At 37.6% G+C, this 72,089-nt stretch overlaps 1 protein-coding gene across 2 annotated transcripts; it reads left to right on the top strand.

The window, feature by feature from the left end:
- Positions 1-20,964: 20,964 nt before the first annotated feature.
- Positions 20,965-47,293, top strand: UBXN2B (UBX domain protein 2B). Of its 2 annotated transcripts, XM_037506357.2 has the most exons (8): positions 20,991-21,074; positions 25,962-26,065; positions 30,992-31,142; positions 33,167-33,250; positions 34,021-34,130; positions 36,588-36,725; positions 41,578-41,739; positions 42,496-47,293. In XM_037506357.2, exons 1-8 carry the CDS (start codon positions 20,991-20,993, stop codon positions 42,656-42,658), a joined length of 996 nt encoding a protein of 331 aa, XP_037362254.1. In that variant the 3' UTR covers positions 42,659-47,293. The 2 variants fall into 2 exon arrangements, with proteins under 2 accessions (XP_037362263.1, XP_037362254.1); XM_037506366.2 differs by lacking the exons at positions 41,578-41,739; positions 42,496-47,293 and adding an exon at positions 34,486-34,576 and having other exon boundaries at positions 20,965-21,074; positions 36,588-36,623.
- Positions 47,294-72,089: the final 24,796 nt, after the last annotated feature.

Raw genomic sequence — 72,089 nt, 5'->3', positions numbered from 1 at the left:
TGGCTGCAGATAGTTTCATAGTTGCATCTTAACCCCTTGCATCACCAGGGAGGCCCTCTACAATCACTTTTTTTAAAAAAAGATTTATTTATTTATTTATACAAGCACTGGTACAGTCAGAAGTGTGGGAGGGTGAGAGAATTCACCAGAGCCAGAGCGGAGAGCAGAACAGGTAGAGTGACGAAACACACTGCTGAGGGGAGCAGTGGGAGTGGCAGGAGAAGTCTGTCGTGCCATGTGGGACCCTCGCCAGCCAGCGGCTGGTATCAAGCCGGCACTGCAGAGGCTGTGGGCAGCTTCACAGCCCAGCGCTCAAACGCTGTGCCAACAGGGGAGGCCCCCCTCTACGATCACTTTTAACATAGTTTTCCAGTTGTTACTGAAATTTTAACAAATATTTGTAAAATGTTTAGAAATTTTGGAAAGTAAACCAATTGCTATTATCTTAAAAATTATTTCATGTACTGGTTTGCTGATTCTTTTCCAAAGATTTTACTACTAAGTTGTCAAGCTGTATAAAATATTCCAAAGGACTACATCAAATTAAAGAGCTTCTGCACAGCAAAAGAGACAAACCAAAACAAAGATAAACCCCACGGAATGGGAGAACATTTTTGCACACAGCACTAATGATAAAGGACTGATCACAAAAATCTACAAAGAGCTGATGAGACTCAACAAAAACAAGGAAAATAATCCAGTCAAAAAATGGGCAGAAGAGCTAAAAAGAAACTTCTCTGAAGAGGAAATGCAAATGGCCAACAGGCATGTGAAAAAATGTTCAACATCACTTGCAATCAGGGAAATGCAAATCAAAACTACAATGAGATACCATCTTACACCAGTGAGAGTGGCACATATTAAAAAAACTAACCACAACAAATGTTGGCAAGGATGTGGAGAAAAAGGAACGCTCCTGCATTGCTGGTAGGAGTGAAAACTGGTCCAACCACTATGGAAAGCTGTGTGGACATTCCTCAACCTACTAAAGATAAAGCTTCCATATGATCCAGCAATTCCACTCCTAGGTATTTACCCAAAGGACACAGAAACATTAATTCCAAAGGGCACCTGCACCCCTATGTTTACAGCAGCTCTATTTACAATAGATAAGCTATGGAAACAACCCAAATGCCCCAAAATAGATGACTGGATCAAGAAGTTGTGGTACATATACACAATGGAATATTACTCAGCAATCAGAAAAGATAAACTCATGCAATTTGCAGCAACATGGATGGAGTGGGAAGGGATCATGCTCAGCGAAATAAGCCAGAAAGAAAAAGAAAAGGAACAATACCAGATGGTCTCACTCATAGCAGGAATTTAGAAAACTTAAATAAGGGACCAGGAAAAAGACTAATTATAATAAAGAAAAAATCAAAATCAACAAGCAACTATAAACCATAGACACAATACGAGGTGGGGAGGAGAAGAGGGATTAGGGTCAAAATAAGGGGGGGTGCAATTGTATGGGGAATATAACCAAAATGAAAATGCATACATTGTACAAAAATGAAAAATGATGTGAGAATTATATAAAATAAAATATATTAAATATAAAAAATACATATAAAAAATAAAATATAATCCTGGGGAGAAAACTTAACTTGGATATGCTATACTATTTCAGAACAAAGTATTTTTCAAAATGCTTTATATTTAAATAAATTTAAATAAAGGATGAAAAAAAATTCCATAGTGTCTCTTAACAAATATTTACATTTAACATATGTTTTAAATAACATTTTCATGTTTGTATATTTAATCTCTGTAATTGTGGTGTCATCTTTTATTTTTCCTGCTAAGCTCTTTTAAGATATTCTGTCAGCATATATTTTATGTTCTAAAATAAATCACTGTCCATTTATGCATGGGTTTTGTTGCTAAGTTATTACATTTATCTTATTTTCTAACTACATGTCATTAATGTAAGTGTAAATTAAATTTTTCAAGATGATATTAAAATCTTGCAACTTTAGTAATACTTCCAATTTGTGATTGCTGTCCTTGATTTTTAATATAATTATACAATTAGTAGAAGTTAAGTTTCTAACATGATAGCCAGAGACCTTATTTGAGGCTCTCCTTCAACTATCTTTTTTTTTAAAACATTTATTTTTTTATTTATACAAGAACCGGGGTACAGGCCAGATTCGTAGGAGGGTGAGAGGATTCACCAGAGACAGAGCGGGAAACAGAACAGGCAGATTGACTGAAATACACTGCTGAGGGGAGCAGCGGGCACGACAGGAGAGGTCTGCTGCGCCATGTGAGACCCTTGCCGGCCTGCTGGGATTGAACTAGCACTGCAGAGGCTGAGGACAGCTTTACAGAGCTGTGCTCAACCACCTGGGCCACCAGGGGAGGCCCAAACTATCTTTTTTTAATACAGAATTTTTAATGTTTTAATAAAATTCATCTGTATCTACTCAGTCTTTCAATTAAATAAACTGATCAAAATCAGAACTATTCACAGAAACTATGACATTAAAAATGAATGCCATCTGAAGTCATTGGATTTGGGATTAACTTTCTATAGACATTAAAAAACAATCAACTGATATCCTAAATGAGTACATTACATGTAACATAATAACTTTTATAAATTCATATTTTGTATAACGTCAAAACTTTCCTACAAAGTCAAAAATATTTCAAAAATAAATTCTGAAGGGAGAATTGTTAAAGCTACTCAGTCAGTAATTATTTGGGTGTTATAATATCACCATCTACTGGTGAATTAGAATAGGAAGGTTTTCATTTCAGAAATCCTCATCAATGGTAATATTTACAAATTTAGACATTTCTAGATTCATAATATTTTTTAAGTTCTTGTAGTTCTAACCCACTACTTCATATGCATGAGAATATACAGAAGCTAACCAACTCAATGATTTGCCCCAAATGACCTCCTAGTTATTTATAAAGCAATTGTATAAGGCTAACTATTAAAGACTATTCTTTTGGTCTCCTATTTCACTATGTTATCATCAGTGAACTATAACTGGTCTTTCCAGTGTGGACAAGTTTGTGACCATGTTCACTGTCAGTGTCCTTTTAATAATGGATAAAACACTCTTGAAATGAAAATAAAGTTGGTTTTCCGACCATTTTTCCATTCTTTTGCTACCCCACATAATAACAAAGAGCTAAATTTCATTAAGTTTTAAGTTTTCTGCTAGTGACACCTGTTGATCAAATTGTTTAGTAAGAGCAATATGGTTTCTCATGGTTCCCTGGTACTTCTTCATTGATAATTAAGGAAACAAAAAAGATAACACTTTCCAACTCTCTGACAATTTAAAGACTGTTGGAAATTATGTGGGAAATAAGGGTCCCCCAAAAACTGTGAGATACCAAATTGGTGTGAAAGTTTGCTAGTATTTTCACAGAATCTATCAAAAATTTAAACCGCACAGCCTTTCATACTGTTATAGAGCAGCCCCGATATTGAACGGGTTCCTGGCTGTGGGTCCTCACCCGCGCGCTTAAAAGGGACTTATTAATACTCCACTACAGGCACACACAAAAGGTTAATAAAAGGTTTATTTACAAGGGAAAAGAAAATAAGGAAAATGTACAACTCAGGGAGAAAATAGGGAAATAAAGTCTTTAATGCGTCCTACCCAATCCGACGAACTGGAAACCCAAAGTCACTCTCAGAGCTAGCCGGAGGCTGCGAGCGGGCGGAGAGCCAAAATGGGGATTCCCCCAAAGCCCACATGTTTGCCTTTTATATCAACCTGGCTGCTTAATCCCACCCTCAGGTCCCAGCCACCTTCCCTTTGGTGGTGATGGGATTTGGAGTTCCCAGTGTCTTTGGCTTTGGCCTGGGGTGGGGGTGGAGTCCACAAAGCCTGTATGGAATTAGCTTTAGGACATCCTTTTCCCCCTAACAATACCACAATTCCGCTTCTAAAAATTTATTCTACTGATTGTGTTGCCCAAATATTCAATGCAGCATTATTGTGATAGCACAAAGAAAATAAATCAGAAAATAACATCAGGGATATTAAGAGAAGGCTGATAGAATAAATTATAGGATATCAATATAGCCATACTATATGCAATGCTGTGCACTCATTTTTTTAACTGACATAAATTGATACATACTAGTAAGGAAAGATGACTAAGCTTCATGTTTAAAGAAAAAGAGCCTGTTTTGCCTTAACATATACTATCATTCCACTTTCAATATGGCATTTTATAAATATTTACAACTAATATAAAAGTTATAAAAGTATAAAAGTTTTTACATGAATATAATTGTGTAAATACATATTGTATTATATAAATGACATAAATTTATATAATATGCATAAACATATATATGCACTTGTTTAAGTTTTCTAAGGCAATGTGTTTACATCTTTTTCAAAGTTATGACTTCCTAAGCAAAATAATTGTGCTGCATTCGGGGTAAACTGTAAGAGATTTGGGACTATTTATGTGGAAATTGGCTGAAAAAATCTTGGTGTTTGCTTTATATTATGAAATTATTATCAAATTGATACAGTGTTAGGAATGATATAAAATATTAAATTTTAGATTTGCAAATTGCTTTCAAAAACTTAATGTATTTCTGTTTGTTACCATGAATGTAATTTTTAATATGTGATTTTATGTTTGCAATGGCTACATGCAATTCCTGCCCAAAACTTTTAAGATTTTATCTAATTTTCGTTGCATCATTGATAAAAAATTTTATTTGCATTGTCATACAATAAAAATTTAATCACAACCAGCAAAGATTGTAAAATAGCTGGAAACCTATTGTTAGTCAAATGTCTTTCTCCTTTTTTGATAGCTGCAATGTTAAAATGGATGTCTAAATTAACCAAACATTCCCATACTGGGTATTTTAAAATCTCTGATTTATAAAAAAGCAGTGCCTTGTCATAGTAGTCATCCTCAACATAGTTTGGATGCTCTTAAATAAGAATGTCAGCCCCAAGCAGACAGACTTATACAATAAATGTGATGTTCTAAGTTGAATGCTGCCCCATAAAAATTCAGAATGTGATTTTTGGGGGGGTGTAAGGGTCTTTATAGATGTAATAAAGGTAAAATTCAAGATAGAGTCATCTGGGGTTAGGGTGGACCCAAAATCCAATGAACATCCATACAAGAGATAGAAAAGAAGATACAGAGACACAGAGGCAGGGATCAAGTGATGCATCTACAAGGCAAGGAAAGCGAAGGATGAAGGAAGAGTCATCTCCAGAAGATGGGAGAGAGGCAAGGAATGGATTCTCCCTCACAGACACCAGAAGGAGCCAATTCTGCAAATGGTTTGATTTCAGACTCCTGGCCTCCAGACTGTGAGAAAATCATTTCTATTATTTTGACCCTTATATTAATTTGTCCTGGAGCCCTGGGACACTAATAGACAAGGATGTCTCTGCATGCCCCGTTCAGAAGGTAGTAAAGGTAGTTAAGCACTGGGTAGCCAAGTGGCTGTCTGAGAGCTGCACTTCTTGGGAGTGTCAGCTGTGAAGTCAAGTAGCACTCCTGTTCCACGAGGTAAGGAGTCATTTCATTTTCAAGATGGAAAGTCCACCCCCCTCAGCTGTGGCTCCACCCAGCAGTACATTGGCCTGTGTCAACCCACTGTCTCCCCAAATAAGCAGTTCAGGAAAACAGCTGATGTGTGCAATGCTTGGAGAATGGAGGACAGAGCTTCCTTTAATTCCTCTTACAGTGTGGTGAAAACCTCACAGAATGTAGAAAACAGATATTTTCAGAGAATCAGCATCTCCAGCAGAAGAAAATTGTTGGGATTTCAAGAACACTTTAAACACATAGTAAATTTGAAGAAAGGACATTTAAAAAATACCTTCACAAATATCAATGCATCAGGATCTAAGGACTTCATCCAGTTCATGTGTTCTCTCCAAAGTGATTTTGTTAACGAGCATCTTCCCAAATAGGATTAAGTGAAGATAGGACAAAATTGGTGAAGCGGACGGAACAAGAGAATCCTTTCTGCAGAGGCTAAAACTAGTGAGAATGTCGAGGTAAAAGAGTGACCTGTCTTAGTTACAACTGTTAATAAAGAAGTAGAGAAGAGGCCTCCCCTGGTGGTGCAGCGGTTGAGCGCTGGGTTGCGAAGCTGCCTGCAGCCTCTGCAACACCCGTTCATTCCCCGGCTGCCAGCGAGGGTTCCCCACCCCCTCCCCCAAAAAAAAGTAGAGAAAAATGAACCATTCTGAAGGTAGATAAATTCTAGATCTTTCTATGTCAGGATCTAGTTTATTTCTTTTCCTATGCATTTATTTGTGCCTTCTATAATACACAACATTGTAATGAGCACATGTTTGGCATTTGTTCATTCTGAATCATTGATAAAATATTCTTTTAAAATAATAATCTGATACTTTGATTTCTTGGGGAAAGAAGAGGAGAAGACACTATAGGGAACCGTGGCTCTATGAGTCCTAGTCAATTATTTGTAGAATAATAAACCAGACATACTCAGTTGAAGACCACTATGAATTAGATTACCATTGCTACACTGCACTAAAAGAGATGAAAATGTATCAGTATCTTATTCACTTTTTTTTTCTCCAGAATACTTTTGACAATGACAACATAATTAAAAGATATTTGTACATTTTAAAAAGAAAAATATACCATTAAGGCTTAGAGAAAGTTATTCTGATGAATATGAATTTAGGGCAATCTGTTATAGAAATATAAATATAAAATAAGTTCTAGAAGAAAAATTAGTAGTTTAGATAAATTTGCCAAAGAAAACTTGAAAGTTACAAAAATGTGAAAAAAATTAAGTCAGGTTAAAAAAATAATTTGGATATTTCTGTAATTTAGTTTTAATGCACTGTTTTATTCTGTTTTATTGTGATTTAAAAAAAAAAAACAAGTTTCATTTTAAATGTTAAGAAATAGTCCAATGTGGTAAGAAAGTGCCCACCTCTTTCCTAAGTTTATGATTTTTGTTTCTATCATTTACCACCTTTTTCCAACTGTATAGTCTGGCAGGTAAACTTATAGGTACAAAATTTTAAACTAACAATATTAACAATATCCATGGAGACAATTTGGGACCACTATAAACAAATTATATGATACAGAAAACAAGTTGATGGTTCCCAAGGGGATAGGATCTGGCAGGGTTGAGTGAGTTGGATAAAGGATGTCAGTTGTAAGGTGCTGGATGGAAACTAGACCTTTGGTGGTGATCACGATGTGGTGTCTACAGATATCAAATTGTAACATTGTGCAGTTAGGATTTACATACTATTATAAAGCAACGTTAAAACCTAAGAAATATTTTTTAAAAATTGGGGGCTACTACACACCTAGTCTACTCCTATTCTCCACCCCTGAACTGCTTCCTGTGTCTTGCTTCAGACCTTTGGGCATCTAGAAAGCCAGGTCCACCAAAGTTGACCTGCCTGCCCAGAAGGGATTATCTGACCTGCAGAGAGGAGATACCCACAGGACAGCAGAGCCCCCCACTCCAGCATGGCAACAGCTTGGGAAACCCAAGTGTCCCCAGGACTGCAGGAGCAGTAAGTAACCTGTGGTGCATCTAAGACCCCTCTGGGAAGCTCAGGCTTGTGCACTCAGCATGCCCCACATTGGGAAATAGAGTTTTTGTGTTTGCTTGACACACTCTGATGCTGATGAATAGTCATAACCATCACAATGCATTTTTATTTATTTATTTATATAAGCACTAGGCACAGTCAGAAGCGCAGGAGGGTGAGAGGACTCACCAGAGCCAGAGCTGGGAACAGAACAGGCAGACCGACGAAATACACTGCTGAGGGGAGCAGCGGGCGGCAGGAAAGGTCTGTGTGCCACGTGGGACCCTCGCCGGTGGCCAGGGATCGAACTGGAGCTACAGAGGCTGCGGGCAGCTTCGCAACCTAGCGCTCAACCGCTGCGCCACCGGGGAGGCCCCATCACAATGCATTTTACATTTTTTAAACTATTTTATACGTAATACATCACTATAGGTATATCAGACAGTAAAGCATTTTCACAGGGAATAAAATCTCCCTTTCCTGTGTTCTTATGTCCTTAAATTCTTGGACTCCCTGGATTTCCTAAGACCTCCCCCTCTACCCTCACTACTTCTGCTCTCAGTCTCCTCTGCAGGTGGCTCAGCACCCCGGCTCTGCAGCGGGGAGCCCGCTAGTCTCCAGGAATTGCCTGGTGTCCTGTATTAATTTAGTAGCTGAAAAAAATGCCAGCGCATCAAAAGTCAGTAGACTCTTGCTTGAGCTTCACTCTGGCACGTGACTTGCTGAGAAAACTTGACTAATTCACCAGTTCTGGGTATGTGTCCTGATGTGTGAACATTTATGTGGAAATGATGATGCCCATCCCACAGAATTGTTAGAATTCCAGGGCATGATGAGAACAAAGGGGAACCTTAGTGTATAGAGACAGGGGCAGGCAGGGACAGATGCCAGAACCCCAGAGTCGCTCCCACATCACTTCTGCTTCTCTCAGATCTGTTTTCTCCTTTTACTCATGTGACTGGCTGGTTTTATCTTTGTGAGTCTTTGTCCCCAAGGCAGAAAATGGCTGCCCTATGGTTTGATGTTTCCATTTCAATTCCTCAAGCAAAGTCTAACCAACAAGTCTTGAATCCCCGCCCCCCCCCTCCAGGTTCCAGAATGAGAAAACAAGATTGACTAAGCATGGGTGACAACTGCCAACCCATTTATGTCATAAATGAGGTTCTGGGCCCCATGTCTGTGGATGAGGTACAATCATAGGGGACAATAAAACCTTCGCTCTGTCCCTAACTACCTGTATCACATTGGTCTCCTCAGAATGTGTTCCTTTCCTTGAACAGAAGAATTAAACTATTATCATACAAGTTCCTGTCAGTTCTAAAATTTTGTGGTACAATGATTCAAATGAAAGTTTAGAAAGCACAGCTGCCCAGTGGAGAACAGACTTGGGAGAATTGAGATGGTCAGGATCCAGCATGCTGGGATCATTACTCCGGACTGAGTGACATCCACCCCCTGCGGAGACAAAGTGAAGCACACTTGTCAGAGGGTCCACACTGTCTTAGGATGCAACAAAGTTATTTTCAGATCTGTGCTTCAGGGGTTGAGACTCAGTGTCAATCATCCTAATACCATGCACTGTGGTGCATGGAACTTGACTAGATACAGTGGTTCAAATGGAATGTAATATTTATAATACAAAAAGTATTATACAGTATTACTTTTCCAATAGTACTTTTTTTTTAACAGCATGTACAAATCAAATGTTATAGATGCAACTACATTTAACTGTCTATAAAATGTTAGAAATCTATAGAGCCACAGAAAACTCTTTCGAAACAGTAAAGAACCTCTAAAAATAAAAATATTTATTTCCTTATTCATCGTTCTTACTTATGTGGATTTTTGTAATTAAGTATCCTTAAACTGAAAAACCCTTAGAATTTGTTTTCTGGCATGAATTTATATATTTTTTTTTTGTCTTTTGGTTTATCTATTAAGATTTTTTGAAGTATAATTGAAAAATAGAACCATGAAATATTTAAAATGTATGAAATGATGTGATTATACATATAATTATGAGAGGATTCCCACAATTAACACAACCATAATCTCACATATTGCAAATTTCAATTTACAATGTAGTATTGTCAACTATAGTCACCATATCAGACATGAGATGCTCAGATCTTAGTTTTTTAATTGAAAGCCTGTGCCTTTAACCAGCCTCTCCCCATTCTCCCCAGACCCAGGTACTGACACCCACTCTTCTACTTACAGTGGTTTTGCATTTGACCTTCTATTTTTTATTTTTAGATCCACCTATAAGTGATACTATACAGTATTGCAGCATTTCTCTTTCTCTGGCTTATTTTAGCTGGCATGGTAATATGAATTAAATATTAACCCCTGAGCCTCCTGAATGACAGCTAAACAGAGCCAAGTGTGCTCTCTGAAAATCTGTAATGTGACTGGGCAAGAACAATGAGAAATACCAATTACTGCTTGTTTTCGCAGCCCATAGTTTATCTACTTACATTGGACATATGTACCTAATTAGTAGATGTTTCCTTGACCTCCCTGAGGTGGCGTTCTTAAGAAGCACAGTGTTTATGCAGCCATGCTTTGGATGAGGACATTTGGAGTCTAGAATCAACTTTTTTGATCAAATGAAATCACATTAACTAAAAAGAAGTGAAAGACAGTAAAAACTTTAGAGAGAGAAAATCACGTTTTTCCTCCTATCTTTCTTTACTACCTCAGACCTTGCTTTTCTTGGATAAATTCAGAATCAAATAAATAGCAGGAATCCTTCATGTTCAGGACTGTGTGGAAAAGGTTATTTAATGGCTAGGGCTAAGCTAAACAACCTCTAAGATTCCTTTTAAGTTGAAATTTCATCTGTAAATTCACAAAAATAAATTTTAAATAGTTGATAATAACAGAAAAATTTACAAATCTAGATATTAAAATGTGCCAATTATTATTATAACCATGTAAGAAAAGTCTCCAAAGCCAAAACCTATGCATAGGGAAAAACATCAGAAATATTTACACTGTTATTAGTGACTGGGCTTGGATAGTAAGATATGTTGTTGTTTAGTCATAGTGACTATGTATTACTTTTTTATAATGAAATTATATTTGTGGGGGTCTCCCTGGTGGCACAGGGGTTGAAGTCTCAGCTCTAGCAAGCTATTGCCAGCCACTGCAATGTGAGATCCATCCCTGGCCAGGGAGCTAACCCACATGGCACAGCAGACCTCTCCTGTCTCGCCTGCTGCTTCCCTCTGCAGTGTCTTTCAGTAGATCTGCCTGTTCTGCTCCCCACTCTGTCTCTGGTGAATCCTTTCACCCACCCCTCCACCTCTGGTCTCCACCTCAGTTCTTGTATGCGCAAATAAACAAATCTTTTTTATTTTTATTTTTTTAAGATTTATTTATTTATGCATACAAGAGCTGGGGTACAGGCCAGATATGCGGGGTGGTGAGAGGATTCACCAGAGACAGAGTGGGGAACAGAACAGGCAGATCTACTGAAATACACTGCTGAGGGGAGCAGCGGGTGAGACAGGAGAGGTCTGCTACACCATGTGGGTTGCTCCCTGGTCGACTGGGGATGGAACTTGTGCTGCAGAGGCTTCGGATTGCTTCATAGTGCAGTGCTTACCCCCTTGTGCCACCAGGGAGGCCCTAAACCTTTTTTTTTTTTAAAGAAAATTACATTTGTTTACAATACTGTTTATTTTAGGAATAGAAGTTCACACCTCTTCATCAAATGAATGTTGCTACACTACATCCACCACCAAAATGTCAATAATCCTCCACCACAGTCCATTGGACACCCCCTCCCTCCTGTGTTTCCACCCTTACCCTGACCTCAGTTCTTCATTCCAATTCCACGGATTTGTTTTAGTTTCTAATACTATGCTGAATACTAGTGATGGGAGTCGGCATTCTTGTCCTGTACCTGATCTTAGAGAAAAATATTTTTGTTTTTCTTCATTGAGTATGATGTTAGCTGTGGGTTTGTCACATCTGGCCTTCACTATGTTAAGGTATCTTCCTTCTGTCCCCACTTCATTGAGTTTATTTTTCCCATAAATGGGTGTTGAATCCTGTCAAATAATTTTTTCTGTATCTACTGATATGTCTATATGTTACCTCTAAAATAGTAAAGAGTATTTCATTCTAGTTTTGTTTCTCATCTACTATGGCATCTAAAGACGACATATTAGTGAAAACTATAAAAGGAATAAAATACCAGTCTCACCATCTTGAAAAACCAGAAGTTTTTTTAGATTCAAAGCAAAAATTCTCATTGAATTCTTATATTTCATAACTCACTCAAAGATTCTTCATATTTTTGCTGTTCTTTGACAATGAAAACTAACCTATAGATTTCTGTGAAATACAAGTTCAATTGTCAGGCTCAGTTCTCTAACCCCTCTCTCGTCTTCTCTCCTTGTCTTCCTTCTCTCTCAACCAAATTCAGCTTTGTCTTCTTATATATTTAATCTTCTTTTAATATATACTTTATGTAACACTGCATTGCTGAGAATTTGACTTCTCAGTAGTCACTAAGTATGGGGCAGGATCTGAAGCTGCAGCGCTGGTCTCAAGTTACAGCTGAAGCCTGCGGGCGTGTGCTCCCTCTGGTGGACGTCGTTCACACTGCACACGCCTTTTTTTATTTTTTTTTTTTTTATTTTCTTTTTTTAGAGGCATTTTTTATTTATTTATTTGTTTGTTTGTTTGTTTGTTTGTTTATACATGCACTGGGTACAGTCAGAAGTGCGGGAGGGTGAGAGAATTCACCAGAGCCCAGTGGGGAGCAGAGCAGGCAGAAGGACCGAAGTACACTGCTGAGGGGAGCAGCGGGTGGCAGGAGAGGTCTGCGCGCCATGTGGGACCCTCCTCCGGTGGCCGGGGAGCAGTCGGGGATCGAACCGGCGCCGCAGAGGCCGCGGGCAGCTTCGCAACCCAGCACTCAACCGCTGCGCCACCGGGGAGGACCTTTATTTTGTTTTTTAATGCAGGGACGGTTGGCTCATAAGGCAAAAAAACATTTCACAAAGCCGAAAACAATCAGGATGTACTCTCAAAAGATCACTGCATGATCAAAAATGCATGAAGCTAATAAGACTGACCTGATTGCATTCACCGGATTTCTTCTCAGGGAATACTTTAAAAAATAAATAATTTGTTAATAACTTAGAAGATGAAGTTACAGGGGACTGCTGGTTCAAGTATTCTCAAAATTTCATTCTGATTGATAAAGAATGAAGAATTTCACTCTCGCCCTGAGAACAGGTGGGGCCACAGAAAACACATGTTAAATACAGAAGGCTCAGGGGAAAGGCTATGAGCGGTCTGAGATGCGAAGCCAGTCCACAGAACCCCCAGCTCTTCAGCAGTGACTGTCGGTCCTGTTGTGGAAAAGGGTAAAGAAGCTGAGTTCTATGACATGGGCAATGAGGGGGGGTGGTTGGAGGGATGTTGTAGAAGGGCGGTAAAGGAGGTTGGCTGAACACAAACCAGAATCTGTAGCAACCACCGAATGTAGGAGCCCAGCACCACCATACAGAGCACATCGTCCTTCCTGGGAGGGACGTATGAATCCATAAAGCTTAGGTCAATCTGGATCAATATTACTGGAAGGGGTTTAATAAAGGCAAAAAGCAATGCTGTGTGTCCATGATTCCCAACAAGGTGGACACAGGAAATGGGAACAAGTGTGTAGCTGACTGATAGAGATGACTGTTCAAGGGTTCTGGAAACCCCAGGCCTGGTGTTGCTTCCCAAGAACTAAAAGCACAGCTGTAGCTGCTGAAGGCAAACCTGTCAGAAGTTCTGCAACAGGTGGGCTCACAAGAGTTAATGAAATGGCAGGAATCGGCCAAAAAGCGTGACAAGAGAGCTCACAGGCTCACAGATTCAGCCTGTACCTATCTTATTACATCACTGCTAAAACTCATCTCTCCGGACATCTTGTTCTGTGTGATCATGTCATATTGGAGTCTTGTCCTTTACTGAATACTTCCTAGCTAGTTTTAAATTCTCTGTGCATTTACTCAACAGCTCTATTTGTAGATACAGGTGACTAGAAACATGTGTTTACAGTTCTGTTGGCTTGTTCTCTTTTTCTATATTTTTATCCTTGCACTATCTGATAACTTTTCTCTCTAAATACTCTACTAGCAAAGACGGTAACACATTATATAACTGAGAACTGGGATGTAAGAAGAAAAGGAAAAAAATCCTCTGAAAAAGTCAAAATAGATATCTAAAAACCCATATGTAAGTTTGTTGTTATATTTTTCCTGAATTCTGAAAACTCTGTGAACTTTTATACCTCCTTTTACTGCTATTAAAGAGGCGAGCATGCCATAATTATAGAGGTGAAAAAAGAACAGCCATCTAGAATCTTGCAGTGATTATTACCTAACTTTCCTAAGTCTCTTTCTCTTATTTACATTTCCTGTTCACTGGTAGGACAGTGCCTCAGAACCAATGCAAGAGAAAATTTCAAGACTCCCCTGCTCTGAACAGTCATTAATTTACTATGACTAATGAAATAGTCATTAATGTTACTGACTAGATTTACAGTTCTCCTTTGGACCCCTTTGTAGGACTGCACTTCCCTAATTTCTTGAAAGTTAGAAATGTCCATATGATTTGCTTTGGCCAAGGAAATAAGAGTGGGAATATCACATATCACTTCAGTCTAAGGTTTTAAGATTTGAGTAAGGACAGTGATTATTCCAGAAAGTGGAAGTGGCACCAGCATAGGTGTCTGAAGGAGGATGACACATGGCAGAATCCCCCATCTGCTCAAAACCATAAGCTATTGAAATGGGTGGATTATTTGTTACCATAGCATGTCCATTCCTGAATGATGCGCGTGTGCACATACACACACACGCGCGCGCGCGCACACATACACACACACTAATGATACATGTAGAAGAACTCCTATAGCACTCCCCAATGGGCATCTTATCTTACAAGGAGTCCTAAGACTTAGATTATCTTCAAGTTTATAGCAAATTAAAAGGCTGTTACTTCTGTAGGAAGATTTAGTACTACTCTTTAAAAGGGAATACACATAAACTACAAAAGAAAAACAGTAGGGAAAGCAATTACCATTAACTCTTGAACAATATGGGTTTAAACAGCAAGACTCCACTTATATACATATTTTTTTCTATCTACTGTTTCTGTTGACGCATCCACAGACTCAATCAATGTTCGATGTTGGTTGGCTAGATCTGGGGATGTGGTTCCACTAAATTCTGAAGGGTAAGGATAAGGGATTTGAGAACCTGTGGATTTTGGTGTCTGCCAGGTGCAGGGAGAGGACCTGAAATCAATCTAAGAGATTGACTGTAGTTAAGTTTTGGGGGAGTCTAAAGGTATACTTGAATTTTCCATTGGGGTGGCTAGCTTCCCTAATCCTGCAGTTTAAGGTTAACTGTCTATCTATTGGGAAAATGTATCAGAGGACCAACAGCTCTATCTACGCCAGTGACCCCAAGGCCAGGAGTGGTGTCATCATCCTGCCCCAGCAATGTTCTATAAAGTTGCCACTGTTCCTGAGAAAATACACTGTGAGGTTCTACTATAAATGGAGAGATGAGAGAGGAGGGTACTGAATAGTGAAAGAATATACCATGAGAAAGTAGGAGAGCTAAAGACAGAATTCTAGGGGTCACTGTTATTTAAAGGGTAGACAGAAGATAAATAATAGAAGCCAAAATAATGCTCAGGTAGGTAAAAAGAGGGTGATGAGAAGTATCCTGAGCAAATTTCAGGAAGGGAACAGCCACCAGTGTTAGGAGATGCAGATTTTCTACAGCAGACACTAGATGGCACAAGGTTGTCAATAAAAGCATGACTTTTAAGTGTAAAGTACCTGGATTTGAAACTTAGTTCTGCGTCCTAATAGCTTGGTATTATGAGGAAATTCATCTCATTTTTCTGCTTCATTTTGCAGAATGAAGACCATCCCTAAGCCAAAAGGTTGTTGTAACTTACATAAAATGATATATGCAACACAGGAAAACTAGCAACCATAAATATTCTAGATTTTATATAAATATATAAGCATATATATATAAACAAGGTTATAGTGGAAAACTATATGACCACTATGGGCAAAAGGGGAGTTAAAAGGCCCAGAAGAAAAAAAGAGTCACAGACCTTGAATCCAGATGGTTCCACCTGGATCTGCTGGCACACAGCCTCCATGAGATGTTCGCCCACAAGTTGGCTGAGCACTGAGCACCAGCTGATTGGCACCCACCATTAGCAACAAGAGACTTTGGCTAAGTCTACTCTGCTTGCTTTCTCAACCAATAAAGTTTAATTCCTTTGTTGTCAAACCCCATTTCTAAAACCTATAGACCCCTATCCCTGGCACCTCCCAGAGTCTTCATGTTCAGAGAGATCTCTTCAGAGCATTCTTTTCTAGCTCTTTTTCTAATCAATAAACCCTGATGCCTTGCTTGTCCTCACAGGTGCCTGAGGAGTCCTCTTTTCAATCTTGATCAGAGGGTGTCAAGATCCCATTTCCTGGCCTGAGGGACAGATCCCTTGGTTTATCCCTCTGACTCCTGGCAAGCGGAGCAGTGGACGGCAGCTGGTACCCTGTTAGCTCATCTGCCTGTTTTGTGGGGGAGGTTGGGATCAGGCTATGACCCTCCCCCATTCACTATCACCTATCTGTGACATTTATACACACTGCCAATGATATGATGAATCCTAATCACCCCTCATTTTGCAATAATCTTCTACTTTCCTAACTCTGGTTCATCCTGCATGCTGATACCTCTGTGATATTTTAAAATCACAAATCCTTTTATGCTTCCTAATTGCCTTAGATCAGTGATTCAATCACGGTTGCACAACAGAATCATCTGGGAAGGATTTTTTCAGTCAACTTTTTAAATATATAATTTACATATAATAAAGCATACCAATTTTTGAGTTTATTGCTCAGCATGTGCTTAATAAATATATGTGTGTGTATGTGTATCTACTGCCAAAATCAAGATAGAAAACATTTCAATCAACTCAAAAAGTTACCATATATCCTTTTTCAGTCAAACTAAAGCTTATCCTTCCCCAAAGAGACAGGCCCAAATACCTCCAAAAAACTACCAGCTTTTTGTCAATAAAGATTATTTTTGTGGGGCCTCCCTGGTGGCACAAGGGATTAAGCACCTCACTATGAAGCAATCCGAAGCCTCTCCAGCACAAGTTCGATCCCTGGCCATCCAGGGAGCAACCCACAGGCGCAGCAGACCTCTCCTGGCTCGCTATCTGCTCCCCTCAGCAGTGTACTTCGGTCAATCTGCCTGTTTTGTTCCCCACTCTGTCTCTGGTGAATCCTCTCACCGCCCCTCACCTCTGGCCTGTACCCCAGCTCTTGTGTGCATAAATAAATAAATCTTTTTTAAAAAAAGATTACTTTTGCTCTTAAATTTTACATAAATTGAATCAGATAGCATTTCTTTTGCATCTGGCTATTTCACTGAAGATGAAATCTTCAAGTCAGTTAAAGTGTGAGAATCAATCATTTCTTCCTTTTTACTGCTGAGTAGTGTTCAACAGTGTGAATTTATCAAAATGTTATCCATTCCTTTGTTGATGGACATTTGGAGTCTTTCCAGTTTGGAGCTATTATTAGCAAAACCACTATGACCATTTGGGTACAGATTTTTTTTTCTTTAAGATTTGTTTTATTTATTTATACAAGCACCGGCTTGTATGTGCGGCTAGATGTGCGGGAGGGTGACAGGATTCACCAGAGACAGAGTGGGGAACAGAACCGGCAGGCTGACGAAGTACACTGCTGAGGGGAGCAGCGGGTGAGACAAGAGAGGTCTGCCGCGCCATGTGGGACCCTCGCCGGCCCACCAGGATCAAACTGGCGCTGAAGAGGCTGTGGAGAACTTCACAGCGTGGCACTCAATCACCTGAACCACCAGGGGAGGCCCTGGGTGCAGATATTTTTGTAAACATGTTTTCATTCCTCTGGACCAATACTTAGAAATAGAAATACTAAGTCTAATGATAACCACATATTTAACTTCGGAAGAAACTGGCTATTTTCCAAAATGTCTGTTCCACTGCATTCCCACCAGCATTGCATGAGAACTGCAGGCAGAAAGCTAGGGTAGGCATAACTTCTTTCCCTTGCTTCCCTTCTCTGCAGTATCACAGAACTGTACTGTCCATTAGCCAGTGCCCCAAAAGAGTTGTTTCATATGTTATGTCTTGTTGTTTTTTTTTTAATTGTTGGGAGTGGGAAGGCAAGCCCAGTGCTGGGCATACATGTTGGTTCAGTAGTAAAATCCACTTCAGGAGCATCTTAAAAATTATGATGCTAGACTCCAACACCATAAATATTGGATCTGAGTTCTGTTGTGGGGAGATGGGGTTGGGATGGGGGGATTGGTGTTGAAAGAATTCAGCAGAGACAGAATAGAGAAAAGGGGAATTTATTGAAATACACTGCTAAAAGGAGCAGTGGGTGAGACAGGAGTGGCCTGCTCTCAAAGAAGCATTTGGGACTCTTTTTCATAACCTGTTTTTGCAGGTTTTTGATGACTGGTGAGTCAGGTGGGCCAGTTAGTGCTGGGATGTCTGGCGTGGAGTGCCCATCTTTGACACAGAATGTAACCTGGCCCTGGCTCCACATTCAGGATCTAAATGATCAGTCTTAGGGACTGGATCCCATAGCCACCTTATCAGTTCCCTTTAATCTTATTAAATAACACCCAGACAAGTTCCTGGAATGAGATGGGGGAGGGATCTGTCTTTCCTTGTTTTTTTATGTTTTGTTTTTCTCCTTTTGAAGAGGGGGAGTCAGGGTGTGTGGTGGGGTTTGTAATAGTGCAGCAAAGTTTGAAAATCAATGGCCCAGAGGTTCACCTTCAATCACTTCAACAAGACAAAATCCTTGAGAATCTGTACTTAGCCAGATCCGTGTCCAGTCTAAATCAACCTCCCACCTCCACAACCATCTTTTCTCACATTTCCTAAGTTTTAACTAGGTAGGACTTGATCAATATGAACATATTTCAAATTGCTATACCTTTCCCTGTTCTTTCTTTCTGGAAGGCCATGGCGCGGGCCATGCTACCCATGGTGTCTGACAAGGTCCGGGCATGGGGGAAATTTCTGAAAAGTCAGAAACCTCCATAGCTGGCTCCTGCTACTTCCTTTCATTTGTTTGTGCAAGTTATTGAAACCATGGAAATTTTCTATAAGCTTTAGACTAACACAATGAGTGTTGGCATCGATGCCAGTTTCGGGAATGCACACCTCAGTACTTTGAAAAAATGTACCTTCCAACATGATTGATAATGGAACGGTTTCTAATAATTCTCCATGTCCTCCAATTTGTAATTCAGTTACCACGAGTAACACTGAGTTTTCTAACAAACCACACTTGATAGAACTGATGGAACTGAGACTGGTAAAAGTCCCCATTAGAGAAGGTGCTGAGGTGCACCAGGAGGCAAAATGGTCCGAGAGAAACACACCACATATTGCTCCCATGGTACCGGGACCCTTTGGTTCTATATAGAAAATAGAAGGCCGCCCTCGATCTTACAATGCCTGTTTAGCTTTGGTTTAGTTACCTAGCTTGACCACATAAATCACGTTGCGTATAGCACCTGTTTCTATTTTCTGAATAACACATCACCTAGGAAAATATGTAACCAAGTGACCAAGTTAATCACAGGCTAGGAAAATTAAAAAAAAAAAAAGGACTGCGCATTGTTAATGATCATTAATAATTTCTGAAACAATGTAAAAGTAAAATCAATCATGATTGCATGATGTAATGATCAAATAACAATTTCTGATGTATAAATAAAGCCCTGCTGAGGCTATCAGCGGGAGACATCTGCACCCTGATCAAGTGTCAGTGTCTCCTCACTTCCTCATCTACCTCATCTCCTCTTCCCCTCATCCCTCCACTTCGCCTATGCTGTCTTGTCCTGAGGGAAACCCGGTCCTGGTCAGAGCTGGACTCCAGCAGGGCTGGTCTACTTCAAGCACTTACCCTTCACAATTCAGTCAAAATGTCATTGGCTCCATGGGGCACAAAGAAGCGCCAAGGATTTCTAGGGAAGAATGTTGTACCAAGAAGAGTACATAGACAACAAATGTAAGGTTTAGATCTGGCGCCACCATTTAAAAGAGGGTACAATTAGTCATTACTCATCATCTGGTTTCTTCACGTTACAGGGCAACCCCAATAAGAAATGGGTTGGTCTGACTGTGAGTCCTCACCCACCTGCTCAACTGCAGGCACACACAAAAAGGTTAATAAAGCGGTTATTTATAGAAAGGGAAAAAAAAAGAAAGGCATAACCAAGGGCGAAAGAGAGAGATAAATTGGTGAAAGCGTCCTACCAGTTCCACTGAGCTGGAACCCCAACATCATGCTGAAGGCCTGCGAAAAACCAAGAACCCCTCAGGGCCACATGTCTGGTATTCTCTCAAGTCTGGCTGCTTAACTACACCCTTAGATCCCAGCAACCCTCCACCCATGGTAAAGACCTTATGGGATTTGTAGTCTTTGGAGTCTTGGATCTCTTTGGTGTGGGGGGAGGGGAGGGTGGTAGAGTCCATAAAAGCTGTGTTTGTGTAGTTCATTCAGGACATTCTTTACCCCCAACATTCAGATATAACACAGTAGTAACAATGCTTGCCTGACAAGAGGGGCAGACCAGATTATACATGACATGCACCTAGCATGCTGAAAGTAGAAGGCATCAACAGAATGCTCCCTTCACATCCTACCTTCCACTTACATAACATTTCTTGAGACGCTCCACTGCAAATTGCATTTTATTATCTGTTTGCATCTGTCTTTCCCCCCCACTGGATTGTGCACTTTCTGACAGGCATTACTTTGCTTATCTTTGCATCCCTAGGGCATAAACATGCCTGGTATAAGAGGGGAGTTTAAATGAACGTCAGATAAATGAAGAGGATTTAATCGTTTTTAATCCTGACTGCAAAGAGTGTTTGCAATACTCTTCATCCCTAACCCAAGTCATGCCATGGATTGACCAAGTCCCGGGTAAGGAAGATGAGAGAAAATCTGACCAAGATTTAAAAAAAAAAAGTATATTTTATCAGATAAAATATCCAAAGGGCGTTCTCATTGTAGAGTTAAAAGAATCTGCCTATCTAAGCTGCCCTTTTGGGCAGCCTACGCTGCCTTCAGGGCTGCGGCAACAGGAACACCAAGCTTACACAGAGGTTTCTCTGAAAAGAAATCCTCCGAGCCCACCTCCTTTAGGGAACTTGGCGGACGGGACAGGTGAGCCGACCCCGGGCAGGTGAGCGCGCGGGTTCCGGGGGACGCAGGGGCGCCCCCCACCTCGCGCGGCTGCGGCGCAGTTGCCAGGCAACCGGCCCCGGAAGTCGAGGGATGCGCGTCCGCAGCGGGCGCCGACGAGCTGGGGAAAGATGGCGGAGGGCGGCAGCGCAGAGCCGGGCGAGGCGGGGAGAAGGTCGTCGGGGCCGCGGCCGCCGAGCGCGCGGGATTTGCAGGTGCGGCGAGCGGCTGGGGGCGGCGCGCGGGGCCGGGGCCGTGCGGGCTGGCGCGCGACCGAGGCGGCCGCTGGCTTGGGCTGAGCCTCCCACACCCCTGCTAAGCCCGGAACCGTCCCTCCCGCGCTGCGGCTCTGCCCTGGGGCTCGCCGAGTCCAGCGGTGTCGGGAAACAAGTGGCTGAACCCTAGTCTCGCTGGTGCCGGGTCCCCTGCACCCGCTTTGCTATAAAAAGCCACCTTGCATTTAGAATGGCATTTTGCACGTTAGTTGAGTAGCTCACGGTGGAGGCTTACTTCGGGAGACTTAAGGGCAGAAGAAAGCTTTTCTGTAGCCCTAGGGAATTTATTGATCACTTAAAAAAAAGAATGTGTGCTGTTCCTTCTTGTCTTGGATGCTGTTTTCCCTCTTGATTATTTATGTAGAAAAGTGGTTCCCTCTTTATCAGGTAGCTTTTCTCTTTTAAAGGGTGAACTAAAGTATTTAGTCCAGTGGCTGCAGTCGTTATAGAAGCTACCGTCTAAAAAGGTTTGTACCTAGAAATCAGGGAAATAAAACTTGGTGCTATAGAACATTGACTTTAGTTAGCTAAAATAGAGTGCGCCGAACCCTGTTTTATCTTGTACTTAACATTACTTTGCTCATTTTAGGTTTTTCTTCTGACCCCTTAGAAAATCATTGATAAAATCCAACAAGTAAACATCTATAAGGAGATATAATTGCAAATAAGTGGCAATGAATACACAAGCCTTGATAGAAAAGTTCTTTATACTACTTTATAGTCACACCTTCATTCTACTTATTTGAACAAACCTTTTAACCACCTGCCATCTACCATACTATTATGTGGGCTTTTAGATAGATAGGGCTTTTAAATCCATAGTTGATTCTGTATGCTGGTGAGGGCCTTAAAAGTGTACAAGGCATTTCTACCCCCCCCCACTTTTTTTTTTGAAGAAATAAGATATGGATATATTTACATAACATTTAAGTTCGAGTGTGACTAAGTGCCAAAAAAGCAGTACATAAAACCAGTACTTCGGAGAATGGAGAAATATGTGTCAGGTTGGGAGACAAACTGTAGAATAGTTGGTCAGTTTAGTAGTAGTGACTAGAATCAAGAACTAGGAAGCCAAAATTTGCCCCATCTTTTCTATGGGCATCAGTCATAACTAAGAGGTATCATGGAATGTTGGAGAAAATGGAGTTTCTGATTAGACTAACTTCATTTTGCATTTTAGCCCTGCCATTTACTGGTTGTGAATATAGAAGACTCCCAGTGTCTTTATTTCTAAATCAGAAGTGGTGGTGTTAAAAGGATTAAATAATGTCTGTAAAGTACCTATTGCCAAACTCCCACAGACTCAGCACTTGCTTGGGCAATATTGGATTCCTGTAGTTAAAGGAGAAAAATAATATAACTTTCACTGATCTAATGCTATTAAAGTTAAAACTATGTAATTTTGATATCCTTCTTTACATAATCCACTTTTTTTTCTTTTTATGTGAAAAATAAGAACAGCTTGGTCTTATTTTCACCTGATATTTGGCAAATTTACAGACTTAAACCAGTGGATTAATACATGATTGATACTTGCAGATATTCTGGTAGATTCACCAATTGTGAGATTACCTTTGTTTCCACTATCAAATAGATGTGAATTTTTTTCATCTATCTACTTTCTCTAAGTAGGTAGGTAGGTAAATAGCTGATTTTTTTTTTTGTCTGAGATTTTGTACATCAAATGCACTAAGTATTGATAATCTTTCCTTTAGCATTTAATAAGAATGTGAAGAACCTGCAAAGAAACCTGAAAACAACCAAAGTGATGATGTGTAAAGAAATAGAGTATGTATCAAAGGTTTAAATTAATAATGTTCTTTTCAACTGGTTTCTTGGATGTTGATTATTTTGGGATTTTCTTGTTATCGTTTGATCTAGCCATGCTTATTTTAGGAGTTAGTCATTTAGTGTAGTTTTTAGTAGTCTTCTTACTTTCCTGACAACCATCTCAAGAGAGTCTTTCATGGTATTAAGGAGGGAAATGGTGATGTTTCTAATTGGAAGAAGCGAAAATATCCCTAAGTACATATATTTTAGCTGCATTGCATTTAGGTTTTGTCAGCATCCAAATCAGGAGGGATTTCCACAGGTACCACTTTCCTCAGGAAGGAAACTAGTTGATTTCCAGAAAGCCTTCCCATGAGTGTCTAACTTACGAAATCTCATATGGATATTGAACTAAGAGTATATCTTAGCTCCCTTCATTGCCCCAAAATGGGAAACGTTCTATGGGAAATTTGGGGGGCTAGGTTGTTAGTGACAATAGTAACCCTATAGGCAATGGTGTTCATAGTATTTCTGAATATTTCAGAGATCTTTGTTCAGGTGCCCTCAGTCCATCCTCCCACATGGTTAAGGTCATTACGTGTATGCTTCTGTCCCAATTTTCCTTGATAATTACATCAAAAGAAAAATATTCGTTCCAAATTTTGTATTTCCATATAAATTGGAATTAAAGGTAATTAGGGATAACTACAGTGCTTACTAGGTTTGTGTTTTTTTTTTTTAAGATTTTTTTTTATTTATTTATGCATACGAGAACTGGTGTATAGCAACAGATGTGGGCGGTGAGAGGATTCACCAGAGACAGAGTGGGGAACAGAACAGGCAGATTGACTGAAATATGCTGCTGAGGGGGACAGTGGGCGAGTCAGGAGAGGTCTTCTGTGCCATATGGGTAACTCCCTGGAGGCCAGGGATCGAACTCGTGCTGCAATGGCTGTGGACAGCTTCATAGGTTAAGGCTTAACCCCTTGCACCACCAGGGAGGGCCACTAGGATTGGGTTTTGGATGAGGCAAAGAGGAGAGTTCTTTAAGTGAGGAAAGAATAAAAATGTCTGAAACTTTGCTATAATTTCCACGCATATCCTAATCTTGTTGAATATCAGTATTCCCTATCATTAGTTCTCAGTTTATTCTGCACCAGAACCATGAGCAAGGCTTGTTAAAGAGGAAGTGTCTCACCCAAAATTTCTAATTCATTAAATATAGGGTACGACTTGACCATCCTGATTATTTCCTAAGGTTTCCAGATCATGCTGATGTTGCTAGTCTATATAGAAAATCTGTATTTTGCCTTCTGACAGTTTTCCCTTTAATACTGAGAGCTCCAGTACTTTCAATCTTTTGCTATATATTTGATTTTCTCACTCTCTTTTGCCTATAGGCTTCTTTTCATATTCTTCACATTGCAAATTCTAAAAAAAAGAAAAAAGATTATCAGTACTTACAAATTATTTTTGTGTGTAATTGAAATATCTGCATAATCTAATTGCTTAGCTATGAACACTGATCTGATATTTCACAATGTATCATTATTTCACAGTGCACAGTTCACAGTGTACACCCAGGGAAAAGGGCATGATTCAGTTAGTGGTTTCTCACCCACTTGCTTAAGAATGGCAGACATAACCCAAAAACAGATACAGAGAGAAATAAATAAATAAGGGGGCAGGATGTTTACTTACACAGGGAGTTAGGAAAAAGGAGAATGAAGAGAGAGTGAGAAAAACTTTTTGGTTGGCACATAGCTAGATGCTATCTGAGGTACCCCAGATAACTACTGCTGAGCAGAGACTGGGATCCAAGAGGAAGCCACAAGTGGAAAGAAGGCCACTGTCTGCTCAGTAGTGGCCTGAGGGCGAGCAGTAGCCTGAGGGCTAGCAATGGCCTGAGGGTGTGTAGTAGAGTAGTTGTAGCACTACTCCAGGAGGCATAAGGAGCCATATACGTAGTTGGGGCAAAGAGCAAAAGGAACCCAGGGTCTGTGAGGCTCTGCTCTGCTCTGCTCCTGTTTCCTAACAGCCCCTGCTTAGGACATCAAGGGGTGCAGTCTGGATCATCACTCACTGCTCAGAGGTTTTATTGGTTTTTTTCCCCAACAGGTTACTGGCTCAGAAGTTGGGTTTTTTTTTTTTCCCCTACAACAATATCTTTTACTGTTAATTACATATCATTATTTATACCTTATATAATTTCTAAGTCAATGATATCCCATTAATAACTAGGCCCTTGCAGCTAGATGGACTTCCTGTTAATATATATATATATATATATATATATATATATATATAGGCATTCCTATTTTATTAATATATATCCCACTTTACATGCAGTCAAAAGGCATTGTTTGTTTTACAGAAGAATGTTATTTGCTTGATGGTATATTCTGTCAAGGTACAAAACTGTAACAAACAATCTCAGTTTAAATATCTATAATTTCATTAATCTGTGTATATCAGTTTATGATTATTTTGTGTTGTAGGTTACATAATTCAATGTGACTTTGTTGGTTAAACTTACATGTATTTCATGGTCTTTCATTTTTCAGGATCTCATTTTCCTAAACTTGTTGAAACATATCTATGACAGACTTTCTAGTAGATTAATTTTGAAATTGTTTTATTGCTTAAATTTTAAAATCTGGAATAGCAACATGAATAATTTTATGATATCTGATGAGTACACACTGACATTTGTGTCAAATATCTCCAGATACTTTTAAAGAATTATAGGATGATTATAGGGCCAACTTTGAAAATTATGTTACCAAATGCAGTTTTTGAAACTGCTGAATAGTTAATTGAAAATAATTAAATAATGATCATATCTTTATTGTAATATATGTGAAATCTGGTTGGTTCTATAAAATGAAGGATACAGTGGTTATATTTTGGATGGACGTCACCTTCAGAAGCTGAACCTTCATTTTTCATTTAACAATTTTGGCTATGCATTTATATGTTAATATTGTACTCACAGCCTGTACTTGTGTAGAATTTATTTATTCTGGTACACTTCATAATAAATTTGTTACTATGTAGTTGGCCTTAGCAGAATTATGTGAAGATGAAGTGAAATACAAATCTTCCAAATCTGATCGACCTAAAGCTACAGTCTTTGCAAGTCCACGGACACCCCCGCAAAGGTAAGTTTTGTTTTGTCTTTGTCTTGTTTTGGTTTTAAAGACTCCATTCAGTTCACTAATCCCAGATTATTTTAAATGACCTTGAAATTTTTTTTAAAATGTATTCTTCATATGACTATTGTTTAGGTTCTATTCCTAAAACTGTAATACTCAGAAAATTAAAGGAAACTTATGGAATGTATCTTAAATACCTAAAATAATGGTAAACTTATATACCAAATAATATTTTTATATGACACAATGATTCTTTTAAGTCTTAGACCTCATTGAGAATCTGAAAGCTTAGCCACTTTGACCCCAAACAATATTTATACATAGTTTTAGGGTTGTTTTTGAGGTTTCATCCACACGTTTCTTAAAGCCCATTCATGGAGCCCCTATGTGTTTTTTTGTCTTCCATTTAAGAATTCATGTAACTCTTACAAATATGTATCTGATTGCTTTGAATGTAACCTATCAAATACATGATCTCCTAGATAATACTTGTTGTTATTAAAATCCATAAGCTATTAAAAAAAGAACTGTGAAGTTGTACAAGATGAGAGCTGAGTATAGTTTATTGCCATGTTTCTTTTTCATTTCCAGAATTATTTTCATTAATATCTTTGTCAGTACTATAACTGAAATTTGGGCAGAATTTTCCCATTATATCTTATTCTCAGGAAGTCTGTTACTTTACCAAAAGTTGAGAAATTCACTGGAAATAATTATTATTTTACTTGTCATTACAGCTTTTCTTTCTTTCTGTAAGGGCTAAATATAACATATCTTTCTGGACCTGACTGAGAATGAGTAATATTTACAATTCTTCCCCAATTTTTATTTCTATTTACATTTTTCCATCTTGAAATCTTCCTCTATTTTTATATTTTTCATGTTTTTATTTTATTCCATTTGCATACTTCTCACTACCATCCCTTACACCCCTTGACTCTCCCTCCCTCTTATCATTAGAAGCCTCACTATGTTAATCAATGTACATTAGTTTTTATAAGAACTTTGCTCTGTCATGTCATCTGGTATGTGAATGTCAAATATTTGTCTTGGTCATTCTGACTTTCTTTATTGTACATAATGCCCTGGAATGCCTTCCATTTTGCTGTCAATAGTAACCTTTAAACTTTCCTGATGACTGAATAGTATTCTTTAATGTGGATATACTTATCACTTCTTAATCAAATCCTCTAATCAGTGGGCACTTTGTTTTCATGCCCTCGTTATTTTAAATAATGCTGCCATAAACGTTGTAGAGTATATAATTTCTTGACTTGATGATTTTATGTCTTTGGATACATGGCCCAAGAGTAGAATTGCCGGGTCATAAGATAGTTCCTTTTTCACTTTTTTAAGTAAATTGCCTGTACCAATTCACATTCCCACCAGCAGTGTAATAGTGCGCCTTTTTGTCCACATCTTCTGCAGCACTTGTTGAGGGCTTTTTAATATGTTCCATTCTCAAAATTGTGAGATAACTCATTTTGCTTTTGACCTGCAGCTCCCTTATTAAAAGTGATGATGAACATTTTTCTGTCTATTGATTTTCTGCATATCTTTTTTTGTTAAATTGTTCACATCTACTGCATATCTATTAATTGGGTTTTTTATTATTATATGGAATGTTTTTTGAATATTAACCCCTTGATAGTTGTGTAATGTGTAACTTTTTCTCCCATTCACTGGGATTGTCTTTATAATCTACTTATATTTTCTTTTGGCTGGGTAAAGTCTTTTTAATTTGAGGTAATTCTGTAGAAGTATAGGGATCAAGTCTCCAAAAAACATCTTTATCATTGAAATCATGAAGCATATTACCCATGTTTTCTTCTGTATATTTTATTGTTGCAAGTCTATATCTTGTAAGTCTTTAATCCATTTAGAATTAAATTTTGTGCATGGAGTTAGAGTGTCATATAACTTCATTCTCTGATGTGTGGCCTTCTAGTTTTCTCAGCATCATTTTTTAGAATCTCTTTTTCCATCATAGCACTTCACCCCTTAAAACTTCAGCATGCATCCCCTAAAAATAAGAGATTTTCTTTATAAACTTGATGATATATTACACCTTAGAAAATTAGCAGTAATTGCATAATATCATTGAATATGTAGGTCATGGCCAAATACTTCTTAAAACATTTTTTGAATTTGGAATCCAACCAAGAACCAAGCATTCTATTTGTTCATGCCTGCTTTGAATCTTTATACTGAACATTGTCACCTTTTTGTCATTTGCTAAAAATTATTGCCTTGACTGTTTTGAAGAGGCTAATATAATTATCTTATAAAATGCTTCCCATTCAAGGTCATTCATCATGATTAGATTCTTGTGCAAATCAGCCTGTTCTGTCCCCAACTCCTCTTTGGTAAATCATCCCACCTCTTTTCTATATTTAAAAAATTTTCTATCATTTAAAAAAATGATTCTTGTTAAACATTTTTACACTGATGTCTTAGGTAGATAAGCACAAGAAAAGGGGCAAATTCCAGCAGTAAACAAGCACAGAGGAAAATACTATAAAAATTACCAAGCAGAATCAGAAAGAACCTACCAAATCTCTAGTAGCCTTGTGGTGAACAGGACTGACTAGAGCTGCCAGGGCGTGCTGCACTGGCACATCACCTGTGCTCATAGGTAGCCCCACACTGAAGTGACTCATGCTGGGTTTAATTCTTTGTTATTACTGGCTTGAAATTCTTACTAAATTTTGAACGAGGAGACTCACATTTTCATTGGGACCGAACCCCACAAATTATGTAACCTGTCCTGGATGCAGCCACTTGAAAACACATGTGTGGAAGGCAGTAGGAAGCCAGGTTATGTTTTTTATGTCCATTTCATGATAATAATGATAATATTGTGAAATAAGCTTTGATTTGTAGACATACGCACATCTGTTCTGATCTTTTTTTCTCTTTTCTAATGAAGTTTAGCCAATGAACAAGTTACTTAAATTTCCTAAGTTTCAGTTTTCTTATTTATAAAAATGACCAAGTGGGTGATTTGTTTTGAGGATGAAGTGAACAGAGTGACCTCTAGATAAATGTTAACTATTATTATTATATACTTTTAGGAAAGTGGGACTGGCAGTACAATATAAAACTAATAGTAGTGGAGAAAACAGGGTAAGGAGACAAATCAAGAGGAAAATAATTGTAGTGACCTAATAAAATGTTGGATTAGGATGGTGTCAGTGGAAAAGAGGTGAAATCCATATGGGATGTTTTCAAAGAATTTATTGTAGAAACTTGATGATGTCGTACAGGAAATAAATGAATGGGAAAAAGAGGGAGACTTAAAGATTATTAATCTGGGATCCTGTAGAAACTTTGATTGTCAATGGGAAGATTTAAGTGGGGATCATAGCTTTAGTGTTTTTTCTGTTTGTTTGTTTGTTTGTTTGTTTGTTTGTTTGTTTGTTTTTAATATTTTTTTACTTATTCATGTATACAAGAACTGGGGTACAGGCAGATGTGCAGGAGGGTGAGAGGATTCACCAGAGACAGAGTGGGGAACAGGACAGGCAGACTGACTGAAATACACTGCTGAGGGGAGCAGCAGGCAAGACAGGAGAGGTCTGCCACACCATGTGCGTATCTCCCCAGCCGGCCAGGCTCGAACCCACTCTACAGAGGCTGCAGACAGCTTTACAACACTACGCTCAACCACCTGCACCACCAGGGAGGCCCCATAGCTTTAGTTTCGGAGATAAACTTGATTTAAATAGATGCTTTGAAATTCAGCAGTGGATCATAAGAGGATTCATCTGTATAAAGGGGGTTGTTGGCTATGGGAAATATTTTGACACTTAGATGAGTTTAACTAGAGAATGAGTCATGAATACAGACATGAAAGAGAAGAAATGGATTTATTGTGAATCTAAATATGAAAGGAAATAATTAAATTAATAAAAGAAAATAGACTATCTTCATGACCTTGAGGTAAGCAAGGATTTCTTTATCAGGTAACAAAGGACATTAACTATAAAGGAGTTAGCAAGTCTTTTTCCATGTTAGTTATTTTCCTGTGAGGTCTTTCTCACCAAGGCTGAGATGAAAAGGAACCCTATAGTGGTATTTTTTTTTTTACATAAAATATAATTTTATTAATTAACCATAATCACCAAGATAATAGAAATTAATTCACTTTGACTGAATATCAATAACATTGTGAACTCACATTTGCTTTATCTAGTGAGGTTTATTCCTCACTAATAATTTATACTCATAATAATTTATCATGTGTTATTTATAAATGTTACAATTTATAACACTAATACAATCTTCCAGAGAGTTACAGTATATCTGTAGACCAAATTCTCCAATAGGAAATAAAGGTTTATATATTAATGCTACTTCCAAAGAATAACTGATGCTATCAGATTTCATGTCAACCCTCTCACTTAAGAAACATGGACAGGGAGTAAAAGAGCTACAGCCTGAGAGAACTACGACCAGAAGCTTAGCTTTGCTTTTTGATGTTTACACTATAAATCTCTAGGTCACTTCACTAACTTGGACTCTACTGAGTGTGGATCCTACTGAGTGTGGATTCATCAGAGGAAGAGACTTAGTTTCTGGTGTCAACATTGCTTTTCGCCACCATAAAAAAAAAGTTTAAATTGTAAAGAGGCATTTGATATACAATTCAAAGGGATGAGGGAGGAAGAAACAAGCCAGTGCTCATGCTGGAGGCTGAATCCTGCAAACCCATGAAATACTATATGAACTAGCACTAACATGTAGTTATATTATTATTTATTTTGTTAATCCTATTTTTAAAATTAAATATTTTCACAGAAGTCAAACAAATTAGTCTTTTTGAATGAAACTTATTTCTTTTTATTTTATTTTTGTGTAGCTTTTTATTTTAAAGTAGTTTATAGCTGTATTCTAATTTTTTATTCATGAACAATATTATAATGTTTAAAGGTTCTATTCAAGTGAACATGAATATAGTGGATTACATATAGTTCGACCTTCAACTGGGAAAATTGTGAATGAACTTTTCAAAGAGGCAAGGGAGCATGGGGCTGTCCCTCTGAGTGAAGCCACAAGAGCTTCAGGTGATGATAAATCTAAGGTAAGTGCTAAATGTTAAAATTATATTATTTATTTATTTGATCTCCTTTGTAGTTTTTTGTATTATTTGCAAACATTGTTTTTTTGAAATTGTGTGTATATTTGTTTTAAATATTTGCTTCATTTTTTAAATATTTTTTTTTCTATTAAGTCATAGTCTTATGTTTAACGTTTCTCAACCTGAATTTCCAGGCCAAAATCATTTAGGGAGATTTTCTAAACCATGACATGACTTCATGATTATGGCTCAGTAGATTTTAAGTGTATCTAGTCATACGTTTTTTGAAAAAGACACTCCAATAATTATGACAGATATCCACGATTAAGAACCCATGTTCTAAATGAAACATTCTACTTCCCATTTTGTTATTTACCAACAACTTTAAGTTCTCTTTCAGTCAAGCCTGCTGTAATTTTGGTCCTTTCAAGTTCTCCAATTCTGTAGAGGACTTTGTGATTAGTATAGCAAAATAAAAAGTGCAAGATAGTTGATTCGTTATGGTTGAGTGAAAGCAGCCTGTAAAACAAGGAGCTTTTCCTCAGGGGGATTTTATACACATTTATAAAATTCTTCCTTTACTCTATGAGGGTCTTATTTACTGTGTAAAATATGATTTAAGCATTATAATTTTTATTATAACATGTAAAATACTGTTGGTGAATATTTACAATCTGCTTGTACTTCAAAACATGTATTTCAGGGCCTCCCTGGTGGTCTAGGGGTTAGGTCTCAGCACTACCACCACGAGGGCCCACCATGATGGCCTGAGTTCAATCCCTGGCCAGGGAGCCAACCCACATGCCACAACAGATCTCTCCTGTCTCACCCATGCTCCCCTCAGCAGTGTATTTCAATAGATCAGCCTGTTCTGCTCCCTGCTCTGTCTCTGGTGAATCCTCTCACCACCAACAACTCTGGCCTACACCCAGTTCTTCTATGCAGAAATAAATCAATAAAATCTTTTTAAAAAATGTATTTCCGGGCCTCCCCGGTGGTGCAGCGGTTGAGCGCTGGGTTGCGAAGCTGCCCACTGCCTCTGCAGCGCCGGTTCGATCCCCGGCTGCTCCCCGGCCACCGGAGGAGGGTCCCACATGACGCGCAGACCTCTCCTGCCGCCCGCTGCTCCCCTCAGCAGTGTACTTAGGTCCTTCTGCCTGCTCTGCTCCCCGCTGTGGCTCTGGTGAATTCTCTCACCCTCCCGTGCTTCTGACTATTAAATGCTTGTATAAATAAATAAATAAATAAATCTTTAAATATATATATATATTTCAGCATTTCTTGGTTTAAGATTAGCATCAATTATTTTAGTTTCTGAGTCACTAATATTGTTGTTGGTAGAATACATAATTTTTCATCTGAATACACTTCGCATTTAAAAATCATCATGGGGGCCTCCCTGGTGGCAAAAGGGGTTAAGATGCAAAGTATGAAGCTATTCTCAGCCACTGCAACACGAGTTCGATCCCCAGCCAGGGAGCTGACCCACATGGCGCAACAGACCTCTCCTGTCTCGCCCGCTGCTCCCCTCAGCAGTGTATTTCAGTAAATCTGCCTGTTCTGCTCCCCACTCTTTCTCTGGTGAATCCTCTCACCCCTATACCTCTGGCCTGTACCCCAGTTCTTGTATGCATAAATAAATAAATCTTTAAAAAAATTAAAAATAAATAAAAATCATCTTGGGCCTCCCTGGTGGCCTAGGGGTTAAGTCTCCACACTGTTACTGCTAAGGCCAGAGTTCGATCTCTGGCCAGGGAGCTAACTCACATATGGAACAGCAGACCTCTCCTGTCTTACCAACTGCTCCCCTTAGCAGTATATTTCAGTAGATCCACCTTTTCTGCTCCCCACTCTGTCTCTGGTGAATCCTCTCATCCATTCCACTAATTCCCTCACACCTCTGGCCTAGTCCCCAGTTCTTCTACACACAAACAAAAACAAGTAAATAAAAATATATATCACACATGAACATAATATTTTGCTTACTAAGCCATAATGAAATGTGGCTCACTTGCTATGTATTTCAGTCATTTACAGGTGGCGGATACAGATTGGGTAATTCCTTTTGTAAGAGATCTGAATACATCTATGGAGAAAATCAGCTACAAGATGTAGGTACAGTAACCAAAATGAAAAATTATAGATTTTGGCTCTACTTACATAGTTTGTTTTTAAATTTAAAAATGGTATTATGATGACAATATCTTCATCTGTTACTTTTTGAGACATACATTAAAAAGTCTAATTTTATGTTTTGTAGCTCACTTGCACCATGTGCTTACAGATAAATAACTGTTAAAAGAAATGTATAATGTCCAAATGAATTTACATATGTGTTAAAAGAATTACTATAAATAGTATACTTTCATTATTATGTGAATTGAGCTGTAAATATAGAAACACCTAAAGTTATTCTTTGTTTCTATTATTTTTTGAAATTTTAGAGTTAAAACTTCATTTTAAACATGTAAATTTAGCCTTGGAGGGTTACTGGGCTTTCTGTTTTGCCCCTTATGAATGTTTAACTCCACTTGGAAGAACAATATGGATACTAGTGACAAAGTAGGTACAGAGTGACAGCTAGATGCTCTCATTGCTTTTGTTTTCTCAGTGAACCAGGTATAGTTGTACTTCAAGGCCAGGGTGCAACTGTTTGTGGGATCTCTGGTATTTCAGCCATTGTCGGTTTGTTAAACTAAGTACAAATCTGCTAAGCAAATATACCTCGGTTCATTTATGCCTTTAACTATGAATAAAGAGTACTGTGACTAACTCCATACTTTAAGTAAGTGGCTTAATGTAAAATATCACAGTTGAAATGAAAAAGTTTTAATGCAAATGAGTTCTTGTATTCTATATCATTTTTCCCTGTGCTCACAAGGTTCAAATTTTGCTTAAACTGTGGAGCAATGGTTTCAGTTTAGATGATGGAGAATTGAGACCTTACAGTGACCCGACAAATGCTCAATTTCTGGAGTCTGTTAAAAGAGGGTAAGTGTATTATTTGTATTTCATTTGTTACTTGGGTTGGGACTTTTTTTTTAAGCAGCAATGCACTACTGGTTTTAGATAATGGAATACATTGTGTTATGTAAGTGGTTACTGAGGGGAAGACTATTTTAAAATATATGTGTATATAAGCTACATTGTTATCTGTAAGTCACTGGTTCTCCACTTTGGGTGGGGGGACAATAGACATGGGTCCCATTCTAAATTTGATGAAACCAAATGGTTTCTCAGAATGGTTTCCATTCTGAGAAAAAAAGTTGCTTATGTAATGAATCCCAAAATTGATTAGCAGATAGCTACCCATCCACTAAGCCACTGTCCTGCTTACTGTTGACAGGATGACTCTCTTTGCATGTATGCCTGAAATTCAGCAACTCATATTAGAAATCTTTTAAAGTGGCATTACTGCTGGCAGAAGATTTCAAAAGGTTAGTTTAAAGTTATGATTTATGCAAGTAAACTAGATATACAGTGCTCCCACTCATCTAAAGAACATCATGAATCACCAGCCCTTCTTGCTAGAGGATGAGGCATCAGGTGATTTTGATATGATAATAAAAGCTTTTCAATATTATGCTTTCTGTAACTCAAAATGTGATCATTCCTCAGTAGAAAAAGTTAATAATGAACTGGGACTTTAAGTAGGCAGTGACCAGTCTCAAGTAGGAGGTTATACTCCATCTAGGAAGTCTCCATCTAGGAGACTTTTCTAGGTGATGAAATATATCTTAGGAAATTGGCTGTAGTGAAGTGGAGAGGAACTTGATTGGAGTTCAAGTCAAGAAACTTGAAGGAAATATATTTTAGAACACTAACAGGAATTTTGAGTTTGAATTCTACAAAGATAATGTAGGTTACAAAAAAATAGTCAAGATATGTTGTAAGCAGGTAAACTGAAGACACTGAAAAACGCGGAAGCTGCCCTAGCACCATTAGATGGTTTAAGTCAGTGCTGTGAACCTGGAAACTTGCATAATCACTGGGAAGAGCTTGGGGCATCTGAGTAGGGGAAGTGTTCATCTGCTAAATAAGGATCTATGTTACCATTGAAATTAATGTTTATTTTAAGATGATGGAAGGACAGAATATAAAAGAGAAAAATACTATAGATCAAAACGAATTTATTAATAACTGAAAATAATTCTTAAAGTTTGTAGACTAATATGTGAACAATCCTGGTTTACTTAAAGTACAAATTATGGTCAAAAACAATTTTAGAAAATACAGAAAAAAATAATTGATGTCAGATAATGGGTGTCAAACTGTGTAATCTTTGTCCCTTTTGTCCCCTTTTCCAATTATTTTGTAACATTATCTTCACTATCCTCAAAGAACTCATAGACAGTATATCCATCTATGCCTATGATTTCCAAAAAATTGATACAAAATTTATCTTAAGTCAAAAAAAGGAGAGTAATCACAAAATATACCATTAAATATACACAAATTATATAAATTACAAACATATAAATATGCATAAAAATATTTGTATTTCAATTTGTAAATGCTTGAATATGATAAGACCACACTACCAGACATAATGAAGTAGTCAGAAAGTTTGCACCTATGTGCAATATAGCACTTCTATGTAAATGTGACAAAGACAGAATAATAAGGTATGTAAAGTTGACGACTTACTCACTGTGAGTGGCATTGCTACCAGGAACTTAGTAAAGTTCCAAACAGAACAAAATACATTCCTCCTTCAGTTTATATAGTAGATGCATACTTTGAAATTTAAAAACAAAACATGACAATACAATACCAAAAAAAAAAAAAACCTAAGTAACACTCAGAAATTATAAATAAATTATAAATAATATTGTGCACGTGAAATTCTGGCAGGAAATTTTGGTGGGTTTGTGGAACATGAGCTAAGACTTCATTGTGTAAGTATGCCATAACAGAGATAATCGCCTCTTTGTCTTCACAGCAGCACTCAGGAGTCTTAGAGCAACCAAAAGCATTCCTATCAGTTTTCAAACACCCCCTAGGGAGTTAGAAATAAATATCTGCATTATCTATTAATATGTCCCATAGAAGTTATCTAGTGCTAATTTAGATATAAATTTAGATATAAATTACTGTTTTATAATTTTATTTTATAAATACGATAAGCATTTCAAGGTCACTGTGACACCACAACAAATTCCCTGATGAAGATCACTAAAAATCAGCAGACATTCATTTATTGCCTACTATGTGCTGGACATAATGCAAATCCCTGGGAGACTGTTAGCCCAGTCTTAGATAATGCAACTTTCATAAAGAAATACCTACAGAGAGAAATTAATCATCATGGAAATTTTTATATTGAAGCAAAAACTGTCTTCCAATATAGCTTGCCACTTGATTATAGTGTTCTCTATAGTATATCAATAGATTCTTACTCTTTTTTTTTATTATTATTAAATCAAACCTTTTCCCTCTTTTTTATAGAGAGATTCCCTTGGAACTTCAGCGGCTAGTTCATGGAGGCCAAGTGAACTTGGATATGGAAGATCATCAGGATCAAGAATATATAAAACCAAGATTGAGGTTTAAGGCCTTTAGTGGAGAAGGACAAAAACTCGGAAGGTAAAATCTTAAAATGAGGAAAATACTGCTTGTCCTTGTTCAACATGAATTTAATTTATAAATAAAAAAAGCGAACTATTCTAGAAAGCAAAAACAAAAGTATGAATGTGAAGCTCTTACTGATAAGGAGTTATTTAAATCGAATGATACCAGTAGCTTAAATTTAGCAATTACCACATTCCTGACCTCTAAGCATTTTATATACATTAACTTACTTTATAACAACCCTTTGATATAAATCCTGTTATTAACCCATTTTGAAGGCGCAGGTATTTGCCCCAAGTGATTGAGCTAGGAAGTCCTTAGCTTGCAGGATTCAAACCATGCACCCTATCTGCAGAATCCCTCTTTTGATCCCTGTGCCTTCCTGCCTCTTCGTGATTACCTGGGTCCAAAAAGGGAAATTGTAAAGACTTGTTGATTAGGTAAAAGAAAGGTAATGTAATGTAGATCATAGTTTTAAGCATGCCTGTCTCCAATGCAGGAGGAAGCACTGTGCTTAAATTGGTGGCTTTATTGATTTATTTTAAGCAATGAGACTTTCTTTGTTGTGGAAGAACAATAAGTAAAACACATAAAGCCGGAGTTCTTCTGATTGTAGGTGGAAGAAATTGCTCTGAGATATTCCCAAGAGCCCTAGGACTTTGCCAAGCAGAATTTAGGAACTAATGTGTATAGTATAATGTATGAGTGGACTCCCTTACAATAATAGCATTGACTTAAAAGAATCTTCATAAATCTTATAAAGAACATTAGTTAAGTTACCTTCTATTGGTTCACAAATTACTACAGAGACATATGGAATTGCAGCACTCACCATATTTCTAAGTACTTTTTGTGTGTTCTTTGTTATTTTCATATGAATCCTTCCCGTCCAAGTTCTTTTCAGTTGTCTTCTGCACACTGGTTCTCTGTTTCCTTCTTTTTTCCCCAAATAGAAAAAAATTCAACACTGTTTCTGCATTTGTCTTTCATATCTGTAGTTTCCCTTTCTATAGCCTTTTCTTCTGATGAAGACTGATTTTGGGGACATCAAGGAAATACAGAAACACGTATTAGCTTGGGTATTTTTAGGACTCAAATCCTCAATGCCCATTGACAGGAAATTTTCTCCTTCATCTCCCTTTACTACCAACATAGACCAGGCTTCTCCTGGATTATTTTATTTCTTCCCCCCAGATTTTAAAAAAACATTTTCTAGCACTTCTCATTTTTACTTAATATTTATTGAGATTATGATTTTTAATTAGAATACAGGTAAAATGCACAGATATTACTTGCTTTATATCTCTTCTTTCTCTATTTTGTAATTTTTTTAAAGACTTATTTATTTATGCATACAAAAGCTGGGGTACAGACCACAGATGCCTGGGGTGAGGGGATTCACCAGAGACAGTGCAGGGAACAGGAACAGGCAGACTGACTGAAATAAACTGCTGAGGGGAGCAGCAGGTGAGACAGGAGAGGTCTGCTGTGCCATGTGGGTTGCTCCCTGGCCTGCCTGGGATCGAACTCATGCTACAGCAGCTGGGGATTGCTTCATAGTGTGGTGCTTAACCCCTTGCGCCACCAGGGAGGCCCTCTATTTTTTAAATTATGGCTAAAAATTAATGTTAGAATATACATCTTTGTTAGTGGAAGTACAATAAATCTATAATTGAAATTGAAGGAGGAAGAAGATTCTAAAAAGAACAATGACTATAATTGGCAGTTTCAGCTCATGAAAATAAGGATATTATCTGATTATATCATCTTACAAAGGCTAGCCTTATTCCTGACAAGGCAGAGAGCTAAAGAATACTGACCTTATGGGCCTCCCTGGTGGTGTAAGGGGTTAAGACACAACCTATAAGCTGTCCACAGCCTCTGCAGCATGAGTTCGATACCCCAGCCAGCCAGGGAGCTACCCACATGGCGCAGCAGACCTCTCCTGACTCGTCTGCTGCTCCCCTCAGCGGTATATTTCAGTCAATCTGCCTGTTCTGTTCCCCACTCTGTCTGGTGAATCCTCTCACTCCCCGCGCCTCTGGCCTGTGCCCCAGCTCCTGCATGCATAAATAATAATAAATAAATCTTTAAAAAATAAAAAGAATATTGACCTCCCCCTCCCCCAAAAGGGGAAAATGATGAAGGAGAATAACACAGATCCATGGTGATAATGCTATGTTAATCATTAGCCTATTGGTTGGGGTTCTTGATTGTACAAAACAGAATCCGTGTCCTAGTTTTTAAATAGTAAGGGTATTTTTATAGAGTCTTGGGTTTATCATAAAATTCCTGAAAGAAATAGCAGACCAGGCTTTCCATATTCAGTAGAAACAAATTCAACACTGAACTTCTTACAGAAAAACATGCGCCTTCTTCAGTTGTTCAGTGCCCATGAAACTAGGGACCAGACACTAGAACATTCTGTCATGATTGTTCCAGAAAGTCAAATGCCTCCAATACTTGGTAATAGCTCGAGCTGCTTAGCTCCCAAATCACAGTGCTTACTTTCACCATACAGGAGTGTATTTATTTGCGCAGTACATGGGTAAATCCCACCTACAAAGCAGTCTGAGAAATGTAGTCTTTAGACTGTTCAGCTTCTAATGTATAGGAAATGTGCAGTAGGAAGTGAATGTAGTAGTGTGAGCCTATATGACGCACATGATTCCAAATTTTTAGTAGTTGAATGTAACTATTCTAAGAAACTGAAGAATTGCATAGAACATTTAAGAAGACATTAAGAAGTATGTTAAAATATAAAAATTCTAACAACCTTTATTCAGAAAGTAACTTTCTAAAATGGCTCATTTCCCAAGAGTTCCAGACAACTTTTACTGAACAGAGATGATAATTTTATTTTATTTTTTAAGATTTATTTTATTATACATACAAGAGCTGGGGTGTAGGCCAGAGGTGCTGGAGGTGAAAGGATTCACCAGAGACAGTGGGCAGCAGAGCAGGTAGATCCACTGAAATACACTGCTGAGGGGAGCAGCGGGCTAGACAGGAGAGGTCTGCTGCACCATGTGGGTCAGCTCCCTGGCCAGGGATCAAACTTGTGCTGCAGTGGCTGCTGACAGCTTCATAGTGCTGAGACTTAACCCTTGTACCACCAGGAAGGTGGGAGATAGAATTTTAAAAGAAGCAAACAGAACAGAAGTGAGAATAATTCCATTGTCCTCCATAGCTGGCAGTGTAGTTGCAAACAAACCATTACATAGATGAAAACTAAATTTTTTGTTATGATGTACAAATAATTACAGGGTAAACCTAAGTGCAATAAAAATATTACCCACTACCCTCACATGTTAAAATAAGAGCTAGCAAATCATAGCTGTAAGTTCCTTAATGTTACCTGTCCAGTGATTGCAAATCACTATTTTCTCCTTTTTCATACTTTGTCATATACTGAAATCCATTCTAAAGTTTATGTTATTAAAAAGCTACAGAAAGGGGATGTGTTAGCAGTAAGTGCCAGTTAATTTCACCACCTTATTGTATAGTCTGAGAGAGAAATTTTAAAGGAGGAATAGTTGTGATGACCTTAGATTTACACTAAATCAAAGCCCAAAAGGTTATATGACTTTCAAACTAATAAATAATGATACATTTCTATTTTTTCAAAATAAAATAATTTACAGGAACTCATCTGAATGCCGGCATTTGAGAGAATGAGCATCAAGTCTATCAAAGACTCCCTTAAGATGAGAGATGCTTAAAATTTGATGTTTGTAAAGAATTTGACTAAATCTATTTTAATCTCTTAACTAAAAGAACACTCTATTTTTGACACTCACTTGGATTATAATGGCAGGTCATCCTGATAGCATCAAAGGCACGAAGAAAGCAATGCTAAAATCACTAGTAATCTAGGTCCTGTGGTAAGATGTCCTATCAAGCAAACAATTATAAATTTATTTGCCTCACTGGCACTTAGGAATTTTTTCTCTTTTATGAAGGCATAGCTTTTTTTTTTTTTTTTTTTTTTAATAGAGGCATGTTTTATTTATTCATTTATTTGTTTGTTTGTTTTGTTTATACATGCACTGGGTACAGTCAGAAGCGCAGGAGGGTGAGAGAATTCACCAGAGCCAGAGTGGGGAGCAGAACAGGCAGAAGGACCGAAGTACACTGCTGAGGGGAGCAGCGGGCGACAGGAGAGGTCTGCGCGCCATGTGGGACCCTCCTCCGGTGGCCGGGAAGCAGCCGGGGATCGAACCGGCACTGCAGAGGCTGCGGGCAGCTTCGCAACCCAGCGCTCAACCGCTGCGCCACCGGGGAGGCCCAAGGCATAGCTTTTTAAATCAGATATTGTTAAGTAATATTAACTAGGCTTAGACTAATGGTTTAGTGCTGATCATATGTGCATAAATTAGCTAGCATCCATTGAAACACTGTATTAAGAACTTACTGGTATAACATAACAAGTTTTTATGCACCCCCATCGCCATTTTATAAATGACAGAAATGGGTTTCAAAGAGATTAATTTACTTACTCCAATTTACATAAAAGACATAGCTGAGATTTAAAACCATGTCTCTGCTCTTAATATTCTTTAACATTAGCATAGTGTTGATCAGATTCCTTCCTAAAGACTTGTGTTCAACAATCTCCTGAAATTTTAGTGAAATAAAGGAGTTTTGAAAGAATTTGGATACACTAAATCAAAATCATGGGATGTAAAATAATCTTTATAAAATGAACGCAGTTGGATGAAGTATAGGGAACTCAAAGGAAATTGTTTTCTTGCTTGTCCAGAAGTCTTAGAATCATCGATCTAAGTGGTTGTTCTACTGTCTTCAGTTTGTCATATGTCTTATGTATTCAGATATGTGTTCTTATTCTTCAATTCTTTTTTCTTAGCCTTACACCTGAAATAATCAGTACACCTTCCTCCCCAGAAGAAGAGGATAAGTCAATACTTAATGCTCTTGTTCTTATTGATGATTCAGTGCCAACAACAAAAATTCAAATCAGATTAGCAGATGGGAGTCGTTTGATACAAAGATTCAATAGTACACACAGGTAAGCTTCCAGTGTGTTATTATGCACAAATTCACTTATTATCTTAATTGAGTTACTAGGGATATGTGAAAGTAATTTTTTAAAAGTATTCTCATGATTTAACACTTTTCATACATCTTCACACAGGACCAACCTAAGGTATCATTTTCTGGGTTGTGTGCTACTAATCTGTTTTTCACTCTGCACTTTCAGTGTAATAACATTGTTTTTTTGTTGTTGTTTTTTTTTAAAGATTTATTTACTTATGTATACAAGAACTGGGGTACAGGCCAGAGATGCGGGGGGTGAGAGGATTCACCAGAGACAGAATGGGAAACAGAACAAGCAGATCAGCTGAAATATACTGCTGAGGGGAGCAGTGGGCAAGTCAGGAGAGGTCTGCTGCTCCATGTGGGTAGCTCCCTGGCCGGGGATCAAACTCGTGCTGTAGTGGATGCTGCTACCATCATAGGTTGCGTCTTAACTCCTTGTGCTACTAGGAAGGCCCTGTAATAACGTTGTTGACATTTGTTTTATGCAGATCACCCAAAGATTGTCCATGCTTTATGGCAAAAATAAATATTAAGAACACTCCAAAGTAAACCCTCCCGTTTTATCTTAAAACTAAGATAAACCCATCCACTGAAATAATTTGAAGCAAGTTAAAACATGTTTAAATAAAGGATTGGAATTGTGTAATTTTTACTATTATTTGATTTTAACTTATGCCACCTTGGCGATGAAGTTGTATTCACCAGTATTTTTTGTCTTCTTTAGGATCCTGGATGTTCGAGACTTTATTATACGGTCCCGACCTGAATTTGCAACTCTTGACTTTATTCTTGTGACTTCATTTCCTAACAAAGAGTTAACAGATGAAAGCCTGACACTACGAGAAGCGGATATTCTTAACACTGTGATACTTCAGCAACTAAAATAATATTGTTCCTATCAATGCAGTAGCATATAGGAAAGATAATGTGCCATATTAATGAGGAAAATACTTATAGCATAAAAAAATATTTTTTATTATTTATACAGACAAATTTTCTCTTTTTTTTTTTTCCCCCTTGTTCTATCTTCCAGTCTTAGTAATGATGAATTTGGAGCAGAAATAGACCTTGAGATAAATATGTATGAGTTCTTAGTTGTAGGGTTGGTTTATGTTAATTACTTATAAAAATTCAGGCAAACCAATCTGTTACTTGCTTTGTTTCCTTTTTGTAGAGAAAATGAACAAAACCCCATTTTGATAAATGCATTTGTTAAAATTTGCACTAAAGTTTCTTAATGCTGCGTTGATCAGCAGCTATTAAGAAATCTGATAAATAATTTGAATTTGTTTCTGTGATAGATACTGAAAGGTGTCTGTATTGTGGTGTTCAAATACTTTGATCATGCAGTACTCATTTGTTTTCTTTAAGGTTTTTCCATCCTTTTTACTTGCTGATTTAGTGATGTTATTAGTATCAAAAAAATACAATTTGGCCTTGTATTTTACAAAACTATGACCAGCATAAACTAGAAATAAGGACATAAAGGTTGCATTTCTTAGGAGATTATGGTAAACAACATTTTACCATGGTCATTACAGTCCTTCCCAGAGCCTGCCTTGATCACATTCACATATTAACACATTTTTCTAGGAGACCCACTATGTATACTGTAAACACTGTTCTCAGTGTTCAACCTAGAATGTATTCTACTCTAAGACAAAACAAGTTTACAAATATAAAAACATAAATTCTCCAGTAGATATGAAGAATTAGCAGCCTAAATGTTTGCATTTCTGCTGAAATCATGTATTTCTTGAATGAGATAGGTTATAGCAGAAAAACGAAAAAAGCCTTTTTATCTTCCCAGATATACTACTTCATTTTAGTTACCTCACTTGGTTAGTTTTTTTATTGCTGCTGTAACAAATTACTAACAAATTAGTGATTTAATATAGCACAAATTTATTATCTCTTAATTCTATAGGTCAGACATCGAAAATAGTTCTCACTGGGCTAAAGTCAGGATTGACAAGACTATTGCTTTCAGGAGGTTCTAGGGGAGAATCATGCCCTTTCCTTATCAGCTTCTAGAGCCCATTTTCATTCTTTGGCTTATGGTGCCCTTTTCTGTAGTCCAAAGCAGCAACTCTGTATCTCTCTGATCCTTCTCTGCCAGCACATCTCTGACAAAGCCAGGGAAAGTTCTCTGCTTTTAAGACTCAATTAGATGGGATCCTGTGGCTGATCTAGGTTTACCTTCCCATCATCATAAGGTTCTTAGTAATCACCTCATAAAATTCCTTTTGCCATGTGGAATAACATATCACAGTTTTCTTCTGGAGACTCCAGGGGAGAATCTCTTCTTTACCTCTTCTGATTTATAGAGGCTGCTGGCATTCCTTCACTCATGGCCATCAGCCCATCTCTGCCTTTATCCTTAGCTCTTTTACAACCAACTTTTAATTTTCCTGTTTTAATCTTGTTTACATTTGGCCTATCTAAAAAAATCCACCAGGATAATCATCTCATTTTAAGATACTTAGTCATATCTTCAAAATCCCGTTCATCATGTAACAAATTCACAGGTTTGGGGTTTAGTGCATGACCATTTTGGGGGCCGTTATGCTGCCTACCACAGACCACATTTCCCTCAACAATTCACATTTCCCCCAACAATTCATATTCCCTCCCCCCTTCTAAAGGTCCTCAAAAGACTCAACCCAATACAGCATCAATTTAAAGTCCAAAATAGGGACTCCTTGGTGGTGCAAGGGGTTAAGACGCAACCTATGAGGCTGTCCGCAGCTACAGCACCGCCAGGGAGCTACCCACATGGTGCAGCAGACCATTCCTGGCTCTCCCACTGCTCCCCTGCAGTGTATTTCAGTCAATCTGCCTGTTCTGTACCCCACTCTGTCTCTGGTGAATCCTCTCACCCCATACACTTCTGGCCTGTGCCCCGGTTCTTGTATGCATAAGTAAATGAATCTTTAAAAAAATAAAATAAAATACAAAATATCACCTAGATCTCATCAGCTCAAAAGTTCCAAAACTAACGTATCAGTCAAGTACGAGTGAAGGTCTGGGTATGATTCCCTAGGAAACAGTTCTTCCAAATGTGCTCCTTTGAATCTAGAAAACCAATTATCTGCTCCTAAAATAATGCTTGGGTTACCAGAAATTGCCAGATCCTACTGCTTGTCACTACAGATGCCAATGAGCAGAGGCAGGAATTGAATGAATAAAAAGTGTTTATTTAGATATCAGTGATCTGAGAATGGTGGGCATATCACCCTAAAGGAAACCATTCTGACATCTCTCTGACTGGCTGTTTCATAGTGATTGGAATAAAAACAGTCCTAAGTGATTCAGTTTATGAGAACAGCCCATTGTAGTTGTTGTTACTGGTATTTATCACATTCAGGCCTAAGAGTTTGTTTTCAGCTTCTGGGCTATATACACCACGGTACATCCTGGTCTGCTGAGCTTAATTTCTGAAGGTGTCAATATCCTGCACTCTTGGGAATCATCAGGATGGGAATCTCAGTTCAAAGCAAAAGTTTCAGTTAAGGACAACAGATCCTCAGTCATACAGTGAGTACATGCACCCTATGCTAGAAGTATGTGCAGATTCCTATACTAGATTCAGTGGCCTTCCCTCCCTAGCCCCCTGTCATTAGGACAGAGAATAACAAGAGACATTCCTGGTCAAGAAACAGAAAATGAGATTTTAAAAAAAGCTACCCAGTAGGTGCTGTGCAATCTAGAAATTCAATCATGCACATTCCGATAAATTTCATGCGCTGGGGTTAATCTGTGACAATTCCAGCCCCTCAGTTTGTAACTCTCAGTCATCTCCTTTTTCATGAAAGATAGCAAGTATTTGCAGCTGAGTGGTTTTATCAGCTTGTTCCTTACTGATAGAAATGTGGAAGATCCAACCATTATTTCATCCTCTATCCCTTTCACTTTAAGGTGGCATTGTCTATTGTAACATTTTCAAACATCTGTATATGTCAGGGGGTACACATATCCTTCCTAAATAATGCCATCTGTTTGGGGCCCTTTCGGAGATGGATGAGAGACTCTTGAGTCACACCCTGAATCTGCAAGTACCACTTATGTGACTGCCTATTCAAACCTTTTTCATCTTCCCAGGTACTAGCAAAAGGTTACACCCTCACCTTTCCCTAGAGTAGGCATTCTTCATAGTAAATTTCTTCAATTATTTGTCTTTGACTACTTCAGTGGTTAAGATTTTTCAAGTTTTTAAGTCTCTTATTACAGTTCATCCCTCAATTTATACATCTCTCACATTTGCTAACGTGAGCAAAAAGAAAGTAGGCCTTGCCTTCCATACTTAGCTTAGAAATCTCTTCAGCTATAAATATCAAAGTGTAACACAACTGCTTTCCATGGAACTTGAAGACATAATTCAGCTAGGTTAGTTGGCACTATATAACTTGAGGATCTTTTCCTTCAGTTTCCAACAGAATGTACCCTTTCCTTCTGAGGTCTCATTGGCAGTGCCTTTAATGTCCCTGTTTCTACTGACAGACTCTTTCATCAACATAGATACTCTCTGTGGCGATGTTCCATTCTTCTGCCATGTTCCTTACCTCCTTCAACTACTCCCTGCTCGCTCCCATTCCCAACCAAATTTCTACTAGCAGTGTTCAAGGCAATTTTGGCTTTATATTTGTCATTTCCCTCAAAATTCTCACAACCTCTACTCACTACCCAATTCCAAAGTACTCCTGCATTTCTAGGTATTTGTTTCAGCACTACCCCTTTTTAGGTACCTACAAAAGTGCACTATGCCTACTCACTGCCCATTGAATTGAATGTTCTAATAGAGGATTTGGAATTTGCCTTTTTCTGGTGGTTTAGTTAGTTCAAGAAGATGAATTTACCCATTAGGGAATTTATACTTGAAGTGTTTCCAGAACCAGGAAAGAATTATTGATTCCACCACTTCAAGAAACAAGCATAGAATAAGAAGACTGTTGCTAAGTATTTCCTTCAGAATAGGAAGTCTTGTTCCTTTCTGCTAATAGAATGCAACATAGAGACTATATAAATAACAGTTTAATAAGTCAGTCTCAGTTCAAAAAGATTACCAGGGAAAAACTACATTTTCACAGGAGCTTCCTAAGGAAATAATCTATTACAACAACTGGAAATTTTAAATAAAAGGGCATTGCCCTATTTCGGGTTAACAAAACAGGGAAATTAAACTCTTAAGTTATTTAAAATTTTACTCAATCTTTTTATGAATTAAGTGGAGTGCCTACAGATACACATACAGAAAATAGGGCATTTTGTATATAATAGTCTTCCAAAATAGTGATTACTTTAGAAGAGAAAACATCCAGAAGACTAAACAGACTGTCAGCTGCGCTACATAGCATTTTGCTGTAATTAGTCCTTTTCCTGAACTTTTTACTACTTCAGTCACTGTAACTTTTAAAATTTATAATCTCAACATATGTCACAACAGACTACCTTTTGTGATGTCAATTGTTTTTGCATGACATGTAATCAAAAACTTTTAAGTGTGCTTACCAATAAAGAACATTTTTACCAAACCATGTTGAAATCCCGTGGTTTGCAGTTAGTATTTTAAGCGTAAGTGACATTTCCTGTGGCTTAATTTCCTGTGGTGCATCTTTCTGATGGCAAGGAGGAAACTGAGTTGTAGCAATGTTACAACTCCATTTCCCAATGCAGTTTCTATTTTACTCCACAAAAATAAAGGCTGCAAATATTTAACCGTTTGCCACAGATTTCTAAAAACCTATTAAAACTTTTATCACTGCTAAAGTACATGTTTTCCTCTGAAAAGTTTTTCCCTGATGAGTGATGCAAATTAATAAATCTCATATATGGCCAATATTGTCATAAAATATAAGAAAAACTTTGTATAGTTCTCTGTACAATTTTAAATTAAAGTTATTTTTAACTCCAATTGAATGATTTATAAAGGAGCCTTAATGCACATGTGTGTTTATGGCACAGAAAAATTATATATGTGTCCTAGAACTGAAACTAACTATAAATCTACTGAACAATTTGGCCTCTTTAGAATTTATAGCTATGACCTAGATCTCTGAAAGTGAAAAAGAAAAAAAAATGTTTGAACTTAAGGACTTATCTTAGATCAATATTTCTTTTTTTTTTTTAAGATTTATTTATTTATACAAGAACCGGGGTACAGGCCAGATGCGTGGGAGGGTAAGAGGATTCACCAGAGACAGAGCAGGGACAGAACAGGCAGATTGACCAAAGCACACTTCTGAGGGGAGCAGGGGGCGAAACGAGAGGTCTGCTCACCATGTGCAATTCTCGCAGGCCAGCTGGGATCTAAGGGCCTTGTAGAGGCTGTGGACAGCTTCACAGCGCTGTGCTCAACCGCCTGCGCCACCTGGGAGGCCCGATAAATATCTTATATGAAGCTGGGACATTCAGAATTGTTCTAAGTAGCTGCAACCAAAAGCGAACTTGCCATTTGTGACAACGCGGATGGAAATGGATAGACTTAAGTAAAATAAGTCAGAAAAACAACTATCTGGTCATTTCATTCATGTGGACTATGAGAGGCAAAGGGATGGACAAAACTATTCGGAAACAAATCCAGAAAAATTGAAGCCACTAGGGGGAAGGGAGGTTGTTAGGACAAAGAGGGTAGGGGATGTTGCCACAAATGGCAAGAGTTTATGTTTTTTGATAGCTGAGTAGTGTTCTGAGATGGGTGTGTGTGTGTGTGTGTGTGTGTGTGTGTGTGTGTGGTGTATGAGACATCTTCCCAATCCAAGTTTATTTGTGCACTTAACATAAACATTCATAATGTATGTAGATATTACTATTTGAAATAGTGTATACATTGGTATTATAGGCAACTCAAACTAATTTGACTTTACATTCTTTCATATTAATCATGTGTGACTCATTTGCAAAAAGAAGTACCTAATCTTAGAGACAGCTGCTTGGGCTTAACATTTATTGAGGGTTCTCTAAGAACACAGCCCTATATTTAGCAGGCAACAGGTTACTTCTGGTCATTCTGACCTCAGCTTAAATGTATTTCTTCAGGGAGTCTTTCCCTGATGCCTCAGTGTAAAATCGTCCTCTTGTTCCTCAATCACATTACTCTGTTTATTGTAGCATAAGCAACACCTCGTGTTTTATATTATTTCACTTTGTACCCATCTGCTAACATGAGGACAATCTTTCTCCTTTCCCCCAATTTCTCAGTGTAAGTTTCTGAGAACAGGAATTTCCTTTAACCATTGCTGTATCTCTAGAGCTTAGAACAAGATCTTACATATAGGAATCACTCAATAAATGGTTACTAAATAATAAATCAGCTTATTAAGAATGGGACTATTTGAGCATTGTTAAGATGAGAGACTTAAAATATTACCCTTGCAAACAGGGTTAGACAGAAAAAAAATTAGTACATTTTGGTTGGATTTTAAAGGAAGGAGAAAAGCAGTGTTCTAGAAGCATCTGCCTTGGTTCATTTCCAGGAGTGGTAGCAATAATTAGGTAAGTTATTCCCCAGGGGAAATTCAAAATTTGGGTGAAGAGGGCAAAGGAATGCCCACCTGTGAAATTATCAGTATGTGAAATAACTGGAAGTTTTCTGAATCCCATTAGAGGGTGCTACAATTTTAAAGACCCTATGTAGGATAAGGAAAAATGTCAGGCTTTTCTGCCCTCCCGCCATCAGGATAGATGATGGATCCTTGCGGTCCTGAATGCATGCCTGATGGCGAACACCTGGAATAGGGCGTGTGCATAGGTAGATGGGATTCACCTGGGCTAAGACTGGGCTTTTAAGGGCCATTAAAAGCCAAAAGAGAAGCCAAGCGGGAAGCAAGAGAAGCAGAAGCTGAGAGAAGGCCGGAGACCCATAGAGTGGGCCTGCCAGCCTCCCAGCCCCCTAGCCCCCCTGCCTGCTGTGTACCAGGTAAACCCCAATAAAAGACCTGCAAAAAACCACTGAGGACTCTGACTCCTCCTTTACCAGGTCTGCGGGATCAGAAAACCTGCTCAGTAGTCATTCCTGCCTTTACACCCTAGAAGTGTGAAGAAAAGTTAGATCACAATGAGGATTAAAGTAGAAGCCCCTCAAACCAGTAAGTTCTATTTGATTACTCAGAAAAGCATGCATGGCCCTTGTCATGTAATTTCACTGTTCATAATATTATTTTTGAATAGATTTTATCTTTATGTCAGAGTTAAAATGTCTAGCCTTATAATATTAGCCATTGATATTTATCTTATCCTATATATAAATATCTCATCATTTGTTACTTTAATACCTCAAAAGTGTGAAAGGTGCTATAATGAAATTTAATCACAATAAGTCAGAATGTGCTAAAATGTATGTAAACATTTTTGTTAAATGAAAAGCTGCAGAAAATCAGATGATATTGGTGTTTTTAATCATACATCACTTGTGCTTTTGAAATCAAACTAGTTTAAGGAGTTGTTGATTTTGGCCACATACTCTGTTTGATTGACCTTACAAAAAAAATTCTCACTAGTCATTATAATTGTTCTGTTCTCTAAATTAACCCCATTACCCAATCTTCCACGCAAGCAAAGAAGGCAGAAATGACCTGGAGTTACAGATTTCCAAATAATCTAAAAGCAGTTGTGGAGATGTGCAAGCATATGTTTCACTGGTTTTCTTGAAATTATTTTTCAGAAAATGAAATAAAATTCTTTTAATTTTATTTTTTAAAGATTTATTTATTTATGCATACAAGGGCTGGGGTACAGGCCAGAGGTGCGGGGGGTGAGAGAATTCACCAGAGACAGAGTGGGTAGCAGAACAGGCAGACTGTCTGAAATACACTGCTGAGGGGAGCAGCGAGTGAGACAGGAGAGGTCTGCTGTGCCATGTGGGTAGCTCCCTGGCTGGTGGAGATCAAACTGGTGCTGCAGATACTGTAGATAGCTACACAGTGCTGTGCTCAAACCCTAGGGCCACCAGGGAGGCCCTATTTTCATTTTGATACTACTTAATAATTGTGTGCTAAAATATGCAACTAGTACTTAATTTGCCATAGATTTTTGACATGAACACAAATCTTATGTATATTGGACATTAAAAATGGCACTAAAGCTAATTAATTCTAAGTGTAAGGACTTTATATGAAGTCCTACAAATAAGTGAGGTCTTATAACATAGAATCCACGCACATCCTTTTGTTTTAGGTGTAACAAAAAAAAGAAGCAAGATTTTATTCAAGTCACACCCAAGCCTCAATGAGTGCATGGCTTGTATTCAAATGACCTAACCTCCTCAGATCCAAAGCACCTCTGGATGATTCATAAAATATTATTTTTCCTTCTATAAATTATTTTTAAATAAGAGGAGTTGCCTTAATTTAATCTATCAGTGAATATAAAATGATATATTTGCATTTTCAGAGGTTTTTAAATTTTATGTCCTAAGTTTTTCATTTCTTATATGCAAATAGATGCCCTAAATTGAACTTTATGGATGATTCTCTCATCAAGACAAAGATTTTACTCTAATAACTGCATTTAAATGTCTGTTTGGCTGTCCTCATTATTCTTCTGTTGTACATAATAACCAGTGTTTACCTTTGCTCATAGGCTATGTACTAAAATATCTAAAAATCTTCATGTTATATCATTTTGGGGTGATGGTGGTGGTGGTGGTTTGTTTTGTTCATATACCTCTAAATCTCAGCCAACAAATCATTTTTTGTGTTGCATTCTTATCTCTCCTGCCTTTCTCTTTTCAGGTCTCTCCCACCCCCACCCCACCTCCACCCCATCCCCCACACATAGACTTGTAAATATTATTCCATAACTTTCTAATTCACTGGGAACTCTCCTTGGAAGAGGAAGTTCTCCCTCTTAAAATGTGTAAAGAGGCAAACGTGAACAGGAGGAGTTCATGAAAACCTTAGTAGGTAGACAGAATAAATGTTATCCCCATTGTTTTATGGGAGGGGGTTGTTAGACTTGAGAAGAATAACATTGTAAGTGGAGGTGAAGTCAGATGTCTCCCTTTGGGTGTGCTCTGCATCCATTGTCCTGCATACATAAAAGATTCCATGATATTCATTTTACAGATTATTGACAAAAGTTAGGTAGTTTTAGAAAGGATATTCAACAAACAGTGAGGAGGCAGTGTTTTAAGTAATGTTCATTACACTAAGTAATATTCTAAAGGATATTCAGCAAGTGTGGTGGCAGCATTACTGCCAAACACATCCTCAAGTGAAATGTTGACTTATGACGATTTGGTTATTTGGGTTCTATTTAGCTCTTTTGAGGGGCATGTGCTCATAAATTCAATGTATTGTTGTATTTTTCCTCTGTGTTTTCTGTCTTCTAACAATTTCATTACATCAAGAATGATATAGCAGAAAAAAACAGTATTAGAAGGGGTGTGGCACTAGTTCTAAAAAATATTTTGTCTTTATAACTGCCTTGATCTACTGTAAGAATCTAATATTCTTATTCAACTTTAAGGCAGAATCTTGAAAGCCTAAAATTTTAAAAAAGCTAAAAGAAGATTATTAATATAATCTTTTAAAATCTTGCATATTAAAACTTCTGGGGGATGAGAGGAAAGGAAGACAATTACCTTCAATATAAGAGGTATAACAGGTAGCATTGTTTGCTAGACATTAACAACTTTGCTATTGCTTACTACAATTTAACTTATTTTACAAAATTACTCCAATCTTATAAAATAGCCCAGGATCTAAAAAAGGGAAGAACTACATTTCAACCTACCCATGAGTGTGTATTTAAGGAGAAAAACATGAGTTAAAACAACTAGTGAAGAAATGTTTTTTTCATATGTCATCATCTGGCAATAAATATCACATCAGCTGAACTTAGGCACTGTTTGCTAATCTTTACAAAGATCAATGTGCTGCTGAGAGTAATACAAAATCTAGAAGTCACCTTTGACAAGTTAACTTTAGGACATCCGTGTGTGTGGGAATTTGGTTACTAATTACTATCTCCACCAAAGGGTATGTGGTACCTGGGAAAGAATTTACGTCATTATCTTTCCCTTCGCTTTTCTCATAAAATGGAGAGAATAAAATTTATTAAAATAAGAATTGGGAGCTACCCCGACACCAATATCATTTAACATTGATTTTACTATTGACTAAATATAGTTAGTATTTTCAGAATCATAATGTCAAATGCCTTATTTGCAAAAATTATTGATAGTGGCAATGCATTAGGCCTTGGGGTTTCTTTCAGTGTGATATTATCAATAAGCATTATTCAAATGTTCATCTCTTCGGTGTATTTCCCATTCCAGGGGGAATGGTCACTAAGGTCACTAATGCCTCACTAAGGGTCTTATCTCCCTCAAAAATGAATTCTCTATCTTAACGCACTGCCATAAAATTTATTTCTTAATTCATTTTCCTTTTTTCCACCCAGTCATATCCCTTCCTGTTTTTTTCTTGGCTAATTTCTGATTTCTCAGATTTTTAATTCTTGGTTCTTTTTTGTAATCACCAGTTCTCACCCCAATGAATTCTATTTTTTAAAAGATTTATTTATTTATGCATATAAGAACTGGGGTACAGGCCAGAGATGTGAGAGGATTCCCCAGAGACAGAGTGGGGAACAGAACAATCAAATCGACTGAAATACATTGCTGAGGGGACCAGTGGGTGAGACAGGAGAGGTCTGTTGAACCATACATGGGTTAGCTCCCTGGCCAGGGATGGAACTTGTGCCATAGTGGCTGGGGATAACTTAATAGTACTGAGACTTTAACCCCTGTGCCACCGGGGAGGCCCCCAGTCCCTTAGTTCTTAATTCTGATTCTTTTTCACAAAATTAAACTGACGGATATATGTGTCTAAAGACGTCATGGTGTACTTGAAGATGGGAAAATGATGCAACTCAAGACATGACATGAATACAAATTAAATCCAGAGAAAATATAGCTTGTGTGGTCTATTTTCCTGTTTTTGCCAGAAAGACAATTTGAAAATTCTTATTAAAAATAGTTTCAGTCTGATAATATCTGTCAAATAACAGGAAAAATAGAAGTAACAGACAGATTAAAGTAAATGAAAAATTTCCAGGTCAGTAGAGCTTTCCTAGGTTTAATGTTTAATGGCTTTAATATATAGATATAATATATACAATATATATACACACATACACACACATATATATGCAGTTAGACTATTTACATATATTTATATATAAAATATATGTACATATATTCACACACACATATATATCTGTACACACAGAGATCTATTTAACAGAAATTATGGTGACTTTATAGAATAGTACTCAATCATTTGAAAACTACAAATAGATATTTAATTATGTGAAAAAATGTTACCAAAAGTGTCCACTTAGAAAGATTTGCCATAGGATTAGAGTTTAGTTAAAAAAATAAACCTACTTACCATTTCTAGCCAAATTTTAATCTTCAATATTAATCCCCACTAAAAGTAGACAAGATTCCTAGAACTGGCTCATTCCAGGTTTGGGAAAAGTAAACATAAGATGAGCTTATGTTATCCTGTGACTGAAAGAGTAGACAAAGTTTCAAAGACCAAGAGGATCATATTAAAAGGCACAAAAACCAAGTTAGTTCCCACTGGCTAATTTGCACAATTTCAGCTTCAAGATTATAGTTAATTGAAATACATTGGGCCTATGAAATTCTATAAGACTTTCAAATAAATCATTAAATCTTCTTGTTACCATTTGAGGTAGCCATTAAACCACATCCTTATTGGTGAGTAGAGGGAAGTATTATGCCCTTATCCTGCCTTTCCAGTAAGACCTTTATGTCTAACAACTAGTTGCCTTAGTTGATTAAGTGCAAGCTTTACTTTACAAAATGCTAGCTCATAAATGCAGATGATGATAAATGGAAATATAAAATCACCATTTTGCAGATCCTAGTAATATTACTGATTTAGGCAAGGGTTATCAATGATGCTTAAATTACTAGATGATTGATAGCTTGAAATACGAATTTTGTATGTAGTTTGCCCAAATAACATCAACAAAAGATTATACTCTCTTCATAAAGATAAAATCATAACTGTGCAATGAAGGAAGGAATTGAGGCTATAACTATTTAGTGGAGAATTAGACCATCATGTTCCTATTTCATTGATCAGACTAAACAATGCTAATGGTGAAACAACCAAGAATTTTGCACTCCTTGTAGACTGCCTATTGTTTATATCACGTAAGATGTACTGTCAACTGAAGTAGTCAACTTAAATTTGTGAAGCCTTTACATGTAACCTTCAGTTTAAAGGAACCATGTAAAAGACTAAGTTGCAACAGAGTTGTAACAATGAATCAGACAAATCAGAAGATGAAATGTTTTTACAGGACAGATTATAATCATGAAAATAAATTCTTTCTAGATTAAGGGAGTGCAGATAAGGAATACAACTAGCATACTGTTACTTCAACTAAATCCTTATCTGAATAGCATGACAGTTAATGCATTTCGAAGGCAACTTATAAAATATGGACTGGGGATAATGAAAATTAGAACTAATTTTATGAAGTATGATAATATTTTTGGTTATGTAGAGAAATAATCACTTTTTAGTGCCTGTTAGGGTCTATAAACAATACTACCAATGGCTTTGGAGGCAGGCCTAGCTTTGCCACCTGACCACCAATTACCATCTAATCAAGGTATTTAAACTCTATGCTTTAGTTACCTTATTTTATTTTATCTTACCTATGTTTGCTAGATAATGGGAATTATATGAAATAATGCATAGTTCAACAAATAACTACTGCCCTTTTTCCATTAACTTAACAGTTGACCTATTTTTCTTCTTTTAATATCTTTTTTGTTCCTCAATATTTTAATTTTCACTTTATTTCTTCTTTCCAAGAAAAAATATCAGATGGATTCACTTTTAGGAGATATAAAGGGAAACATAATAAGGGGCAGGGAAAAAAAAAAAAAGACAAAACTAGCAGGCAAACTGTAAATTGGAACCATACAGCTGGGGAGGGGCAGGGAGAAGGATCAAAACAGGGGAGGAAAGAACACGGAACTATGGTTCACAGGTGAGTTGGTAGTGGGAATTTTATGGGGATTGCATACACCTGAGAGGAGAAATCAAACATTGTACAAAAGTGAACAACAATGTAAAAAAAAGAAGGTACTCTTTTTTATATAATAAAAAAAATAAATATAATAAAATTTAAAGATACAAAAAATAATTTACTTTTTTCCACTTATAATTCTTTTTTTTTTCTCTCTGTGTTTACCATGAGGACTCTATATGAAATTGTCCATCGTTATCTTTGTGACATTGAGTACTCTGAGTATATAATTATTCATTTCCTTTGGGCCATATTCTCACTAAAAAATTAAACAACCCCTACCTGCCACTTTTAACTTTGTGATTTTTCATTTAGAACAGTACCATTTTTTTCCTTGTTGACTGTTCATAATCTAATTCACTGTTTATTTCCTAAATTAATCCTTCATGCTTTATTCTCATTCATTCATTATTGCCTACATCTTCATCTCTCTTTCTTATTCTCTCCCTTTCCTTTCGTTTTTGCTCCCCTCCTCTCATTGGTAAGGAATATAAGGGAAAGGCGTTTTCTCCCTGAATGTCCCTTCCCTTATTGTGCCTTCATATTTCTTTGAGAATGCTCTTCAGTAGAGTCTGAACCAAAGTTTGCCTCTGTTGTGTAAATGCTCTGTTGTGTTGAATTTCCTCAGGTCTCCAGTCTCAATTTTCTCCCCATTTTGAGCTCTGTCTCTTGATTGTCAGAAAGTCATCTTTAACTTCTTAACTAAACCCAAAACCCCCACTATGACCCTTATCTTTAATTTTTCAGTTGTGTCTGAGATTAAAATCTGTTTGCTGTATTAATTTGTATATCACTTTTCCAGTAATTTACTAAATTCTCATTTGATTACAGTCTATAAAAAGAACTATTTCCTGGATCATATTTACCCAGGAAAACTGACTCTAATAAAGAATAAGTATTTAAAAATAAAATGAAAATGATAATATGGCATAGGTCATTCATTTCTCTTAAATCTCTTATTTCTTTAAGGACTGAATGTTAGATCAATATATAGTGAGTCACTAATTTATGGCAAACTGATCTTTCTAGAGCATAAGTCACCAAAGCTTCTCCCCATCCCCCAGGTAAGTAAATATGATTTTCAGTGATTTCAGGGGAGTCCTTTTCAATTCCTAGTGGAATAAACATGAGTCCTATCTCAATTTAATCCCTAGCTCTGCCACTCAGTCCTGGAAAAGTAACTAGGAACTCCAATATCTTCATCTACAAAATTAAATATATGCTAATAATATCACCCAATCGTGATAAAATTAAGCATTATATAAATATATTTATGTATTTGTTAGCTGCCTCCCTCCCAAAGAAAGAATTTTCTGAGGGATAAGAAGAGTAGAGAAAGAAGAGAAACAAAATACTTGTAACAGTAGTATCTGTGGTTTCCCTCCCTGCTAATTTTTACAAGAGATTGGCACTAAATTCCCATTCCATGTGCTGTGGAAGTCAAAAGTTCTTCTCAGCATTCCTCCACCTTCACTTCATTTTCATGAGCATCTTTGTCCCAGGCTTCTGATGTCTATTTAATTTGTGTGACTTATAAGCAGTGACTCCATTGCTCCTCAGAAGCAGTTGCTATTCTATATGCTACACTGACACAGAGGTTGAATTTAGACACTATCGGTGACTGTAACCCATTCTAATCTCCCATAAAGCAAAGTCCAGCAGAAACAAAGTTCTGCCCATAAGACCTCCTCTTGATTGGCAGGCAATTTAAATAAAAAGAGATTAAAGGGGAAGGAGAAAATATTAGAGCAATACAAACAACTGCAGTAGAAACTCAACATTTCTATTTTTAAAAATTCTTCCACCATCAATCCTTAGGGGTTATTTTTCCATATTGTTCCATGCTCCATCCCCAGGCTTATGTTCTCACATCAACTCCCTGTCCCATATTTGCAGGTTAGTGAGCCCTAGAATTGCAAATTCTTTCTCAAAGTTGAGCCAATTGCCTCTTTCAGCCCTTAATCATAAATTTAACTCCATAGTCAAAATATTTGTGGTCCTCAGTAGAAAAGGGTGGGTAGTTCATTCATTAGAATTTCCTCCATAAATAATATCATGTTTTAGGTGCTAAATGAAAGTGTTGCTACAACATCAGTTTAATTTTTAAATGCCATTTCTCAAAAACTTAAGTATGGAGAACAACCTCATTGTAAACATAAGAAGTAGAATATGCAAAGGATCAAGGCTACGTGCAAGTAGAGTTTGGTTTCAATGTTCCCAAATAACTGCAGTGCTTAAAAAAAAAAAAGACCTTAATAAATACTGTTCAAGGTCTACTCATCAATAAATGACCTTGATCTTGACTGTTGGGTCCAGTCAATCTGTTGGCTCATGTTGACTTTGGAGACTATAGCTCTTCAGTGACAAAATGTTTGCTATTTCTAAGCTTTCTAATATATACACGAATACACACTTCACCTCTTCTAGTATTTCTTTGTTCTAATAGATGTAGTTACGAGTATAGCTACTTTAATGGGTAAGCCTATTTATAAGCTTTGAAAAGTGTGCCTTTTCAAGGCAAAAACAACAGACAAAGTTATCAATTCTATTAACACATCAGTATAGAAACAACTTTGGGTCCTCTTTATTTGAGATATATTTTCAGAATACATATTCCACATAATGAGTGGACAATATAAGAGTAACCCAAGAAGAAGTGGACCAGAATGTGGATAAAGCTCTTACTATCTTTCTTTGATCTTAATAATAATAATTAGACTCCATTAAGCAGCCAATAAAAACATTAACCTATTTCTCAATAAGTTTTTTTAAATAAGTTCTAGTAGATTAACATAATGGCAATCAGCTCATCAGATTATAATTTTGAAGTTGTTTATTTCTGTGTAGTCCATATCTCATATGTGTTTCCTTAGGAAAAATGCGGTATGTAGCTTAAGAGAAGGAAAATGACTTTAATATGAATCATTGTTATTCTGCAACTTACTATCAATAAAACCCTAGACAATTCACTTCTGTAAAATATTATACAGCTCTGAGGGACACAGAGATGGTTCAACATCTGAAAATCAATCAATATAATTCATCAAATCGATCATCATATGATCATAGCACTAGATGTAGAGAAAGCATTTGAAAAGATTTGACATCCTTTTATGATAAAAACCCTCAAAAAAATGGGGATAGATGGAACATTCCTCAGCATAATAAAGGACATATACATCTATCCCACAGCCAACAGCATATTCAAAGGTGAAAATGTTTAAAGCTTTTCTTCTAATATCTGATACAAGGCAAGGGTGTCCACTTTCACCACTATTAAATATGGTAGAAGTCCAAGCTAGAGCAATCAGACACATAACATATCTGATAAAGGGCTGATATCCAAAATATATAAAAAACTCATGCAACTCAACAAAAGAAAAAAAATAATCAAAAAATGGGCAGAAGAGTTAAATAAACACTTCTTCAAAGAAGACATAATAAAATGGTCAACAGGCACATGAAAAAATGCTCATCAATTGTTATCAGAAAATTGCAAAGCAAACCTATGGAAATAGCCCATACCAAAAGTCAGAAGCCAGTATTGGCAAGGATGAGGAGAAAAGGGAAGCCTCACACTGTGGTGGGAAAATAAACTGGTTCGGCCCTATGGAAAAGAGTATAGAGGCTTAGTATCATTCTCAATGGTGAAAAGCTGAAAGCAATTCCATTAAGATCTGGAACAAGACAAGGATGTCCACTCTCACCACTGCTTTTCAATATAATACTGGAAGTCCTAGCCAGAGCAATAAGACAAGAGAAAGACATACAAGGAATCCAAATAGGAAAAGAAGAAGTCAAACTATCACTATTTGCAGATGATGTGATAATATACATAGAGAACCCCAAAAACTCCACAGAAAAACTAATTCAACTCATCAATCAGTTTAGTAAAGTGGCAGGATACAAAATCAACACGCAAAAGTCAGTAGCCTTCCTATACACAAACAATAAATCTGAAGAAGAAGAAATAAAAAAAAATCCCTTTTATTATCGAAACAAAAAATCAAATATTTGGGAGTAAATCTAACAAAAGAGGTAAAGGACCTATACAAAGAAAACTATAAAACACTGTTAAAAGAAATAGAAGAAGACACAAAGAAATGGAAAGACATCCCCTGCTCATGGATTGGGAGAATAAACATTATTAAAATGGCCATCCTACCAAAAGCAATATACAGATTCAATGCTATTCCAATCAAAATTTCAATGTCATTCTTCAAAGAAATAGAACAATTATTGCTGAAATTCATATGGAATCACCAAAAACCCCAAATAGCCAAAGCTCTCCTGAAAAAAAAAAGAAGGGAATGGAGGCATCACACTCCCAGACTTCAAACTATACTACAAAGCTATAATCATCAAAACTGCATGGTATTGGAACAAGAACAGACATACAGACCAATGGAATCGAATAGAAAATCCAGAAATAAACCCACAGATTCATGGTCAACTAATATTTGACAAAGGAGCAAAGAATATGCACTGGAGCAAAGAAAGTTTGTTCAATAAATGGTGCTGGGAAAACTGGGTCGCTACATGCAAAAGAATGAAGCTTGATTATTACCTCACACCATACACAAAAATCAACTCAAAATGGATTAAAGAACTAGACATAAGACCTGAAACCATAAAATACATAGAAGGAAATATAGGCGAAACACTACGTGATAGTCACATCAAAGACATCTTTAAGGACACATCACCCAAAGCAGTGATAGTGAAGGCAAAGATAAACAGCTGGGACTACATCAAATGAAAGAGCTTCTGCACAGCAAAAGAGACAATAACAAAAACTAAGAGAAACCCCACCAACTGGGAGAACATTTTTGCACCCAACACTAATGATAAAGGGCTGATCACAAAAATCTGCAAAGAACTGATGAGACTCAACAACAACAAAGAAAATAATCCAGTCAAAAAATGGGCAGAAGAGCTAAAAAGAAACTTCTCTGAAGAGGAAATGCAAATGGCCAACAGGCATATGAAAAAATGTTCAACATCACTTGTAATCAGGGAAATGCAAATCAAAACTACCATGAGATACCATCTCACACCAGTGAGAATGGCACATATTAAAAAAATTAGCAACAACAAATGTTGGCCAGGTTGTGGAGAAAAAGGAACTCTTCTGCACTGTTGGTGGGAGTGCAAACTGGTCCAACCACTATGGAGAGCTGTGTGGAGATTTCTGGACCTACTAAACATAGAGCTTCCATATGATCCAGCAATTCCACTCCTAGGTATTTACCCAAAGGACACAGAAATATCAATTCCAAAGAACACCTGCACCCCTATGTTTATAGCAGCACTATTTACAATAACTAAGCTTTGGAAACAGCCCAAATGCCCAAATATAGATGACTGGATCAAGAAGATGTGGTACATATACACCATGGAATATTACTCAGCGTTCAAAAAAGATAAACACATGCAATTTGCAGCAACATGGATGGCGCTGGAAGGGATCATGCTCAGCGAAATAAGCCAGAAAGAAAAAGAAAATACCAGATGGTCTCACTCATAGCAGGAATCTAGAAAACTTAAATAAGGGACCAGGAAAATGAATAACTATAAGAAAGTGAAAATCAAAATCAACAAAAAACTATGAACCAGAGACACTTTTGGGGGGTTGGGGGACGGGAGGAGAGGGATTGGGGTCAGAATGGGGGGGTTGCAATTGTATGGGGAATATAAAAATAAAATTTATTAAAAAAATTTAAATAAATAAATCTTTAAAAAAAGTTACAGTGGTATTCCTCTGTATTTATTATATTCAGGAATCTAAGTTAACAGAGGCTTATAAAATGATTGGAACATTAAAAAAATTGAAAAATAATGTAAATTTATCCTTTTCTTCATATTGGGAGTAAAAAAAAAAAAAGAGTATAGAAGCTTTTCGGAAGATTAAAAACTGAATCTACCATATGACCCAATATAGTCCTGTCCTAGGTATCTACCCAAGTAATATAAAAACACTAATTCAAAGAAATTTATGTACTTCTATGCTCACTGCAATCTTATTTACAATAGCTAAACTAGTAAAACAGTCTAAGGACAGAGGAGTGTATGAGAAAAACATGGTACATGCACACACAGGAATACTACTAGCTATAAGAAAAGGATGAATGAACTCCTGCCATTTGCAACAATATGAATAGAACTGGAGGGGATAATGCTAAGCAAAATTAGTCAGGAGAAAAACAAGTATCAGATGGTGTAGGGTAAATGGTTTTCAGGCTTTTCTGCCCTCACACCATTAGGATTGCGCTGCCTGATGGGGCACCTGCAGTTGTTACATTGTTGTAAGCTGTGTTGTTTACTTCTGTGGGCCATGGCTCAGTATTGAGATATTTGCCAAGAGAAGCAGAGGCAGGAGAGAGAAGGGGATAAAGAGTGCCAGAGAACCCAGCCCAGAGTGAAGACTTTCCAGGGACTTGGAGGCCTACCGGCCTCCTGGCACCCCTTCCTGCCATGTACCTGGTTACTGCACTGCATGTAAAGCTCAATAAAGCCTGAGAAAGCCACTGAGGGCTCCAGGACTCTCCTTTACCTGGTCTGCTCTGCTCCAATCATAATGAACCAGCCCTGTGACCCTCCTGCCCCTACAGATGGTCTCATTTATATGTGGAATAGAAACATAACAAAGTGTCAATCAAAACCAAACCAATAATAAACTCTTACCATCTGACTGCAAAACTGAAGGCAACCAGATGGGGAGGGTGGTAGGGTAAAAAAAGGGGGAGGGCAGGAGCCCAATAGAACCTGTGGAAAATTGTTGGGACACTGGTGGTGGGCAGAATGTGAAAATACACATTTGTAGAGATTTGAACCTGTAACTCCAGAAGCAGTTGCAAAGATGTAAACTTACTTTGCCTTAATAAACATAATTTGGAAAAGAAAAGAAGTAACTATTTCAAAAGCAGTTAATATGTGTATTTGTATTCCAAAGTATTACTGAGTACTAAAACTAATCCCACAGGTTTGGAAGTTGTGCTTTCTCTAATAAACATCTAATGTTTATTCTTATTGTCAATCTAGACCCTCTGTTGATGAGCATCTAAGAAACAGCAAATAGTAGCAACTGTTATTTATTATACATGGCCTGTATTGTTCAAAGCCTTAGCAGATAAAATCAACAGGCTAAAAGCAACAAAAACCTGAACAAAACTGCTCTGTGCTTTTAGAGTTACAGTCCACACAAACTTGCTTTGTCATCTCTGGAATCAGTCATTGAATGAGGTGATATCACGTGAACAGCTGCTGTAGAGAAAAGCTTCCTGATAGCTGTGCTGTGAAACACTACGGGATTTGCACATCAAAGACATCTTTACAGACACATCACCCAAAGCAGTGATAGTGAAGGCAAAGATAAACAGCTGGGACTACATCAAATTAAAGAGCTTCTGCACAGCAAAAGAGACAATAACAAAAACTAAGAGAAACCCCACCAACTGGGAGAACATTTTTGCACCCAACACTAATGATAAAGGACTGATCACAAAAATTTGCAAAGAGCTGATGAGACTCAGCAACAACAAAGAAAATAATCCAGTCAAAAAATGGGCAGAAGAGCTAAAAAGAAACTTCTCTGAAGAGGAAATGCAAATGGCCAACAGACATATGAAAAAATGTTCAACATCACTTGTAATCAGGGAAATGCAAATCAAAACTACCATGAGATACCATCTCACACCAGTGAGAATGGCACATATTAAAAAAACTAGCAACAACAAATGCTGGCGAGGGTGTGGAGAAAAAGGAACTCTTCTGCACTGTTGGTGGGAGTGCAAACTGTTCCAACCACTATGGAGAGCTGTGTGGAGATTTCTGGACCTACTAAACATAGAGCTTCCATATGATCCAGCAATTCCACTCCTAGGTATTTACCCAAAGGACACAGAAACATCAATTCCAAAGAGCACCTGCACCCCTATGTTTATAGCAGCACTGTTTACAATAGCTAAGCTTTGGAAACAACCCAAATGCCCAAAAATAGATGACTGGATCAAGAAGATGTGGTACATATATACCATGGAATATTACTCAGCATTCAAAAAAGATAAACACATGCAATTTGCAGCAACATGGATGGCGCTGGAAGGGATCATGCTCAGCGAAATAAGCCAAAAAGAAAAAGAAAAATACCGGATGGTCTCACTCATAGCAGGAATCTAGAAAACTTAAATAAGGGACCAGGAAAATGAATATAAGAAAGTGAAAATCAAAATCAACAAAAAACTATGAACCAGAGACACTTTTTGGGGGGTGGGGGGCGGGAGGGGAAGGATTGGGGTCAGAATGGGGCGTTTGCAATTGTATGGGGGAATATAAAAATAAAATTTATTATTTAAAAAAAAAAAGAAATCATAACTCTTGGTGCTTGGAAAGCTGGTTTAATACTAGGACAACTGGAGTCCTGGGCTCTAGCTACAAGTAGGCTCTTCTGGTTACCCCTATGTGCCTAAAATAGAATCTTTTTCTGTGTGTACCATGATGGGGGAAAACATTAAGAACCACACATCTGGATTAATAGATGCTTATTTGTAAGCATCAGGTTGAAAGTCATCTACTCTAATATCTACACTTATTTATCAACACATAGATTTGTTTTCTGACAACAGCTAATTTCCAAAAGTTTGATCTCTCTAGTGGAATTTTTTTAATTGTGGTAAAATATGCAAAATAAAATTTTCCATCTTTAACTGCACCATTCAGTAATACTAAGTATATTCACATTTCACCAGAACTCTGTTCTTGTTACAAAACATAAATTCTGGACCTCTTAAACAACATCGTTTCATGTTTTCCCTCATTCTATATGAACTTGACTATTCTAAGTGCCTCATAAAAGCAGAATCATACAATATTTGTCTTTGTGACTGCCTTATTTCAGTTAGCATAATGTTCATATATGGTATAACTTGTCAGAATTTCATTTCTTTAAAGGCTCAATGATTTTCCATTGCATGTGTCTACCACATTTTGATTAATACACTGATGCAATATAGATATTTTTATTATTGACACAGACTTATTTGATCTGAAGCAAGATCAAGGTATCTAATGCATTCATTTAGTAAATGAAATGCATTTTCATTTACTCTCCCCCTTAAGTAAACGCATCTGTTAAGTCAGTCACAATATTTTATTTTTTACCTTGTAACGTGTAATGGATGTTATATAATAGTAGTTGTCAAGTCTCGGGGGAGGCATAGCTGTACCCTAAAATCAATAATGACTTACAAAGATATGTTTACTTTGACTTCAGTTCTTTTGGAATTCTGCAACCTTGGGCTAAAATAGACAGTTCTCAAATATGTTTTTTCTGAAGGGCAAAGTCAAGAGACTCTCCCATTCCTTACTTTCTCCTCAGGAACAGCAACAGGGACCAACAGAAACAGGACAAAGCAGCTGCTCCTCAGGTTCTGAGAATTTCAACTTATAGAGCTTTTCATATTGAGAATTTTAGTTCACCCAGTTCAGAGTTCCCTTTCAAGTGGGGTCCTTGCCAGGAGAGGGGAACCAACTCTGCCTATACTCAACTGGAGAAGATATTAAGAGTTCTGCATTCTTGATTGTGAACTACTTTATTTTTCCTTCAGTGCCACCTCTCTATGGATAATGCACTAGATACAGTGCCTATTCTGTCAACTATTTTTTAAAAAGGTTTATTTATGCATACAAGAACTGGGGTGCAGGCCAGAGGTGCAGGGGTGAGAGGACTCACCAGAGACAGAGTGGGGAGTAGAACAGGCAGACTGACTAAAATACACTGCTGAGGGGAGCAGCGGGCATGCCAGGAGAGGTCTGTTATGCCAGGTGGTCACCTCCCTGGCTGGCTGCGGATAGCTTTACACTGCTGTGCTCAATCCCTTGCGCTACCAGGGACATTGCCTGTTTTTATCCCCATATAACTCTGAAACCTAGCACACAAAACCCTTGTAAAAAAACTTGTGAGGATTGTTTGATGCCACGTAGTGTGTAAGCATTTACTCTTCATTAACAGCCCTAGAAGGTACGTACTTTATCACCCTCTTCTTGAAGATAAGGAAATTGAAGCACAGGGCCTCCCTGGTGGAGCAAGGGGTTAAGACACATCCTATGAAGCTATTCGCAACCACTGTAGCATGAATTGGATCCCTGGCCAGGGAGCTACCCACATGGCACAGCAGACCTCTCCTGACTTGCCTGCTGCTCCTCTCAGCAGTGTATTTCAGTCAATCTGCCTGTTCTGTTCCCCACTCTGTCTCTGGTGAATCCTTTCACCCCCTACACCTCTGGCCTGTACCCCCATTCTTGTATGAATAAATAAATCTTAAAAAAAAAAAAAAAGGGAGGGCCTCCCCGGTGGCGCAGCGGTTGAGCACTGGGTTGCGAAGCTGCCTGCGGCCTCTGCAGCACCGGTTCGATCCCCGGCTGCTCCCCAGCCACCAGAGGAGGGTCCCATATGGCGCGCAGACCTCTCCTGCCGCCCGCAGCTCCCCTCAGCAGTGCACTTCGGTCCTTCTGCCTGCTCTGCTCCCCGCTCTGGCTCTGGTGAATTCTCTCACCCTCCCGCGCTTCTGACTGTACCCAGTGCATGTATAAACGAAACAAACAAACAAATAAATAAATAAATAAACATGCCTCTATTTAAAAAAAAAAAGGGAAATTGAAGCACACAGAGATCAAGTTCATGTGACTTTTTTCAGGTTCCAGGCTCTACTGCGCTGGAAGGCAGGCACTGAGATAGTCCCTAAGAGCCCTACCTCCTGGTAGTCAATCATCTGCTTTGACATGTTTCTAACAAAGAGAATACAGCAGAAGTGATGGGATTCTACTTCTAAGAGGTGGTCATAAAAATTCTAAAGTGTCCCTTTTGGATATTCTCTGTTGCTGCCTCTGAAATGGCCCAGCCCCTGAAGCAGGAGACCATGGCATGAGGAAACCCTGAGATGAAGCTCACCAGAGGTGAAGCAGGCACAGATTGCTCTTTTTTTTTTTTTTTAGCAAATTACTTTTTTTAAGATTTTTATTTATTTATTTATACAAAAGCTGGGGTACAGACCAGATGCGCGGGAGGGTGAGAGGATTCACCAGAAACAGAGCGGGGAACAGAACAGGCAGACTGACGAAATACACTTCTGAGGGGAGCAGTGGACGAGATAGGAGAGGTCTGCCACGCCATGTGGGACCCTTGCTGGCCGGCTGGGATCGAACTGGCACTGCTGAGGCTGCGGACAGCTTCACAGCACGGCTTCACAGCTTCAAAGCTGCAACTGCCTGCGCCACCAGGGGAGGCCCAGCAAGCACAGATTTCAAAGGTGTGAACCAGAGAGCAAATTCCTCCACTCAGATGTGGCCTGGAGATGACAGGAGCCTCAGAAGAGAGCTTGAGCCATAGGCACCCAGTGAACAAGTCTGTATCTCTGGCCTACAGAAACCTTGAGTTAATGTGCATTCTTTTAAGCCACTAAGTTTTTGGGTAATTTGTTGTATGGCAATAATAAAACTACTAAACCATCCTACTACTACTTTCATTTGTTTTAAACAATACAAAATATTACTATGGTAGTTTCATTCCTTAACATTCCTCTAGTTAGTTCACTAAGCCACTAACATGCTGTATTACAGGCTTACTCTAAGCAAATTCCTTATATATATGTTCAAGCAGAATTATTTCTGTAACAATTACATGAGGCTTACTATTTTTTTATTTTATATATTTTTTTATCATTTTTCATTTTTGCACAATGTATGCATTTTCATTTTGGTTATATTCCCCATACAATTGCCACCCCCCTTTTTTTTTAACCTAATTCCTCCCCCTCTCCACCCCTCCCCCATAGTGTGTCTCTGGTTTAGAGTTGCTTGTTGATTTTGATTTTTACTTTATTATAATTAGTCTTTTTCCTTGTCCCTTATTTAGGTTTTCTAAATTCCTGCTATGAGTGAAACCATCCGGTACTTTTCTTTCTGGCTTCTTTCTCTGAGCATGATCCCTTCCAGCTCCATCCATGTTGCTCCAAGTTGCATGAATTTATCTTTTTTGATTGCTGAGTAATATTCCATAGTGTATATGTACCACATCTTCTTGATCCAGTCATCTATATTTGGGCATTTGGGTTGTTTCCATAGCTTAGCTATTGTCAATAGTGCTTCTATAAACATAGGGGTGCAGGTGCCCTTTTGAATTAATGATTCTGTGTCCTTTGGGTAAATACCTAGGAGTGGAATTGCTGAATCATATGGATGCTCCATCTTTAGCAGGTTGAGGAGTCTCCACACAACATTCCATAGAAGTTGGAACAGTTTGCACTCCCACCAGCAGTGCAGGAGAGTTCTTTTTTCTCCACATCCTTGCCAACGTTTGTTGTTGCTAGTTTTTTTAATATGTGCCACTCTCACTGGTGTAAGATGGTATCTCATTGTAGTTTTGATTTGCATTTCCCTGATTACAAGTTGAACATTTTTTCAACATTTTTTAAAATGTTGAACATTTTTTCATATGCCTGTTGGCCATTTGCCTCTCCTCTTTGAAGAAGTTTCTTATTAGCTCTTCTGCCCATGATTTGACTGGATTATTTACTTTGTTTTTGTTGAGTCACTTCATCTCTTTGTAGATTTTTGTGATCAGTCCTTTATCATTAGTGTTGTGTGTAAAAATGTTCTCCGAGTGCCCGGGGTTTCTCTTTGTTTTGGTTACTGTCTCTTTTGCTGTACAGAAGCTCTTTAATTTGATTTAGTCCCAGCTGTTTATCTTTGCCTTCACTACCACTGTTTTGGGTGATGAGTCCTTAAAGATTTTGCTGAGATCCATCAAGTAGTGTTTCGCCTATATTTCCTTCTATATATTTTATGGTTTCAGATCTTATGTCTAGTTCTTTAATCCATTTTGAGTTGTTTTTTTGTGCATGGTGTGAGGCAGTAGTCAAGCTTCATTCTTTTGCATGTACCAACCCAGTCTTCCCAGCACCATTTATAGAACAAACTTTCTTTTTTATTTTTCTTTTTTTTCTGTTATTTATTTATTTATTTACTTTATTTTTTATTTAAATATTTTATATAATTCTTGCATCTGTTTTCATCTTTGCACAATGTGTGCATTTTCATTTTGGTTATATTCTCCATACAATTGCACCCCCCCTTATTTTGACTCTAGTCCTTCCCCACCCTCCCCACTGCCCATACCCCCCAGTTCCTCCATAGTGTGTCTCTGGTTTACAGTTGCTTGTTGATTTTGATTTTTATTTTGTATTGATTAGTCTTTTTCCTGATCTCTTATTTAGGTTTCCTAAATCCCGCTATGAGTGAGACCATCCGGTATTTTTCTTTTTCTTTCTGACTTATTTCGCTGAGCATGATCCATTCTAGCTCCATCCATGTTGCTGCAAACTGCATGTGTTTATCTTTTTTGATTGCTGAGTAATATTCCATGGTGTATATATACCACATGTTCTTGATCCGGTCATCTATTTTTGGGCATTTGGGTTGTTTCCATATTTTAGCTATTGTAAATAGTGCTGCTATAAACATAGGCGTGCAGGTGCCCTTTGGAATTACTGTTTCTGTGTCATTTGGGTAAATACCTAGGAGTGGAATTGCTGGGTCATATGGAAGCTCTATCTTTAGTAGGTTGAGGAATCTCCACACAGCTTTCCATAGTGGTTGGACCAGTTTGCACTCCCACCAGCAATGCAGGAGAGTTCCTTTTTCTCCACAACCTCGCCAACATTTGTTGTTGCTAGTTTTTTTAATGTGTGCCATTCTCACTGGTGTGAGATGGTATCTCATTGTACTTTTGATTTGCATTTCCTTGATTACAAGTAATGTTGAACATTTTTTCATATGCCTGTTGGCCATTTGCATTTCTTCTTCAGAGAAGTTTCTTTTCAATGACATTCTTCAAAGAAATAGAACAATTATTGATGAAATTCATATGGAATCACCAAAATTCCAAATAGCCAAAGCTCTTCTGAAAAAAAAAGAAGGGAATGGAGGCATCACACTCCCTGACTTCAAACTCTACTAAAAAGCCATAATCATCAAAACTGCATGGTATTGGAACAAGAACAGACATACAGACCAATGGAATTGAATAGAAAATCCAGAAATAAACCCACAGATTTATGGTCAACTAATCTTTGACAAAGGAGCAAAGAATATGCACTGGAGCAAAGAAAGTTTGTTCAATAAATGGTACTGGGAAAACTGGGTCACTACATGCAAAAGAATGAAGCTTGACCACTACCTCACACCATGCACAATAACCAACTCAAAATGGATTAAAGAACTAGACATAAGATCTGAAACCATAAAATACATAGAAGGAAATATAGGTGAAACACTACATGACATGCACCTCAAAGACATCTTTACAGACACATCACCCAAAGCAGTGATAGTGAAGGAAAAGATAAACAGCTGGGACTACATCAAATGAAAGAGCTTCTGCACAGCAAAAGAGACAATAACCAAAACAAAGAGAAACCCCACTGACTGGGAGAAAATTTTTGCACGCAACACTATGATAAAGGACTGATCACAAAAATCTACAAAGAGCTGATGAGACTCAACAAAAGCAAAGTAAATAATCCAGTCAAAAATTGGGCAGAACAAACTTTCTTTTCTCCATTGCATTTTATTTGCTCCTTTGTGAAAGATTAGTTGATCGTGAATCTGTGGATTTATTTCTGGATTTTCTATTCAGTTCCATTGGTCCATGTGTCTGTTCTTGTTCCAATACCATGCAGTTTTTATTATTATGGCTTTGTAGTATAGTTTGAAATCTGGGCATGTGATGCCTCCATTCCCTTCGTTTTTTTTTTTTTTTCTGGAGAGCTTTGGCTATTTGGGGTTTTGGGTGTCTCCATATGAATTTCATCAGTATTCTATTTCTTTGAAGAATGTCATTGAAATTTTTTATTGGAATAGCATTGAATCTCTATATTGCTTTTGGTAGGATGACCATTTTGATAATGTTAAATCTTCCAATCCATGAGCAAGGGATATCTTTCCATTTCTTTGTGTCCTCTTCTTTTTTTTTTAAATTTAATTTATTTGTTTATACAAGCACTGGGTACAGTCAGAAGCATGGGAGGGTAAGAGAATTCACCAGAGCCAGAGCGGGGAGCAGAACAGGCAGAAGGACCAAAATACACTGCTGAGGGGAGCAGCAGGCACAGCAGGAGAGGTCTGTGTGCCATGTGCACCCTCGCCAGCGGCCAGGGATCGAACTGGCGCTGCAGAGGCTGCCGGCAGCTTTGCGGCCTAGCGCTCAACTGCTGCGCCACTAGGGGAAGCCCCTCTTCTATTTCTTTTAACAGTGTTTTATAGTTTCCTTTGTATAGGTCTTTACCTCTTTTGTTAGGTTTATTCCCAAGTATTTGATTTGTTTTTGTTTCAATAATAAAAGGGATGGTTTCCTTGATTTCTTCTTCTTCAGATTTATTGTTTGTGTATAGGAAGGTTACTGACTTTTGTGTGTTGATTTTGTATCCTGCTACTTTACTAAACTGATCAATTAGTTTAATTAGTTTTTCTGCGGAGTTTTTGGGGTTCTCTATGTATATTATCACATCATCTGCCAATAGTGATAGTTTGACTTCTTCCTTCCCTATTTGGATTCCTTGTATATCTTTCTCTTGTCTTATTGCTCTGACTAGGACTTCCAGAATTATATTGAAAAGTAGTGGTGAGAGTGACATCCTTGTCTTGTTCCAGATCTTAATGGAAATGCTTTCAGCCTTTCACCATTGAGAATGATATTGGCATTGGCTTGTCATATATAGCCTTTATGATATTGACAAATGTTTTTTGTATCCCGAGAATTTCAAGGGCCTTTATCATAAATGGGTGCTGTACTTTGTTGAAACCTTTCTCAGCATCTATTGATATTATCATATGGTTTTTATATTTCTTTTTGTTGATGTGTTGGATTACATTGATTGATTTTCAGATGTTGAACCATCCTGTGTCCCTGGAATAAATCCTACTTGGTTGTGGTGAATTATCTTATGGATACATTGTTGGATTCTGATAGCTAAAATTTTATTGAGGATTTTTGCATCTGTGTTCATTAGCGAGATTGTCCTGTAGTTTTCTATTTTTGTGTTGTCCTTGTTCGGTTTTGATATTAGTGTAATGTTGGCTTCATAGAACGTGTTTGGTATTATCCCTTCCTTCTCAATTTTTTGGAAGAGTTTGTGAAGGATAGGCACTAATTCATCTCTGAATGTTTGGTAGAATTCATTTGTAAAT

This window comes from Talpa occidentalis, unplaced genomic scaffold (genome assembly GCF_014898055.3).
Source record: "Talpa occidentalis isolate TD23 unplaced genomic scaffold, MPIMG_talOcc4v2.1, whole genome shotgun sequence".
In the NCBI taxonomy this organism is placed as follows: Eukaryota; Metazoa; Chordata; class Mammalia; order Eulipotyphla; family Talpidae; genus Talpa; species Talpa occidentalis.
Note: the sequence above shows the minus strand (reverse complement) of the source record. Positions and strands in the feature narration are given on the sequence as shown.

Bases quoted from the DNA above. Each gene is read 5' to 3' on its own strand.
- UBXN2B (XM_037506357.2), top strand. From the start codon at position 20,991: ATGGCGGAGGGCGGCAGCGCAGAGCCGGGCGAGGCGGGGAGAAGGTCG. The intron at 21,075-25,961 runs GTGCGGCGAGCG...GTTACTATGTAG, and splicing joins CGAGCGCGCGGGATTTGCAG to TTGGCCTTAGCAGAATTATG. The intron at 31,143-33,166 runs GTAAGTGCTAAA...TATGTATTTCAG, and splicing joins CAGGTGATGATAAATCTAAG to TCATTTACAGGTGGCGGATA.